The 72,089-nt window shown below is 36.6% G+C and overlaps 1 protein-coding gene and 1 pseudogene across 1 annotated transcript; one reads left to right on the forward strand and one right to left on the reverse strand.

Moving 5' to 3' along the window:
* Positions 1-11,392: 11,392 nt before the first annotated feature.
* On the forward strand, positions 11,393-58,638 carry LOC149533948 (golgin family A protein). Its single transcript, XM_089805004.1, has 3 exons — positions 11,393-11,877; positions 11,964-12,022; positions 58,135-58,638. The coding sequence occupies exons 1-3, from the start codon at positions 11,685-11,687 to the stop codon at positions 58,300-58,302; spliced, it is 420 nt and encodes a 139-aa protein (XP_089661130.1). The 5' UTR covers positions 11,393-11,684; the 3' UTR covers positions 58,303-58,638.
* On the reverse strand, positions 40,585-40,981 carry LOC149533949 (CBS domain-containing protein CBSX3, mitochondrial pseudogene; annotated as a pseudogene).
* Positions 58,639-72,089: the final 13,451 nt, after the last annotated feature.

The raw sequence follows: 72,089 nt of genomic DNA on the forward strand, positions 1-72,089 counted from the left end.
CAAATTTTAATCTAAGCAAAGGAAGAGATTCAAGTTGTATGACTAGCCTTGAAACCATAGAGTTTTGGGGGTTAGTGGAGAGTTTTGTCTCAGACTTCGACAATCTCTTAAAGTGGCATTTTTTTCCCAAATTGGAAACAATATCAATAATAGGGCTATCTTGTCTAATAGAGCTTAAAGTGTTTCAAGTAAAAACTTATGAAGTGTTGAAGTCCTTGCCAAGCCTTGCACAACAAAGCCGTTTGGAGTAATTTGTAGTTGTTGGTTGCGATAAGTTGTAGAGTGTAGCAGGTTTTGAAGAGAGAGAAAGACAAGCATTGAAAAATCTGGTAATTGAAGTCCCTGAGAATGGATTCAAGGTAATACACAAATAATTGGTTTTGAGAGGAAAGAAAGTTTTTTTTTTTTTTTTTAAATTTTAAATTTATTATTTCATGTTTTATTTTGACACATTAAATGTTTCATTTGCTGCCATTAGAGAAAAACCATCTTAGTAGGGAAGCCAACCAATGAAGCATTGTCTAGATTGGATGTAAATTTATTTTATGAGGTGACTGGTATCGAAACATTAAAAATATTCTTTTTGGGGATGAATATAAATTAACAAATATATCATTAAAGGAGGAGAGGAGAGAAAGGAGAGGAGGAGGAGAAGAAGATAGACAAAGACGAAGAAGAGAAATAAGAAGATAAAGGAGGAGGAAGAGGAGGAGGAAGAAGAAGAAGAGGAAGATGAATATGAAGAGAAGGAGGAGGAGGAGGAGGAATAGGAAGAAGAAGAAGAAGAAGTATGTGGAAGGGAGGAGTATGAAGAGGAGGAGGAGGAGAAGTAGGAAGAAAAAGAAGATGTATGTGGAAGGGAGGAAGAATAAGGGGAAGAGGAAGACGACGAGTAGGAGGATGATGGTGAGGAGGAGATGGAGAAGACACATGAATTATTTGATATAATGTTACAACACACATGCCATCTCATGGAATATGATGATTGAACAATATGCATTAAACACATTTGTAGATAAGACTTTAGAAACTTTCAACCTAATGCAATTGGCACCGATAAGGCATAATGGGCGAGTGAGAATAAAAAAGACTAGGATGTATGAGAAGCTATGTGATGAATATACAAATTGTCACATTTTTATAGTTCCATACATTGCATTTTCATGGTCTCTTGAATATCACATTGGAAAATATAATTTATTAAGGGATATTAAAAGATATGAATAAAGATGATTAATTTTCTTACGGGAACTACTACAAGTCACCACCAAATATTAAATATCACATTTTAACCTTTGTGTAAAAGACAATCTAATAAGATATATTAAAAAATATGAATAAAGATTTTCTGCAGGTCACAACCAAAAAGAATTTTGCATGTCTTGGCAAGTGATCCCATAAAAAATTAGGAATTCATAATTGAAGCAAATCATGAATATTTTATGTAGGAATTCACATGATTGATAATATGATTAACAAGTGCCATGAAATGGCCTAGTACTTGCCTCTTACTTAAATTTAATTATATTTTTATAACAAGTTTTAAATATATTAATTTTATTTGTTATAATATTTACAATAATTTAAATAACTAAGTTTTAATTTGTTATATAATAATATTTTATAATTAAAAAAATAAAAAATAAATTTATTTCAATAAGTTAATTCTAATGATAATTATTTAAATAAATATTAATTGTAATGATGATGTTGTAGTATATGATTTCATTATATATATTTAATAATGGAAATTAGCACTATGCATAAATGTCACTCAAAATTTGGAGGGACATAATGCAGAATTTGTGAATATAGCCAATCAATAACTCTCAATTAATTTCATTAAAATTAATTGATTTTGATTGGTAGATACTAGAAATTTTAATCAACAATAGTACTATGCCTACAACAAGTACCTAAAAAGAATGTTTGGTAAATATTTTCATGAAAGAATTCAAATGACTAATAAAAAGATTAAAGAGAGTTTTTCTAGTTTATAGCTATGCTACTATTGCAAGAATGGTTTGACTTGACAATCTGCTTGACCCTTGGACCTTTGGGGCGATCACAATTATAATTAGTCGACAAGCTTTCCTTCTGGAGTTGCCTCCAGCTAAAAATTGACTCACGCCATCAAACCTTCCTTGGAAATTATTTTTAGTCGTTCGTAACTGAACTGTGTAGGTTTATGCCAACAACCATTTTATCTTCTTTGAAATGTCTCATAAGCACCATTTTTCAGTCTTCCTCTTAGGGAAAGAAAATAGCAAGCTCCAAATGGAAGGGGTATTGTGTAGAAAGCAAAATGATGTCCCCATTGTAAGACATGTGGAAGTTAATCTTGCCCCGACAGTGATGTGAATAGAATGGTGGATTGATAAATTCATTAAAATATAATCTTGAAACATAGATTGACACAATCTGGGAGACTCGACATCATATATCCCTCTAGTACACTCACAGAAGAAATTTCTTAGTTCATTCACCAAAAGCAGAGGTCGAATTGTAGAATTTGTTCTTCTTCCAACTATAAAATTCTGTCAGGCACAAGGCAGGGTGTGACATGGACAGAGGCAGTTTATTTTGTATTCTTTCAGTCAAATTTGGTCATGACCAAAGGTAATTCTGCAACCAAGAATGCAGTTCTCATTGCAGTCATAGATGATTTTTATGATGTGGGGGGCTCCATTGAAGAACATGAATGCTTTCTTGAAGCTTTGAAGAGGTAATTTTGGCATGAGCAACTAAAATTATGTTGAAATGGATGGCCATCATAAAAATATCAATAATGTTCCATTTGAAGATAATCTCCATTGCAAATCTCACTAGACCTAGTTAAAACTCTTGTCTTATATATATCTTGCAATTCAAAATGTGCATATTTACAAGAGAGTCATGTTTTAGTTGTTTCTAATGTTCTGCAGGTGGGATCTAGCAAAGGATAAATAACCTTTCAGATAATGTGAAAATTATGTTCTCTGCACTATATAACACTATTAATGATATTGCCCAGAATGCCTGTGTTTTTCAAGGTTGAGATGTCAGCACACATTTAAAGGAAATTGTGTGGATCTTTTCTTGAATGTAAATTTTAGTACAGTATATATTTCTATTTTACTGTCAAAAAAGTTTCTCCAAAAAAGATTAGAAACAACATTAGTGATTAGAGTAATTCATGACAATTGTCTTTGTCCCATTTTAAGTGGTACAAGCTAGTGATGCCAATGATGAAAGAGGTTGAGTGGGCCAAAACTAGATATATACCATCTATGTAGGATTACTTGGAAAATGGGAAAACATCAATTGCTTTGGAACTGATTGTTCTCATAGCACTCTATTTTGTAGCACTTGAACTTTTAGAGCAAGCCATCTGCCACCATGAGTATACCAGTCTTATGGAACTTTTCAATATCTGTGGGTGCCTTTTAAATGACATTCAGAGCTACAAGGTACTATATACTTACCAATATAAGTTCATTCTTAGAAGTAATTAAGTAAGTTTTATCCTCATATAATGTTGAGGAGAGGAACTAAATTCTTCATATGCTTTGCAGAGGGAGGCCAAGGAAGGAAAGCTGAACTATGTGACATTGTTCATGAAAGAATACCCAGTGACAATTGCTGAGAATACTACTAAGAGGATTAGAAAAATCATAAATCAAAGCACACATAAACTTCTAAGAAACCTGTTGCAACCTAGTGTTCTCCCTCGTGAATGCAAGAAGTTGTATTGGAATATGGTTAGAATTCTCCAACTATTCTACCTCAAGACTGATGGATTCACATCTCCCACTGAAATGCTTGAATGTATCAATATGGTTATTTTTTATCCAATATTGTAAATTTCAAACAAGAGTTTTGAGATAATGTTACCTGGTTGTATTACAAAAGGAATTGGTCCTAAATAGCTTTAGGAACTATCCATGGTATGATCTTGGCCCCCATGTTCTATTGTTCATCATCTCGTTGCCCCTTTGGTTGCCATTAAAATATTTGTTACTTAATTTTAGCACCAATTCAAATCTTGTACCTTATGCAAGCAGGGTCTTAGATCCCTACAATTTTAGCTTGTATTTTATCTTTGGACAAAAATACTGTGGTAGATTGTTATTTGAATTTCCAAAAATCTACACCCTATTCTGCATCTCTTCAATTAGAGAATTTTTAGATTTTCAATCTATGGTCTCACATGACCTCTATTTCCTTGTATTTTATCTATGGACAAAGGTACTCCTTTATATTGTTTTTTGATTTGCCAAGAAACTAAACCCTATTATGCTTGATTGATAATAGTGATGATGAGTGAGAATGAATGGAACACTTAACACTCATTGGATCTAGGCAATGTTCATAGAGGTGAAGCACTGAGACTTCTCGAAAGGTTGCCCATCTTAGCACTACTCCAACTCAAGAACACTTAACTACAAAGTTTTTTTCATGGATAAATTCATTCTTCTTGCAACCTTCACAAAGTATTGTGCTAAATGAACTATTCATTAGAAAGCCCCTTAAGTTCATCAATTGATAAGTAGGAGATATTTTCCATGAGTCAAATTGTCATACATTACATACGATATTTCCATAATCTCCTCCTTGAAATTTTCTATTGTCTACATGAATCACTTCTACAATTTAATAGTCATATAATGTCAATTTTATAAGATCTACGTCTTTAAGTAAATGTGGTTGCAAATTATAAAGAACTTCAAAATTTCAATACCCTTTTTGCATTTTTGCATTTTTCCATTGATTTCAATGGAATGTGGAGATTCTCCTAAAATTACTCATTTACACAAGTTTACAAAATGTAGCAATAACATGAATAGTAATAGTTTGGAACTTTAAGAAATTTATGGCCTTTCATGCTTATCATATTTGAGAGATCTTTTTTAATATTCATTGGTATGATCCACTTCAAATACATCTCTTGTAAGGCATTTAATAAAATGGTTCCTCTCACTAGAATTTATTAATGTTCAATTTTATTTTACATTAGCATAGAATCTAGCACGGTCATGTCCTCCACAACCAACATCTCATGAAACAATATTTAGTTTGAGAGCACTTGTCAAAGACAATATGTATCATATTTATTCCTAAAAAGAGACAAACGTTGTAGGAAATATTGTAGCTATTGGCATAGAAGAAGAAGAAGATTGGAAAAAGGTATTGGAGGTGACAGATGATATAGGAACCTAACATAGAAATAGATATTCTTGGATTGTCGATTGAGGAGCATGTATTTGATCTTTCTCGTCTTCAAACATTGCACAATTTTATTTTATAAAAATTAATTCTTTTTATTTTACAAGGACAAATACCATTTTTTCTTGACTTTACAAAGGCTTGAAAAATTACTATATGCTTCCATGCAATTTTGATTAATATCATAACATCTACTTCAATAGGGATGCATTTTTTCAACAAATTAAAGCATCTATGTAATCTTGGATAGATTGAACAAGTCTCCCCATTAAACCATGGGAGCAAGAGATTTTTTGTTGTTTTGTACACTAAAATTCCCACTATAGTAAGTGCATTTTTAACCATGACATCAATTTCATTAACAAGGACTTAAGTTGGTAGCTCTGCTATTGGGGGGAAAAACTGAAAAAGTGTAAAAGATTCATATCTTCCTATATATAATTTGCAAATTTTTTTAGAGACCACTTTTAAACAAAATTGCCTTCTAATTAATTTTTTTAGCCCTCTATCAAAGAATCAACATGTTCTACTATATTTGAATTGCAAAAAAACATGATTTATATACAAGCAAATTGACCATACATACAATCCTCAATATTTTCATTAGAGATGTAAAAAAGTACAAGGATGTAGGTGCACTTTCAATACACCATTTTAAAAACTTTTAAAGTTGCCTCCCATAAGGAATTTCCCAAAAATTGCTCCTAGTATGCTTAACAAAGTTTCTATGAAGGATTGAATTATTTATGGGTCCAAATATACAAATGTGGAAGCAAATAGAAGTCAAAGTTCATTTTTCCACCATGGAGAAGCACTTTTTGAATTTTCTGCAACGGAGTAGTCAACTTGGGATTTTCCACCAAAGGAAAAATGAAGTGTAGTGGAAAACTCATTTTCCACTGCGACTTTCGCAGTCATTTTCTAATTTTTCGCAATGGAGTAGTCAACTTGGGACTTTCCACCAAAGGAAAAATGAAGTGTAGTGGAAAATTCATTTTCCATTGCGACTTTCGCAGTCATTTTCTAATTTTTCGCAATAGAGTAGTCAACTTGGGATTTTCCACCAAAGGAAAAAATGTGTAATGGAAAACTCATTTTCTACTTTGCCTTTCGTAGTCATTTTCTAATTTTCCATTGGAGAAGCAAATATTTCATTTTCTAGCAAAAGGAAAATTGCATAGCAGAAAATTCATTTTTCGCTATGACTTTCGTAGGCAAAGTCCAATTTTCCACATGAAGAGAGAAAAGGCAAATCTCAATCCACAATGAAGGTATATGGGGTCTAGCATCAAGATCACTCTAGAAAAATAATTTGTGAATCAATCTACATCAAAATTGTGCCCACTACATGGAATGGAAAATTCATTTTTCACTATGCCTTTCACAGTCAAAGTTCAATTTTCCACAAAAGGGAGAAGACCAAAATTAGATTTCCACTATAACCATTCCAAAGAATTTCTCTCAAATTTCAGCAGAAAATTAACATTGTAAGCATGCAAGATAACATTTTTGCAGATTGAAGACATGGATTATAGAGCATTGAAAGAAGAATGGCTAGAAACTTTATTTTATTAATTCTGAATTTGTAGCAGTCATATAGAGTAGAATTTAGAAGTTTATATCTTTTGACTCATTGATTATTTTTTCGATCGCTCCAATCAGGATGAGGATAACTAAGTTTGGAAGAACATATCTAGAAATAAGCTCGATCCAACGGTGGAATAAAAAGATATGCCCCACGAAAAATGACTCATTTTTACCTGGCAGTCGTATTTATTTTGCTGTCTGCTCAACAAAGGAAAGATTTTGATATTGATTTAACATATTTAAATGTCAATTGTTAAAATATAATTTAAATATGTTAATATCTATCATTATTAACTTAAAAAGTTAATAAGCATATCAATTTTCAAAATGAAAGGATGAGAAGTCAAAGAGACAAGAACTGAAAAGTCATCGAAGGAAACCAAACGGTTGCTGGAGAATGTATTTATTGTAAAACCTTTTCATTTGCAGGGGTTCTTCTTTTTCTGCATACAGTCAAAGAGCTAGAGTAGAGGAGGGGGCATGTTAGTTTATTTCATCGCATAAAGGGGTTATTATTCTGATTTCTGTAATAGATTTGACAAGAAACTGTGAGAAAATAAATTTGAGTATTGTATTTGTGTGTTCAAAATAGAGAAAAGTTTCATTCTGAATCAGAGTGTTTAATTGTTACTTTTCTGATTATATTCAATCAGAGTGTTGGTATATTCAATCTTGGACACTATCTTGCATTTTGTGTCAAATATCGAATGTGATGTGGATCATAGTGTTTGCATGCATTCCTATGATTGAAATTGGAATATTTAACTTGCACTCAATTTTTCATTTTGCATTGCATCTGCATTAACAAATTCTTCATATTGCATTACCAATACTGAGGAGTCATAAGATTTTGAATTCTTGGGATTGGCTAGGTTTAGGATCTCAAATCTGCCTAAGCTAGTCTTGCCTAGGATTAGCTTGGTTCTCCTCTTCCATTCTCGGTTAAGAATGCATCTTGTTAGTTTAGGAATAAAACAAATTCATTGCATATCATTCCATAAGGGAGTTGTACCTTTCAATTCATAGGAAATCTATCAACCCCATGATAGATTATCCAACTGTTGGCATCTAATTGTTCTTTCAGATTTGGGAATTTTGGGAGTTTATTCAAAAGAACAATCTGTTTACCAACAAAGGATAGACATCAAAAATGATCCAAGAATACTAGAAAAAATATCAAATAGATTCTCATCAATGAGATGAGCTTCATATGTTCAAAAATTATATTAAAAATCAATACTATATTATGTGAAGCAATACCCCAATGATTAACTTTTACGCATTTATCTAATGATATAAAACAATTAGATTCACACTTTTTTCCTATAGAATGTTTGAGTTTCAAATTAATCATGATAGCTTTGAGTTTCATTAAACATTTGATTTTTTAGGTTATGGCTAATCCTCGACAACCTATACAAATAATAGATCTTTCAAGTAGTGCATTAGAGATCAATGCTCCCCTACCATCTACTAGATGAAACATGTCTATCAATTGTAATATATTTCATGAAACAAAAATATAAAATATTACAAACTGCATTTCTCTTAATTGTACTCAACATGTAATATTTCTACTAAGATTCAATTGTGTAGTATTTTCAGTCATGTTTTATAAGTATTGACTTACAAAACTCATCTCTCATGATAATGAATGAGAATGAAAGGAATACTCAACACTCATAGTATTTAGGTGATGGTCACAAAGGTGAAGCATTGAGACTTCCACAAGGTTACCCATTTTAGTACTACTCCATCTTGAGCACGCTTAACTACATAGTTTTCTCCATTGTTAAACCCACTCGTCTTACAACCACGTTTGCAAAACCTTCACCAATTGTTGTTCCTTTTCTTTCTATTGATATTGTAAAATGAAAAAGAATCCATTGAACATTTTTAGAAAGAAAAAAGAAGCTAACCTGCAATTAATCTCACACAAAGCCTAGGTATGTGAAGTTAGATTTAAGTAGCACAATTTGAATTATTTTCTCCCGTTATTTAATGAAACCTTTTTTTTTTGGCTTATCAATTGTAGCATTTACTCTTCTACAAGTTCACACTTGTTGATAAGAAAGAAGAAACAAAAAAAAATTATACTTACAAATATGACATTTTAAAAATATTTTTATATTTTTCCATGCATCTCAATGCTAAAATTTCTACCTAAAAAATATACAATATGACACTATTGTAACTTTAGTTCATTCAAAATAAGTTCTACTATGTGCAAGACTTCCTTATGCAATGCTACATATTTGTGAACTATCGCTTTCATACCTTTTTTTTAATTACATCTAAATCTTCATTTATACTTTCACATCTAAAATCTGTCGGCGTATCCCTTGCACCTCTTTCTAGTTTATTAGTTCCTGGCCATGGGCAGGAATACTTATGCATTCATGTCAATGCTAATATGACATTAACATTGACCAATCAAATCAAAGAGTTTAAAAGATTATATGAAACTTCAACTGTTTATATCTTTTTCTAATTTTTTATTATTTTATAAATCACATTTTTTATTCATTCTATTGATTCATACTATTTTTGGTGGGGGAGAAAATTATTATTTTTCAACAAAAATACAAATATTTTCTAACAACTTCATCATGCATTAACAAATGCATCAATTACAACTTTATCTTTTCCACATTTGTGACAAGTTGATAAGATTTTTTTTTTCCAATCATATTATCTTCCACCTCACACAACATGTCTAATCAATATTAATTATCACAATCTATTTTTCTTACCAGGTTCAAATATAGAGTTGAATATTTTTTATTTTAAATATATTTTTTATTAGTTTTATATTGATGTTTATTTTTGACTATTTGATATGACTCATATATCTTTGTCTTTTTAATATAATTTCAATATGTTATATCTTTGTATTCAAATTTCTAATTTGTTTAAAATTTTATTTTTTTAATAAAAGTAGTTAAATTATTACTATTATTTTATTTTTATAAAAAATAATTAAACAATATTATTTTTTAATTATATTTTATAATAGTGTTTGTAATATGTATAATTGTTAAGTGTTACAATTTATAAATTATATCATTTATTATTATTAATATTTTTTATTTAAACAATTTATCATTTAGTTTAAATATATTTAAAACTTAAATATATATTTTAATAATTAATAATTAATAATTATAATTTATATCAAAAAAATATACTAAAGAAAATAACCACAAAAAAGAAATAATTCAATTTTAAAAGATATACAAATTATTATTAAGTTTTTATAAACTATGTATTAAAATTAAATAGTTATATTTTATTTCTTATTTATCACATCATATTTATTCATCAACATCAAATTTATACGTATTACATTTATTTATTATTTACAAATGTACATATTAAATTATATATATTATTTCATAATTAAAAATTAATTAATTTTATGAAAAATTTGGAAATACAAAACATTAAACAGTAAACCTTCTCTAATTGTGTAAAATTAAACAATTAGTTTTATTTATAAAATATTTTTATATTTCAATACATTTCATTTTTTCTTATAAAAATGTGAGTTTTAATATAAAAATTAAATTCTTAGTTTCATTAATTAAAATATAATATATTTTAATTTTTTATTATAACCATGATTTTATTTTGAATATTTGTTTTCTTAAGAAAAATAATTATATTTAATTCTCTCTCACACACACACAAAACTTATGTTGGTATCACTCCATCTTACTATTTTATCTCTCTTCCTTTTCCTTCTCTATATTATCTATCATTTTTTCCTTTGCATGTATGTTTATGTTGTTATTGTTCTATACTATTATTTATCTCTATTTATATCTCTATCCTAGTTTTTGTCTAGTTTTAATGATTAAAAATAGTGTGAGTTCCATTTAATAATCAATATGAGAATAATACATAGTTGGGGGAGTTTTTCCAACTACTTATGGTTCTTTAGTAGCATGCGTGGTATGCTTAAACATATAATGTAATACTCCAAATGCTTCATCACTTCTTCAAGTTCTATAATTCAAATATTGGTATGGATATCTTTCCTCATTGTACATATTTTAAGTTGGTTATATGTATTGATCGTAGTATGATATTAAGTACTTAGTGCCATATTGGGGACTTTGGCCTCTTATTTTTGGGCTTCAATGCCCAAAGATATAATAATATAACACAACTTAAAAACAAAATATGAGCCATCTTATCAAATCACAATTGCATTTTTAAGACGAAAATTTAACAACAAAATATAAGCCATTATGTCAGATCACAAGTGTATTTCTAAGCAAAAATTAATGCATTCACAATGTTAATTTATAACTATTTAACCTTATTCTCACTCATCTACACCTCTACAACCTTATGTAGTTAGGCCCCGTTTGGTTGCTCGAAGATGAGGGCCAAAATCGGGTTATCAAGGTTAAAACCAGGTTTTGCAGAAACACATGGGCGTTTGGTTGGTTAAAATTATAACCTGGTTTTCAATTTCATCTTCCAATAAAAAGGTGGAATTCGAAATTAAAATCAGATTTTAAATTTTATAACAGTTTTTAAAATAATATTATGGAGTCCATGGTATATTCATTTCCCGTGTCAACCAAACAGAGCATTGTCTTTCCAAACCACAAAATTAGATTTTCGAAAACCTGATTATAATATACCCTGGTTATGCGACAAATTCTTCTTCCCGAACCAAACGGGGCCTTAGGCAAGCATTGCGGCTCTTGTTATAACACGAATTCGATTCCATTTGACCAAAAGTTCATTAATGTCACGTAAGCGGACGTGAAAAGCTCCTCTGAGTCGGTCGCCCTCTTGCAAAGGGAAAAAACACTCTTCCGATTTATACAGAAGAATTGATGGAGAAAATTTAGGAGGGAAGAGAAGAGCAGGAAACAATGGAGACCGCAGGCACTCGAATGGGAAGCAGATCATCAACACGGTACGGACCCGCCTCTGTTTTCAGCGGTCCTGTGCGCAAGTGGAAGAAGCGTTGGATTCCTTATCCCTCCTCCTCCTCCACCGCCACGTCCACCTCCTCCACGGCACCCACTTCCAAGCTTTGCCTCTACAAATGGACTTCTGTCAATGGTATGGCATCACTTGTTATTTTCTCTCCTACTCGATATATTCATTCATTTTCTCATTTAAATTGATTGCGCTACATTATTTTGAAGGTGGGGCGAAGGACGACACAGCTGAGGACCCTCCTCCTCGCAAGCTTCGCTATATTCCGGTACATGTTCTCATCTACATTCTATTTTAAAAGCTATATTGGTTTTGATTTTGGGGTAAAAGATTACTTCGGTCTTTATTTTGGGAGAAATTTTTACATTGGAGTTAATTTAGAGAAAGGTCGAAGGTTGATGAAACCAAAGGGGGCTTCATCTGAAATGGAATATGTGCTCTCAGAGATCTCTTGGTTGAATGGGCAGTGGTTGGGATGGGAGAAATTTCCATTGATTGCCGAATTTTCATTTAATTCTCTTTCTACCACATGGTTTTGCTCAAGTAAGTATATACTTCCTTTCTTCAGTTTCGTTTTGAAAATTAAATTAACTGGACCTCGGGAGGGTGGGGTTTGCAACTCTATTGCAAGGTGCCCACCAGTGAGATAAACTTTCACTGTTTCAGGTCCAGGGAAACTTAAATCATAACGAGACATAAATTTCGGGTACTTTCGACCCTCACCGCAGACTTCAACAGGCAAATTTCTCTGCAGTGCTTTCCGGACTTACATATCTCATTATACGCATTGATCAGAATTTCAGATCCAAACCTTATCAGCTTAAAATGAAAGAATTCCATGCTCACAGCTTAACATCTTTTTCCCACAAGTAACTACGCTAGTTTGCCTAAGTTTGTCAATGGATTTATGAAGCCCTATCATTAAGTTCACTTTTAGAAATGGAAATGCTTTAGAAACCAATCAGGTAATGGTCTACGGAGATATACTATTGTAACATATCCAGGTGATTCAATGAAAATTTTGAGAGATGAAGTTGTTGATCAATACTAAATATACTATGTTCACCTATAATGCTGCAGGAGCAGCTACAGGTGCTGGGCACAGAATAATGTTTATGTATTGTTTTTGGGGGTATTTTAATGTTCTGTTATTAAATTTTAGGGCATATTTTAATATTTTGTTATCACTTTAGTAAAAGATTAAATAAAACCTTTACGGGTCTGGTGGTTGGCAAAAATAGTTTTTAACTGTTTACTTTTGTTTATATATTCTCTCCAAAACCTCTAGGAGAGTATGATTTTTTTTTTTCTTTTTTGGTGGGAAGAAGACCGAGGAGAGAAGTTGAATGATATTGTTCATGTTTTGTGGAATGATATAAGAAATAAAAAAACACCTGCAATTGTTATTATTATTATTATTATTTGTTTAATCTCTGTCCATGGAGTCCCAATGTTTTAAATTTTATATTTCCATTCCGTGGATTATATTGATTTAGAGCACTTCTTTGTGTGTAACGAGATCTTTGCAGCCAGGGCATGGGTTGTTGAACTGCTGCCTGGAAAATATTTTGAGACATCATGTCTCTTGCTTGTGTAATTTTCATGTGAACAGACCAGCACATGTTGAAGAACGGGTAGGAAGAATGTACCATACTTTGCTTCTGGTTGAGCGCAGGAATTGGCCGCAAATAGAGGTGGCACACGTGTGGTGAAAGGGCAGCATCTTTATGTGCTTGCCGTAAATGAATGGATGCAATCTGTAAGGTGCTGTTTGTGTTTGATGTTTCTGTCATTCATCTCATGACATTGTTGTAGTTTTCTCCAATTTCTTCTTTCCATCTCATAGTGAAGTTATTACAGACTTTATTCTAGTTACTCCTCATCATACTGGTATAAGAGCGAGATAAGGTCTTGCTGGGAAGTGTATGTCTGCAGAAGAATCACAGGTTGAAGCTGAGGCTCACACCATGCCTCCGAAAAGTGTGACTCCAGATGCCATCAAAAAGATGGAGGAACTTCTAGAAGAGAAGTTGAAGGAGTTCAAGAAGGGGTCTAGTGACAAGGATAAGGAGAATGAGATGGAAGAAGGCGCTAGTGGAGATGAAGAAGGAGAAAAGCACCAGGATCCACCAACAGAATTGCCTGCAGATGAAAAGGCACTGGTTGATGCTTTAAAGTCAATAAGAGGAGATATTACTGACAAGCTACCTACATATGGAGGCAGTCTCGACAATGAGGAAGTAATTGAATGGATTGAAGCAATCACCAATCACTTTGAGTTGAATGAAGTTCCAAAGAATGATAGGGTGAGGATTGCAAAAGGAAAATTGAGAGGATCTGCTCTCTTGTGGTGGAATTATATTCAAGGAGAAAGGATACAAAATAATACAAGTCTGATTTCTTCATGGGAAGTGATGAGGGCAAAAATCAAGGCACAATTTCTGCTTGCAGATCACGAGGTGCAGTTGTTCAAGAACCTACAAAGCTTGAAGCAACGAGAAATGGATGTGAATGCCTATACGGAGGAGTTTCGTAGGCTAACTCTCAAGGCAAAGAAACAAGAGGAGGAACTAGAAAGAGTGGCCAGGTATTTAAATGGCCTGAGAATGAACATACAGGAGGAGATCAACCTCTTGGCTCTAGATACATTGGGGAAGTGTTTTCAACTTGTTCTTAAAGTTAAAGAGAAGCTGAAGAGGAAGGGTGATCAGTGTTAGGATTAAACCTCAGATAGAAATAACAGTGACATGCAAATATAAACCATATCAGAAAATAATAGATCACACAGAAAAGAACACAAGACACCAAGATTTAATGTGGTTCACTTAAACCCTGGGCTACGTCCAGCAAATAGCAAGTACCATATTTTTACGATCCAGTGATTACAACCTGATTACAATCCGTAATCTCTTACAACTCAATACTACTGCAAGAACTAATTTTCGCATCACCTTATGAAACAATCCCCAACCCTAAGCCCTTTTATACAAGTATTAAACCACTTTAGGGTTATAATTAATAATTACATGTCAGCTCAAAATCCTGATAAAATAGGGCCCAACAAATTTCTGAAGTATGTACGGTACTTCTCTGATCAGTCACCACAAACTAACAATCAGCAACAAGGAGGGAGAAGTGGAAGGAATGACCGAGGTAGGGGAAACTTCAACAATAGAGGACAAGGCCAGAGGTCCCAAGGTGAGTCTAACCCCAAGGAGCAAGCAGGTGACTCAAGTAGTAGAGGAGGCTATGGTGGAAGGGGATCTAATGGAGGAAGGTCTGGTGGATCAGGCAGAGGATACAGGTTCTTCCGAATGAAGTGCTACAATTGTGGTCAGATGAGGCACTCAAAATATAAGTGTCCACAAAGGGCGTCTACTTCTCAAAATGGTGAAAGGAGGGTCACTTATGTGCAGGAAGATAATGTGAGTATGAACTCACCAGAAGTTCAATTGATGACAGAGGCTCAGGGAGAAAGTCTCATGTTAAGGAGGACACTTCTTAAGGAACCGGTGAAAGAAGATATCACTCAAAGGATGGCTCTTTTTGAGTTCAATGCAAGGTGAAAGGCAAGTTGTGCAAGGTGATAATTGATTCGGGTTCCACGGAAAATATCATCTCACTTGAGGCTGTAAACAAATTGAAGTTGGAGAGACTTCCACATTCTTGTCCATACAAGGTCAGTTGGTTGAACAAAGGGTAACAGGAAGTTGTGAATGAGCAAGCTTGGGTAGAGTTCAGTATAGGGGGATATAAGGATAAAATATTGTGTGATATCTTGCCCATGGATGCTAGCCACCTCTTGTTGGGAAGGTCTTGGCAATTCGATAGGAAGGCATGCCATGATGGTGAGAAGAATTCTTATAGCTTCCAAAAGGATGGAATAACATACAAATTGAATTCTGAAGGAGAAGAGAAAGGGGTTGGTCAAGTTGGACCATGTGTGTTGATGGTGGGTGAGAAAGAGTTCATTAATACTCTTGAAGAAGAAGATGGAATAGGCTTTGCATTGTTGCTGAAGCCTAAGGAAGATAGGAAGAAGGAACGTAGAACAACATGCCCGAAAGAAGTTGACGAGTTGTTGAACCAGTACAAAGACATCATTGCTGAGGTAATGCCTGAGTCTCTGCCACAGATAAGAGACATAAGTCACTAGAATTATTTTATTCCAAGAGTAGTGCTACCCAACAAGGCAGCGTATAAGATGACACCATAGCAGAATGAAGGGATTGCTAGGCAAATACAAGAGTTGCTTGACAAGGGGTTGGTAAGGAAAAGTCTTAGCCCATGTGTCGTACCCTCGGTTCTTGCTCCAAAGAAGGATGGTAAGTGGCGGTTGTGTACTGATTCTAGGGCCATTAATAGGATAACTATAAGATATAGATTTCCTAATCCTAGAATAGAAGATTTGTTGGATTGTTTGGGGGGAGCTTCATATTTTTCTAAAATAGATCTCAAAAGCGTATATCATTAAATAAGGATACGAGAGGGGGATGAACGAAAGACGACCTTTAAAACTAATGAAGAATTGTATGAATGGTTGGTTACGCCATTTGGTTTATCTAATGTTCCTAGTACATTTATGCGACTAATGAATGAAGTTTTACATGACTTCATTGGAAAGTTTGTTGTTGTCTACCTTGATGACATTTTGGTGTATAGCAGGAATAAGGAAGAGCATTTGCAGCATTTGAAGATGGTTTTGCAAAGGCTACAGTAACAAAAGTTGAAGATAAATTTTGAGAAGTGTGACTTTTTGAAACAAGAGTTGGTGTATCTTGGATTTGTGATATCCAAGGTACATTTGAAAATGGATCCATCTAAGGTGGAGGCCATCATTAATTGGCCAACACCAAGGGCTGTTGGAGAGGTTCGAAGTTTCCATGGCTTGGCCACATTCTATAGGAAGTTCATCAGGAACTTTAGCAACATTTGTGCACCGATTTTAGACACCATCAAAGGAGGAGGTAAAACGAAGTTTGAATGGAATAGTGCAGCAAATAAGAGTTTTGAGGAACTCAAGCAAAAGGTAGCCAAGTATCCTATTCTTGTTTTACCGGAGTTTAATAAAGTTTTTACAATAGAATGTGATGCTAGTGGCTTTGCAATAGGGCTTTGCAATAGGGGCTGTTCTTAGTCAAGAAGGCAAACCCGTTGCATTTTTTAGCGAGAAGCTAAATGAAGCAAAGAAGAAATATTCTTCTTATGATCTAGAATTGTATGCCATGGTCCAAGCAAAATGGAGGCACTATTTTTTGCCTAGGGAGTTTATTGTGTATACTGACAACCATGCTCTTAGTTTCTTGAATGGACAAGAAAACCTCAACGATAGGCACATGAAATGGGTTGAGAGTTTGTAGGCTTATACCTTCACAATCAAGCATAAGAAGGGACAAGCCAATAAGGTGGTTGATGCACTTAGGAGAGTGCTAACAGTGCAAGAAGTACAACTCCAAAGCATGGGTGTAGATGCATCGAAGGGAATGTATGTGGAAGATGGAGATTTCAGCGAAGCATATGAGGTTTGCACTAAGTTGGAAGATAGTTGTAATGTCCCTTTTTTAGCATTCATAGCATGATGTTGTCGTTAGCCTATGTCCCCATAGTCCCGTAGGCTAACCAGGACATTAAAGGGACTTAGAGGCCATTTGGCCTAGATAGTTTCAGTTGCAGGTCTTTCTGAGGGGTTTTGAGGCAACTTTGGGTATACTTACTATTTATAGTAAGTCATCTTGGACATGGTCGGACATCTAGTGGCAGCGGTATGTTGATGGTAATTGTTTAAAATCGACAAGAAGACTTGTTTATCATTGATAAGATTTGTTATGCATTAATAAAGCTATTTTATAAAGTTAAACTTAAATATTTAACTTTATTAATGCATAGACTATAGTTTGTGGGAAATATTTAAATTAAAAGAGTCCCCTTTATTTTATAACACATTGGAGACATAAGTTACATAAAGGGAGTTATGTTTTATCTCACATTGAGAAAACGAAGGACTGAGCTCTTGTGAGAACACTATAAAAGAAATAGAAGAGCTTCTTTTTAGTATGCTTGGATGAAGATTAATGTTATGTTGCTGGATATTTGTTTATCGGGCTTGGAGGACGGAATCCCTCTTTGCTAGCATTCTCTTTGCTGTTGAAAGACACAGTTAGGAGGATTAACAGTGTTTCCAAACATACTGGGTTTCATATAGTGTTTTGCTACAGTACGGATGAATAGTGTTTTGCTACAGTGCGGATGAATAGTGAATTTGCTATAGTGCATGAACAGTATTTGCAACAAGTTTATTGTTTATTCTTGCTGATTTGAGGGTTTGGAAGGCTGCCAATTACATTTGCAAAAATACTATAGCAACTAATTCCAGGTTTCTTCTGTCAAATTTTAATACTTTTGTATTGTAGTTGTTGAATACGAGACTGATATTTGTTGCAGCATGTTAAACAATTGTATGAGCACATTTACATGGCAAAAATCAATATTTAATTAGCAAATAAGAAGTTTCAGATTTTCCTATATATTGTAGTATGTGTGCCAAGTGTTTGACAAAAATGCTATGTCGAGTTATTAAGAAAATTAATTGATATCATAAAGTAGCTTGCAAGTTTCTTTATTTGGGAAAAATAGGGGAGGATATTACAGTGGTATCAGAGCTATAAGTCTTGCCATCTTGTGGGGGTCTTATAGGGAATTTGGAACAGCCGGATAGAGGGGAAAGTGTTTGACGAAATGTCAAAACACTAAAATCAGAGCATTTATGTTTGAGCATTCGACAGGGGCCTTATAATTTCCACAGTACCAGAGCAAGACAAAATAGGATTTCAAACTTGTAGAGCGAACAGTCTAGTTCATCCGTGCAAGTGGACATTGAATCCAATCATACAGACACAGAGGAGGTATTCTTTGATCAAGACAGCAATATGGGTGATCGAGATGACAGGAATACAGGATTAGGTAGAGGCGGGAATGTCGGTCCAGATCAGGGAGAGGAAAGATTTTTACAGTTATTAGACACCTTGGCACAGGGACAGTGATTAGTAGAGCAGAGAGCACAGGAACAGAGTCAGAGATTGGAGCTTATGATGCAGATGATGGCTCGTCAAATGGGGTTGAATGCTAATGTGGGTGGAGGAAATAATCAAAATGGTAATAATCAGGATGGGACACATAATGGAGGCGAACAAGTTGGGAACAATTTCGGTCATGCACCCCAGCAAACTAGGACAGTGAGTTCGAGGCCCATGATTCCCACATTTCCTCCTAGAGCTCCAGAGCAGCTCGTACCAGAGTCCCAAATCACTGATATACAGGACCAGTTGAGGAGAGATTGGGAAGCTGGAGGTCCAATTGTTACTGCTGCAATTACCTTTAGGGAGTATATGGATGTGCGGATGAAACATATGCCATGTGGACATGACAGGAACCAGAGCTATGAGCTACGAAAGAAAGTAGGGAAACTTCAGTTACCATATTATGATGGCTCGGGAAGTCTCCAGCAAGAGCTTGGGTTCAAAAGCTTGACACATACTTTCAATTGAACCCTATGCCTGAGGAAGAAGCTATTAAGTATGCAGCAATTCATCTGGATGGGTTAGCACACGAGTGGTGGCATCATGGTATGGTCATTATGGGACATGCACACATATGTGGAGTTTACGGAGAGACTGATTGAACGATTTGATAGGAAGGATCCAGAACTACATTTCAAGGAGTTAGCTCAGCTTAAACAGTGGGGATCATTGGAAACATACATTTTAGAGTTTCAAAAACTTGCAGTGTTAGTAACAGATGTATCTGAACGGAGGATACTGGTTCTATTTATGGATGGGTTAGCTGATCTGTTGAGAGGGTGGATTAAAGCTCTCAACCCTCCCACTTTGCAGGAAGCCATTAAGAAAGCTCGTGACATGGATTCCTCTTCAGCTTCTAAAAATAAATTCTAGGCAAAGAGTTTCCCTTGGAGGAAAGATAAGGACAGTAAACCTTTTCATAGAGAGGCTCAGCCACCTAAGGAGGAAAGTAAGAGGTTGGACAATGAGACACATAATGATCTCAGGAAGAAGAAGCTTTGTTTTCATTGCAGGGAGCCTTGGGATTTGTCACATAAGTGTCCATTGAAAGCAAACGCTAAGCAGATAGAGTACTTTTCAGCCGAAGAGTCAGTGGAGGGAGATTCAGAGCAGTCATCAAAATCAGATGGAGATGATAATTCTTCACATGAGGAAGCACGCAATGATAGCACAATAGCTCAGTTGTCTAGTATACAGGAAGCCGTCACTTTTAGAGTTAGGGGTACTTTGGATGGACAAAGATTTGTGGCACTCATTGATACAGGGGCAACACATAACTTCATTGATGAGAAGTTTGTGTCACGCAGAGAGCTACATACAAAGGAGCATAGGGGATTTAAGGTGATGGTTGCCAATGGCTTCAAAATCGACTGTACCAAGAAAATTACCAACTTGCAGCTTCGTTTGGGAGATTATGACATGGTGGGAGATTTCTTTGTGGTCAACATTGGTGATCAGGGTATGGTGCTTGGGATGAATTGGATGAAGTCTCTGGAAGAGTTTACATTTAACCTCCAGAAAATGGAAATGAGGTTTGAGGCAAATGGTAAGAAGATAGTGCTCAGAGGTTTGTCAGATGGGAGACTTCGAGTGGTGTCACTCAAGCGGATGCAGAGTTTCTTCAGACACGACTAGGTGCAGTGGACAACAGAGTTCAGAGTAATGCCTGAGGTGACAGAGCAGCATAAACAGGAGTATCCACCTGATGTACAGAAAATAATAACCAAACACACTAAGGTGTTTGGTGAGATACCTCCAGGGAGACCCCCGGATAGGGGAATCGAGCATGTTATTGAGTTAGAGGAAGGGGCTAAGCCAATTATCATCACACCTTACCGCCATCCAAAGAGATATAAGGATGAAATAGAAAAGGCAATTAAGGAGTTGATTGACATGGGGCACATACGGCCAAGCAAGAGTCCTTTCGCTTCTTCAGTAGTATTGGTGAAGAAGAAGGATGGTACAATGAGGATGTGCATTGATTATAGGGAGCTAAACAAGAAGACAATCAAGAACCGATACCCTATTCCGCGCATTGATGAGCTTATTGATGAATTGCACGGTGCCTGCTACTTCTCTAAGATTGATTTGAGATCCGGCTACCACTAGATACGGGTTAGAGAGGTGGATGTGGAGAAGACAACTTTTAGATGCCACTACGAACATTTTGAGTTCTTAGTCATGCCCTTTGGGTTGACTAATGCCCCCGCCACTTTCCAGTCCTGTATGAATAGAGTGTTCAGAGATTAGTTGAGGAAGTTTGTGTTGATTTTTTTTGATGATATACTGATATACAACCGTACTTGGGAGGAACATTCGAAGCATATTGATGCAGTGCTCAACATTCTAGAGAGGGAGTCATTATATGCCAAGATGAGTAAATGCGAGTTTGGGATGACAGAGTTGCTCTATCTAGGGCATATTATTAGTGCAGGAAGTGTTCGGGTTGACCCAAACAAGATCAGGGCCATTCTGGATTGGCCACCGCCGAGGAACACTTCACAACTCAAGGGATTTCTTGGGCTTTGCGGGTTCTACCGCAGATTTGTGAAGGGATTTTCACAGATAGCAACACCACTTACAGATTTGACACGGAGAGACAGTTTCAAGTGGTCAGAGAGGGCTCAGGATTGTTTTGACAAGTTCAAGGAGCTGATGAGTACATGTCCTGTTTTAGCCATTCTAGATTTCACCAGGCCTTTTGAGCTACAGTATGATGCCTCGGGAGAGGGCGCAGGAGCTGTCCTCATGTAGGACAAACATCCCATCGCATATGAGAGCAGGAAATTACGAGGTGTTGAGAGAACTTACAACATCTATGACAAAGAAATGCTAGCAATCATGCACGCGCTAGCTAAGTTCAGGCAATACTTAGCAGGGAGCCGATTCATAGTAAAAACAGATCATAACAGCTTGAAACATTTTCTTGGACAGAAGGATCTTAATGACAGGCAACAGAAATGGGTGAGTAAGTTACAGGCCTATGACTTTGACATAGTCTATGTCAAAGGGAAGAAAAATATTGTCGCAGATGCTTTATCCAGAAGGCCTCATTTGCTTGCTGTTGGGATAGTCATGGATGATTGGAGAGAGTTGATCTTGGTAGAGTATGCCAAGGATAGTTGGGCATCTAGTGTTATTGAAGGAGCTATTCAGGATAGTCGATACACTATTGTAAATGATTTGATCATTTACAAGGGAAGGATTTATTTGGTACCTGGGTCTGCCATGAAGCAAAAGATCTTGAGAGCATTTCATGATTCACCATTAGTAGGACATCCAGGATTTTTTAAGACATCGGCAGGTGAGAGAGCGCTTCACTTGGAAGGGACTTAAATTAGAAGTGCTACAGTTCGTTAGGGAGTGCCCAGTATGTCAGCAGAACAAACGGGAACATTCCTTTCCAGGCGGTTTACTATAGCCCCTACCTATACCAGAGAAGAAGTGGGATAGCATTTCCATGGATTTCATCACAGGGCTTCCAAAGGCATAGGGTCGGGATTGTATTTTTGTTGAGGTAGACAGATTGACGAAATTTGCACATTTCTTTGCGATTTCTTCCACATATTCAGCAGTACAGACAGCAGAGCTATTCTTTCGAGAGGTATTTAGATTACATGGGATGCCACGGAGCATAGTCAGCGATAGGGATAGTAGGTTTATGAGCTACTTTTGGCAGGAGTTGTTCAGGTTGTGTGGAACAGAGCTAATTCCGAGTACCAGTTACCAACCCCAAACTGATGGGCAGACAGAGATAGTGAGTGGCTACATCTAGGGGAGTACTGCTATAATACCTCTTTCCATATGTCTATTCAAATGTCCCCTTTCATGGCACTGTACGGGTATGATGCTCTTAATTTTCTGGATTTGTTATTTGGGGACAGTAGGGTGCCTAAGGCCAAGGATATTTTGCAGGAGTGTCAGGACATTATGCGATCTTTGAAGGAAAATTTGCAAAAGGCACAAAATCAGCAGAAGCAATATGCTGATCAGCACAGGGTTGAGAGGTCTTTTGAGGTAGGAGATATGGTGTACCTCATGTTACAGCCATATAGACAGTCCTCTCTCAAGAAGAGTGGAGCAGAGAAATTGAAACCACGCTACTATGGACCATTCAAAGTAATCAGGAGAGTGGGCGAAGTAGTTTATGAGTTGGAGTTGCCTGCAGGCAGTAAAGTGCATAATGTATTCCATGTGTCATGCCTTAAGAAGGCATTGGGCCACAATGTGGTGCCTTTAGTAGTATTGCCACCTCTTGATGATGAAGGAAAGCTTATCTTGGTTCTCGAGGCTATACTTGACTCCAGGGAGAGGGTGCTTCGCAGGCGGATCATCAACGAGTACTTGGTCAAGTGGAGGAATCTACCAGTGGAGAATGCTACTTGGGAAAATGAGTAGATATTACAACATCCAGAGTTGAAATTGCTTGAGGACAAGCAATTTTGGGAAGGGCGGATTGTAATGTCCCTTTTTTAGCATTCATAGCATGATGTTGTCGTTAGCCTATTTCCCCACAATCCCATAGGCTAACCAGGACATTAAAGGGACTTAGAGGCCATTTGGCCTAGATAGTTTCAGTTGCAGGTCTTTCTGAGGGGTTTTGAGGCAACTTTGGGCATACTTACTATTTATGGTAAGTCATCTTGGACATGGTCGGACATCTAGTGGCAGCGGTATGTCGATGGTAATTGTTTAAAATCGACAAGAAGACTTGTTTATCATTGATAAAATTTGTTATGCATTAATAAAGCTATTTTATAAGTTAAATTTAAATAGTTAACTTTATTAATGCATAGACTATAGTTTGTGGGAAATATTTAAATTAAAAGAGTCCCCTTTAATTTATAACACATTGGAGACATAAGTTACATAAAGGGAGTTATGTTTTATTTCACATTGAGAAAACGAAGGAGTGAGCTCTTGTGAGAACACTATAAAAGAAATGGAAGAGCTTCTTTTTAGTATGCTTGGATGAAGATTAATGTTATGTTGCTGGATATTTGTTTATCGGGCTTGGAAGACGGAATCCCTCTTTGCTAGCATTCTCTTCACTGTTGAAAGACACAGTTAGGAGAATTAATGGTGTTTCCAAACGTACTGGGTTTCATATAGCGTTTTGCTACAGTACGGATGAATAGTGTTTTGCTACAGTGCGGATGAATAGTGAATTTGCTACAATGCATGAACAGTATTTGCAACAAGTTTATTGTTTATTCTTGCTGATTTGAGGGTTTGGAAGGCTGCCAACTACATCTGCAAAAATACTACAGCAACTAATTCCAGGTTTCTTCTGTCAAATTTTAATACTTTTGCATTTTAGTTGTTGAATACGAGACTGATATTTGTTGCAGCATGTTAAACAATTGTATGAGCACATTTACATGGCAAAAATCAATATTTAATTAGCAAATAAGAAGTTTCAGATTTTCTTATATATTGTAGTATGTGTGCCAAGTGTTTGACAAAAATGCTATGTTGAGTTATTAAGAAAATTAATTGATATCATAAAGTAGCTTGCAAGTTTCTTTATTTGGTAAAAATAAGGGAGGATATTACAATAGTTTTCATTCTGTTTTTTCTGAATTCATTGTGCAAGATGGGCTGCTGTTTAAGGGCAACCAACAATGTATTCCCAAATGTTCAATGCGAGACAATGTCACTAAAGAGAAACATTGTGGAGGTCTCAATGGTCATTTTGGACTCAACAAGACTTTGGAACTGGTACAAAGATTTTATTATTGGCCGATGATGCAAATAGACATCAAGAAGCTTGTGGAAGGTTGTCTTGTATGCCAAAGGGCAAAGGGAGTGTCAACAAACGCTGGACTTTATCAGCCTTTAGCCATGCCGAACAGACCTTGGGAGTGTTTGAGTATGGATTTGGTGATGGGATTACCAAGGACAAAGACAGGTTATGACAGCATATTTGTGGTTGTTGATAGATTCAGTAAAATGGCTCACTTTATTCCATGTAAAACCACTAATGATACTAGTTATATTGTAGGATTGTTCTTTAAAGAAATAGTTTGTATTCATGGTTTGCCATTAAGCATTGTATCTGACAGGGACAACAAGTTTGTGGGTCACTTTTGGAGGACCCTATAGAAGAAGTTGGGCACGAATTTGTCTTTTAGTTCAGCCTATCATCCTCAAATGGATGGACAAACTGAGGTGGTTAATAGATCCTTGGGAAACCTTTTGAGATGTTTGACACAGTGGAGGTAGTTGGGATGCCATCATACCTCAGGCAGAGTTTGCATATAATGACTCGGTGAATCATAGCACGGGCATGAGTCGTTTTGAAATTGTGTATGGGAGACATCCAAGGGGAGTTTTTGAACTCAGGAACGTGGACGGTTTGGAGAAAAGGAGTGGACATGTAGAAGAGTTTGCTCAGGCAATGGTGGAAGTGCATGAGCATGTGAGGAAAACTTTGCAACAAAATAGCCTAAAGGTGAAGGCTAAGGCAAACTTGAAGAGAAGTAATGTGCAGTTCCAAGTTGGGAATTTGGTTATGGTACACTTGAACAAAGATCGGTTACCTCGGGGCAACCATACAAAGTTGATGATGAAGATTGGACCGTGTGAAATTCTAGAAAATTATGGAGAAAATGCTTACAAAGTGGCATTGCCTCCAGATGTAGCTATATCACCTATCTTTAATGTCTCAAATCTCACATTGTATAAAGGGTCTAATGATGATATTAGTACCGCTGAACCTACACATGAATCAAATGACTGGATTCGAGAATTGCCTTCTAAAGAGAAGCCACAAATGGAACGCATCATCGACAGTAGAGAGGCCATGAGGACAAGACACAAAGTGCACATAAAGCACTTGGTCAAGTGGAAGGGCCTCCTAGATTCTGAAGCCACTTGGTTACCGGAAACAAAAATTTTGAGGCAAAGTGGGGATCTACAACAGTTGGTCTCCAAGAGGACTTGAGACAAAATTTACCCCCAAGAGTATGCTACAGGAGTGGCTACAGGTGCTGGGCATAGGAATAATGTTTACATATTGTTTTTGGGGGGTATTTTAATGTTATTATTAAATTTTAGGGCATATTTTAATGTTTTGTTATCACTTTAGTAAAGGATTAAATAAAACCTTTATGGGTCTGGTGGTTGCCACAAATAGTTTTTAACTGTTTACCTTTGTTTATATATTCTCTCCAAAACCTCTAGGAGAGTATGATTTTTTTTTCTTTTCTAGTGGGAAGAAGACCGAGGAGAGAAGTTGAATGATATTGTTCATTTTTTGTGGAATGAAATAAGAAATAAAAAAACACTGGTTTTCCTGCAATTGTTATTATTATTTATTTTTGTTTAATCTCTGACCGTGGAGTCCCAATGTTGGATTATATTGATTTAGAGCACTTCTTTGTGTGTAACGAGATCTTTGTAGCCAAGGCATGGGTTGTTGAAATGCCGCCTGAAAAATATTTTGAGACATCATGTCTCCTGCTTGTGTAATCTTCATGTGAACAGATCAGCACATGTTGAAGAACGGGTAGGAAGAATGTACCATACTCTGCTTCTGGTCGAGCGCAGGAATTGGTCGCAAATAGAGGTGGCACATGTGGTGAAAGGGCAACATCTTTATGTGCTTGCCGTAAATGGATGGATGCAAATTGTAAGGTGCTGTTCGTGTTTGAAGTTTTTGTTATTCATCTCATGACATTGCTGTAGTTTTCTCTAGTATATTCTTCTATCCATCTCATGTTACACTTTCTTCTAGTTACTCATCATATAACAATCGTAAAATTTTATTAGCAGGCTAGCATGTTGTATACATGGAATTTCTTGCCCCATTTTATTTTTTCAGAATATTTCATCCAGAATCATTTGTATCAAATTGTGGGAACAATCAGTAGACCAAACATGATATATCCCTAATTAGTTTTGTGGGTGTGGCAAATATTCCACTCTCCTCTTATAGTGTCTACTCAAATTCTCCAGTCAAATAATTAGCTGAATATCTGCTTTCTAGTTTCCATAATACAGAGGTTTTGTTGGATCGTTGGCACATGAAAAATAGGATAGGTTGTATTTCCTATGGATTGCCAACCTTATTCCTAGCTAGATTGGACACCCTTTTTATACTTGATGAAGGAACGCTCTACTTGGCAACTCCTTTGGGCTTGTTTACAGCTGATCTGAGATAATCGAAATATTGCTCTTTAGTGTTGTTTTTTTAATTTTCCGTGTTGATAACCAATTTTAGATATCTTCAAAAGGGGCCCATTTGGTGTTAAGTCACCCTCTGTATTGTTTGCTGAATGATCTCACAGTCCTTGTAAAGATCGTTGCTGTTATGTACCACGACCCTTGCCTTTGTTGAGATCTATATGGCAGATTAATTCTTCTGTGCATTGTCAAGCCAATGCATAATTCCTCACTTCTCCATCACCCTTTATTTCTGTTTGCACCATGACTCGTGATTGGCAATGTTTGGCAACTTAAGTAGATCTTTTATATTTGCACGGTAACCACCTACTTGTTCTGTAGAAAGTTATGCTTGTGGGTAATTTGAAGGATTTGAGCAATACAAATCCACAAAGCCCAAAGAATACATGCATGTAAAAACCTGTCAGAGAGAAAAAAAAAGATAAGAAGAGGCAAGGGTTTACTCTGAAAATATGCAAATTGTATTATCAGAAATGAAAAAGATAAGAGATAATTACAAAAGATCAATCCTTATAGAAGGAGATTGAAACCCGAAAAAGGTTAACAAGTAAAAGCCATTTAATAATTACTAATTAATTATAAAATGTGAATGCATCAATGCATAAAGTGAAATCTTAAGAAGGGATAAAAGGTAATTTAATAAATGAAATGAAATTAACTTATTTCTCTAACACCTCCCCTTAAGATGAGCAACAAAGCATCTACAAACAATACAAGTAAGCTACAATGTTGAAAGCAAATTTGGGTTCCGGCAACAAGGCCTGATGAGGTACCCAATCACAATCAAATTTCTATGAAACAAAGAAACGGAGAAAACCTAGTGGGAAAAACCCTACTCCAAAAAGAGATAGAAAAAGATGCACAAATGAAACATCTTAAGAGAATCTCGCAAGACCATAAGTACAATGAAAGCCCCCATGATAGAAGCTCGAGACTCCATAGCTCGCCTAGAATGGTAGAACTCCTGTGTCGATGAACATACCAATGTGGCACCAATCTGAAGGAAACAAAGGCAGTGGACAAGGATGAAAAAATCATGTATGTAAGGTGCAATTGGAAGTCCTAGCTGATGCTTAAAGGAGAAGGCATGAGAATCCTCAAATGGAATCTCCAATGGAGGTGAGATAACAGGTGTATTGAATCTGTCCTCTGAGAGGAGATGTGTGTCCTCAACAACTGTAGAACTGTAGTAGGTGGCTCGATGACTGGAGCTGCAATAGTAGGCAATGCTAAAGAGTAATCTTGTGCAAAAGATGGAATCTAAACAGGAGGTGGAGGTGTAGAAGTCACAATACTGGTCTCAGGAACAACACATAAGTTCAAGTGACCTGACTTCACCTCACTAGACTCTTGTGAAAAAAGAGAGTAAGTCTCCGATAATGGAGATGGTGGACCAAAATGTGAGAAGGAATATAAGTAGGAAGCATGATCAACAGTCCCTGAAGCAATAATATTGCTCGTCTCACTTTCTTTGATGTGCACTGAATCTTGTGCAAATTCAACTGCCTTCCCTATCCAACTGTGGGTAATCTAATAAATAGAGAGAAGGTTAGAGGACAAAGATGGAACACAAAGTACATCATGAAATGTACCATTATCAATGTCAATAAAACCTTTCCCATATACAGTCATAATAGTGTTGTTCCCCATCAAAATGTGTGGAGTAGGAGAAGCCTCAAAAGAAGAGAACAAATCTTGAGAAGATTCCATATGGTGTGAAGCACCTGAATCTAGTAACCATCTAGAAGAATGAGGAATAGTAGTTGCACGTAGTGGATGACCCTTTCCTATATCTTTACCATTTGATTGAAATGATGATGATGAAAAAGATTTGTGAGAAGTAGAAGGAATATCAATGTTGCTTTTCTGAAGGAGAGCTATCAAATCTGAAACCTGTTTGGCATAGCCATCTAACTTCTTCTCATAGCAGTGTGACTCATCATGATTAGGCTTATTACAATAAGTACACTTCGGTCTTTCTGGCTTTGGTGTACCCACCTTAGGAGGAGGTGGCCCTGATGAACTGTGAGTGCTAGAATCAATCTGAGACTTTGTAGAATGAGATTTCTGTGTCTTCTCCTTCATCCCTGAAGATGGCTGAGCTATCAATGCATAAGTCTGTAAGCTTGTGAGAGAATCCAATTGAAAGGGCTTAGCTTGCTCTTGAGTCAAACGATCACAAAAAACCTCAAAGGATGGTATGGTAAATCTATTACCATCTTTGGTGGAATAGAAGGTAGAAGCAAAAATTTGAAAGCTTCCATGAAGCTTAGAAAGAATAAGATAAATGCACTCACTATCAGTCTTGGTCTTCCCACAACCCTGCAATAAAGATCTTTGTTGATTGAACTTCATCAAGAAGTCCTCAATGAAAGGAAAAGAATCCGATACAAGAGAGGTAAGTTCTGCCTCAATTTGAAGTGCCTTGAACTCATTCACTGTACTAAACAAGCCTTCAAGCTTGGTCCATATAGTTAGAGAGGTATTGCACCCATCAAGATAGGAAATTATAGACTGTTGGATACCTATAAAGCAATCAATCCCATTGCCTCATCTATCTTGTTCCTGTGCTGCATGACCTCAAAAGGCCTATGTAAAACTAGCTGCATTGCATCTGAACAAGACCACGACCCTTTTGACCAAAGAAGCCGTTTCATCAAGGTCTTCCATGTGTGATAGTTATGAGGGGTCAGAAGTTCTAGACAAGAAGAGGTCTCGGCCATTGTTTTAGAAGGTGTTGGATTGTTTTTGAAAAAAGTTCTGGTTTACTGATGTAACAGAAACAATAATACAAAACACCCCCCACAATACAAAATATCGAATCCCAGTTGCTAGAAGAAATGCGTAAATGAGAGGAGCAAAATAGCTTCAGATACGAATCACAAATATGTGGTACAAAATATTGGTGAAATGATAGAGAATCTGGAAAGTGCTTGAGAAGAGCTTTCTGATGCTTTTTTGGGATCGAAAAATGGAGCTATAACAAAGAAGTTACACCCCTTAGAAGATAGAAGTCATTAACGGACTACAAGCGCAAAAACAAGTACCAAACTGGAAAAAAATCCAAAAAATACTTGATCTATCGTCTTCGAGTTTGAACCAACTTTTCGACGCTTCTTTCGGATTGAAAAAAGACCCTTGTATGCTCAAGATATTGTGAACCGTATGAGCAATAAAAAAATTATTAAACAAAAAATTAAAAAAAAATATCACAACCACCGCTGGTGGTGTGGTGTTGTCCTGGTGGTGGAGCCACCATGCGAGTGGCGGCTGGGAGATGCGGCGGTGGCGATTGGGAGGTGCGGCGGCAGCGGTTGGGAGGTGTAGCGGCAGCGGGTGCGGCATCAGTGATGGCGGTTTAGAGAGGATTAGTGGCGACGACCTGAAAAATGGAGTAGCAATTGGAAAGCGTCGCCTGATCAGAAAGTGGCGGCGGGGCCGGGAAAGCCTCTGCGGCACCAGAAAATCACTGTGTGGGCCGTTTTTTATTATTATTATAAAAAAATCGTCTTGATATGCGTGCAAGAGGTCGTACGACCCAAGTAGGCAATTTTTTTTTGCCTCCTAGCTCAACGTTGTCAAAAATCGACAAACTTTATATGAAAATGGGGGTTTTGACGCCTTCTGAATCCAACAGTGAGGTCTGTTTGGCCTCAAAGTGCTCAAAAAATCAGAGATTCCCTCGTTTTCACAAAAAAGCTCGAAAAATACCAAATATGTTCTGTTAAACCCTTGTTCTTCTTTTTCTCCAAATACTGAACAAGCTACAGTAGATCTGGCTTTGATACCATGAAGGATTTGAGCAATACAAATCCACAAAGCGCGAAGAATACCTGCATTCAAAAACTTGTCATAGAGAAGAAAAAGACAAGAAGAGGCAAGGGTTTGCTCTGAAAATATGCAAATTGTATTCGCTAAAATGAAAAGGATAAGAGATAATTACAAAAGATCAATCCTTATAGAAGGAGATTGAAACCCAAAAAAGGGTAACCTAAAAGGTAAAAGCCATTTAATAATTACTAATTAATTATTAAATGTGAATGCATAAGTGCATAAAGTGAAATCTTAATAAGGGGGAAAAGGTAATTTAATAAATTAAATTAAATTAACCTTTTTCTCTAACATAATCAACTCTTAGTTTTTTTCTCATTGGTCATAACCCACAAGAGTGTATGCTGTCAATCTACGTGGCATTTGATTGGAGACATTTTGTTCCTATTTGCATGTGGCATGGTAGTGAGTTGCTTGAAAATTGTGTTGGTGCTAGGTTGGCATTGCATGGTTGGTTGAGATAATGTGTGATACGCTTGCAGAGAGATGTTTGTTATGTGTTGGATAGACATGGCCTTTTTGGTTAAGTACGAGCAAAAGCTTGTTTGCATGCAATTTTCTTAGGCCTTTGTTTGTGTTCGGCTTCATCTTTCAAGTAGTGAAAGATGACGAGGTTGAATATATTCTTCTAAGGTGCATTTGGGAGTACTTGACAACTTTTTATCGATAGGAGAAAACTACATGGGTGCCCATGTGGGCTCACCTCATAAAGGACTATTTGTGTGCTCACCTCATAAAGGACTATTTTAAGCATGTTAGGGGGCCAACAATTTGAGTATGGTGGGCTTGATGTGTGCATTTGCTGAGTCTCAAATAGAGGCAACATGGTGGCCCCTATTTGATTGGGGTTGATTTCCCATTGTGTGTAGTCAAGGTAGGGGTTTGTTTTCAATTGCATGTATTCCATAGCTTTGGCTTTAATGAGTAGTTGGGATCATTATGCGATGCCCAGCCCAAATGTAACTTAAGTAGATCTTTTATATTTGCACGGTAACTACCTACTTGTTTTGTAGAAAGTTATGGTTGTGGGTAATCAACTCCTAGTTTTCTTCTCATTGGTCATAGCCCACAAGAGTGCATGCTGTTAATCTACGTGGCATTTTGTTCCTATTTGCATATGGCGTGGTAGTGGGTTGCATGAAAATTGTGTTGGTGCTAGGTTGGCATTGCATGGTTGGTTGAGATAACGTGTGATGTGCTTGCAAAGAGAAGTTTGTTATGTATTGGATAGACATGGCCTTTTTGGTTAAATACAAGCAAAGCTTGTTTGCATGCAATTTTCTTAGGCCTTTGTTTGTGTTTGGCTTCATCTTTCAAGTAGTGAAAGATGACGAGGTGTAGTATTTTCTTCTAAGGTACATTTGGGAGTACTTGACAACTTTTTATTGGTAGGAGAAAACTACATGGTTGCCAATGTGGGCTCACCGTGTAAAGGACTATTTTAAGCATGTTAGGGGGCCAACAATTTGAGTTTGGTGGCCTTGGTGTGTGCATTTGCTTAGTTTCAAATAGAGGCAACATGGTGGCCCTTATTTGATTGGGGCTGATTTCCCATTGTGTGTAGTCAAGGTAGCATTTAGTCCATAGCTTTGGCTTTAATGAGTAGTTGGGATCATTATGTGATGTCCTAACCCAAATGTTGTGGTGTGGATTTCCACTAGTTCTTTACACAAGGTTGGGACCCACCCTGAGTGGGCAACTCCACTCCTAATGCTGGTGGGTACCACTCACTATCAATTTAGGCTTTTGGCACAGTGGTTACCTTGCTTATATTAGAGCTAAGGCCTTAGGGTTGGGTCATGCAAAGTGTGGTGGGTTATGACATCTTGACCGAAATGGTACTACAATGCGGATTCCCATTGGGCGTGTACTCAAGGTTAGTACCCACCCACAATTGGACAACCACTTGTCTACTAGGGGGCTATCCTCTGCTAAGATGAAAACCTCACTCTTGAGAATGGTGAGCGCCACTCACTATTAGTTTGAGCTTTTGGGATAGTGGTTTCTACGCTTGGTAGTCAAGATCTCAAGGTAGAGCCTTGAGGAGTGTGTTGGGCTGTGATGTCCCAACCTAAATGTTGTGATGGTGCTAATTCTTGCTAATCGTGTCCCTAGGACTGGGATCTACCCATGATCAAGCAACCAATTGTCTTTGAGGGGGTTGGCCTCTTTTGACACTCTGGAGGGATCAAATCCCATTCTTAACGTTGATGAGGCCACTCATAATCAATCTGGGCTTTTGGCACAATGGTTGCCTTGCTTAGTATCAGAGTCAAGGTCTCAGGGTTGAGCCTTGTGGAGCTTGGTAGGTGGTGGTGTCCTAGCCTAAATGTTGCAGGGGTGCATATTTCCACTAGGTGTGTACCTAGGGTTGATACCCATCCACAATTATGCAGCCATGTGTCCACAAGGGGGTTGGCCTCTATTGACACTTTAGTGGGACGAAAATCTCACTCTTAATGCTAGTGGCACTACTCTCTAATCAATTTGGTCCACCAGCGTAGTGGTTTCCCTATTTGGTATTAGAGCTAAGGTCTCAGGGTTAGGCCTTGTAAAGCATGGTGGGATGTGATGTCTAAGCAATATTGTGGTGGTGCGAATTCCCATTAGGTGTGTACCAAGGATTGAGACCCACCTAGAATTGAGCAACCATATGTCTATAAGGTAGCTGGCCTCTGTTGGCACTTTGGTGGGACAAAAACACTACTATTAACATTGGTTGGTGCCACTCACTATCAATCTGGGCTTTTGGCATAGTGGTTCCTTGGTATCAAAATTGAGGTCTCAAGCTTGAGCCTTGTGGAGCATGGTGGTCTTTGATATCCCAACCTAAATGTTGTTGTGGTGCGAAGTCTTGCTAGGCGTGTACCCAGGGTTATTAGAATAGTCTAATGTTTCTTAATGGCCATCCTAGTTAGTGTTTAGTTCATTAGGTAGTTTCTATTTTTTGTCTTTAGTGCACAAATTTTTCTTTTAGAAACATTGTTTTTATTAATCTATATATGGAGCTTGCATCTCCTCTGTTTAATACAACTACAACAACATCAATTTACCATAAAATGGTATCAGGGTGGGTTGATGAGATTTCATAAAATTTGGGAAATTTTTAAAGAAAAGTTCGAGCCTCTTTTGATCTGAAATCTTTTCCAGAATTTTGTTTATCATTTTTTGAAATAAAATTGCTAGAGGTATTTTATGAAAATTTTGTGGTTCATCTTCGAAGATTTTTGCTGAAAATCATGAGCTTGGTTGAAGGTTTTAATTGTGTGATTTCTTGATTTAGGCAAAAGTCTTTGATTTTTGAAGGTTGCATGTATTTGCATGTGAGTTGCATGTCCTTGCATGCACATTTTGTTACTTGCATGTTTGCATGTGCTGTTTTACCATGCAAAGTCTCGTATTTTACCACCTGGAGGTTTTTCTGATGGGTTTCATAATTTTTTCCCCATAAATTGTTTTTGATGAGTTTTCAAAAAAATTTTCCCTCAAAAAATTTATGTTGGGTTTTTATAAATTTTTCCCTTAAAAATTATTTGATAGGTTTTCATAATTTTTTCTCTCTAAAAAGTTATCTGGTGGTTTTATAATTTTTTCCTTAAAAAATATTTGTTGGGCTTTATCAATTTCCTTAAACACAAAGTTTTGTATTGTATCATCTGTGTCTTGGATTCTGTTTGGTTTTGATTGTTTTTCACCTCAAAAATCATGTTGGGTTTTGATCAAAATTTTCACTTACAAAAATTGTGGTGAGTTTTTGTTGATTTTTTTCCTAAAAAAATGTAGCTTTTTGCAGTTTGTTTTACAACATCATGCTCATTTGCAAAGTTTGGACGGTTCATCAATTTTTCATCAAAATTGTGCTAGCTGTTCACAATGTTTGTCTCAGTCTCCAGGGAAGAGCAACTTTGTTATCCAAGATTAGGTTGGATGTTTTGTGATGATTTTTGGTCATATGTGTTGTTGATTTTGGGAGGGTTAGTAGTGCACTCATCTTAGTGGAAGAGTTAGTCAAGCTCGTCTCTTTTTGTCGAGCATTCTGAAGAAGGGGGCACCCTTCTTTGTTTTTTTTTGGATAGATTTTGGCTTCTTGCTAATTTACATTTTGCAGATCCATGAAGGGTCTCAGCTACAGCAAAATGTTTTGAAGAATTTGTGACTAAAAGACAGCAATTAGACAATAACCATTAAGGGAGGGTATTAGAATATTCTAATGTTTTTTTAATGGCCATCTTAGTCTTTAGTTTATTTAGTAGTTTCTATTTTCGTTTTTAGCTCACTATTGTTTCTTTTAGGAGCGTAGTCTTTGTAAATCTATATAAGGAACTTTCATCTCCTTTGTTTAATACAACTACAACAATATCAATTTACCATAACAAGGGTTGAAACCCACCCATGATCGAGTAGCCACGTGTCCATTAGGGGGATAGTCTTTGCCAACACTTTGGCAGGACAAAATTCCCACTCATAGTGTTGGTGGGTGCCTCTTACTATAGGTACATGAATTTGGTGCAGTGGTTGTGTTAGCCAGTTTTACCCTCCCACCAAAATTTTGAATTTTGCCTGTAGCATGACCAACTGTCATATTTTCAAATATTCAAATGATCAAATGTTATAAGGGACATATAAACCTTGGGTTACATTTTATATCCTAAGTCTTCAAGTTGTTTTATGTCATAAACACCTTGGCAGGCCCTCATCTTCATAGCCATCTGATGTAAAGAGATCAATGAACGTCGCTCTGTCGCTATGGAAAGTTGCACGACAGGTTTTCATAGCGACATAACAACATTATGACACGTGTCCAGGTGGGGCCTCTTGTTTTGAGTCATGCACAGTAGTCAGTGAAACATTGGGAACTGCAAATTGAAGATGGATCTACGACTCGTTTTTTCGCTATGAAAAGTTGCAAGATCTTTAGTCATAGCGACATAACGACAGTGTGACATGCGTCCCAGTGGACCACTTCCTTTTGTGGCTTGTAAGGATGTTAGAGGAGATGACAAGTGTTCCTGTTTAATTGGTCATTTTGCAACTGAACCAAGTTCTTGAAATATTCACCAACACCGTCGATTAGATTTGAGATCAATGGACATCATTATGTCGCTAATGGAAACTGCACGAAGAATACTCAGCGACATAACGATAGCATACCACGTGTCCTAGGTGGGCCTTTCTTCTTTGTGGCTGGTGGAGTTGTTAGATGAGGTAATAGTTGTCAAAATTTTATTCATTACCTATTGAGGTGGGCCAGTTTCTTGACGTACCCTTGTCCATCGTTGATTTGGAGATGATCAACGATTGTCATTTTGTCACTATGAAAAGTTGCTAGATCTTTAGTCATAGCGACATAACGATAATTTGACATGTGGAGGTGGTGGGACCAGCCCATGAAGGGAGTTGTCGAAGGTTTATGCCATAAACGAAGCTGCAGTTGTTAGGTTCCTATTCGCTGCAGATATAACACATAGAGAAAGGGTTTAATCATGGCCGTTCGATCTTCCAAGATCAACGATTGTCGCTTTGTCGCTATCGAAAGTTGCATGATGAATATTTATAGTGACATAACGACAAGTTGACATGTGTCCTAGCGGGCTCGGGTGGCAAAGTCGTGAATGATTAGATAGTCAACAGGTCAACATAAAGTTAGAAAGCCAGACAGGGTGGCAGATTATTCAAATAGCATTGGGCCACGTGGTAGATTAGAGTCAAATCTAGTTGACTTGCTGATTTATTTGATTTGGCGTGTCAAGAATGAAGCAAGTAGCTCTTTTAATGGCGAATCAATCTTTTGATCACCTACAACCACCTTTTTGCGTTCTCCATGCATGGTAAATGTACAGGACATTCCCCTCGTTGCCTGGCTATCCATCCACCCAGTCAGAATGATAATGGTCGCCGTTTCTCTCTTCTCATGGCTATTTTTTGGTGAATGATATGGTTTTCCTGCATCTGGATGTGAACCAAGATCAAATCTTCTTCAGATTTGTAATTGTTCTTAGCAACCTTAAATGCAGTTGTTGTGCTTTGCCTTAGGGTCGAAACTATCTGAGTTATGCTTGAGTTATAAAAACAAATTTTGTAACCCTTCTTAGAGTCAGCCTTTTTCTGATTCATTAGTATTGCATTTTATGCTTTGCTATTGTAATTTTCCTTTTGTGTATGCATGAATGTATTCTTTGTCTTACCTCATTCTCCCATTAATATAAGTGCAGAACTTCCTTGCCTTTGTTGATGTTTTGTCTTCTATCCTTCAATTTGCATAACAGTATCGATTTTGCCTCAGATGTTATAGTGTGAAGTTCTTTCCTTGTAGCATTTCATTTGGTTTCTGATCTATTTGTGGCAGTTGGATTGAAGCAAATGGTGAATTAGTGTATCTTGGGAATATGTTGATGAATAGTGCATTGTTACACAGAAATAAGGTTGAACAAACTATTTTGGTGTATCACCCTTTGTAGATTAGATTAGGTAGTTTGCTTTCATGCATTCCTTCTCCCTTTTCCTCTCAAAGAGTAATTAGGTGCACCTTGATAGTAAGGAAGCCGACTTTCTCAGGAGACTCAATTTCACAGTTCAAGTCCCACAACTTGGAGATTGTTTCCATGTTTCACAAGGTTGCTTTTAGGTAAAAACTTTAGGCAAGTGTGCAAGCTTTTGTGACAACAAGTTGCTTTGCTTGGTTTAAAGCTATGTGTCCTACTAGCCAGAGGGGCATTTTTTAGAATTTCAAAATGTTGTCATTTTCAAAAGAAAGATTACAATATCATATGCATGTTTGTTAGAATGTCTAATAGGCACAAGGGTTTATAAAGACATAGATTCTACGTATGATGAATTAGAGAATTGTCAAAATCAAGCTAGTATGGAGTATTGTCTTAAAGACAAGCTGAATGGAGAAATTGAAATGATAAGTTGGAGCTAGACGGAACACTCTTGAAAGAAGAAAACTCACAAGTTATGATTGAAGAAAGGATAGAAAAGAGAGTAATCACTTGCTTGTGACTTGCAACCTACAAATAACCACGAGGATGGAAAAAAGAGTTTCCATGTAGGAGTCCCAAAGAAGATGAAACCATGTTCACAAGTGCACTTCTGCCTTGAGTTGCCGATTCAGGTTCGGGGATGGATTCGGGTTCGTGGGCTCAGACAATTTTATTTTCCCATTTGGGTTTGTGGGTGGGTTCATGAGTGTGTGTGTGTGTGCGTGTATACAAAAAAAAAAGAGAAACACGCATGATTGTAAAACTAACTTACAAATTCATTTCATGGTATGAATATATGTTAATTGATCATTGATCAATGCGAAATCTCATAGATAAACATTAAATACTCACTCATTAATCTATGTCCATGATTGTAAAGAAAATCGTACATCGAGTTACTAAATTGCAAAATGAAATTTCAAAACATAGACTTGTTCATAAAATTGACAGCTAATAAAGTTTGAAACATTTAATAGTTTATCAATGATCATAGACTCATAGTATCAAAGATGCAAATGTCCTTCAAGGGACAAATGGGTCATCAAAAAATGAGGGATCAATGGCTTCATCCCCAACTGCAACTATATCTAGATCCTCATCATTGGAACCCAAACTAGTTCCACTAGCCCCAGATGCTATCACATCCTCCTCTTCGTCCTTCACAACATCTAGCTAGGCAATTCTAGCTAGATCCTGGATGGTCATATCCAAGTCAACAGACTCGGGTAATACATCCCACAACTACTCTGGCCCCTTCTTATATTTTGGATCCTTGCGTGACTGGAGGCGCCAGTTGTTGTGAATAAATACCAAGTCCTCTGCTTTTTGGAACCCAACCAATTATGCTTCATTGAGTGGATAAAGGAGTATTGAGTCCAATAACGCTCAGCCGTAGAAGACTTCACAACCTAGAGAGACAACCAACAAAATTTTAAAAAATTAGAAATTGTAAATTATATTACCATAGAAATTCAAGAGTCCTAATTCTACAAGCTAAGTGGCCATAAAAGAGGGAAAAATAAATTAAATACATACTTGTGACAAGATTTTAATGGCAAGAGGTTGGAGGTACATGTAATCTTGCCCATGTAGTACCACCATCTAATGGCATCTAGTCTACTTTGGTCATTGATTGCATCAAGGTCTGCATTTTTTCCCAAGACAAACTCCTCAAACCCTCTCCTAACATTCGATGCCACCTTAGGATAACTAAAGATCTTGCTGAATGTCCTATACCCACTAGCTGTTAAGTTTTAGCTCCAGAAATCAATGGAGAGAAACAACAATGAGGAGTAAAAACTGAACCAATAAACACTAGAATTATCCTGGGAAAACCCTTCGAGAATGGAGGGAAAAACCCAACCACACAACACAAATATATCTTTGTTGATAATGAAATGTTCAAGTGTACAATATCCTTTGCTTGATGCAAATATTATAATATATAACAATAGGAGAGACTCTTTACATTATAATCGAAGGTCTCTTGAGATTCCCATAACTCCTATAATTAATTATAACTCTTCGGATATTCATGCCTCAATGCATGTGAAACACATGTCAATTACATTTAATAGTACAAATTAAACTTAAGTGACCTTTTAAGCTAAAGATGACAATAACAGTAAAAACATCCAGAATTCGAGAGATAAAGAGCTCTATTGCAGCTACAAACTTTAACACTCCCTCTTAGCGAGAGAGAGATCTTTATCTAAACAGTCATACAAAACTGCAACCAAAAAATGTCAATGATAAATTCTGATCATACGTATTCAAAACATAGTTCACAGAGTTACTCAACATGAAAACTTGTAACAATGAGTTATATTCATGGAATCACTCAACATGAAAACCTATAACAATTACTTATATTTATGGAATCACTCAACATGAAGAGATTTGTAAGACTCACAGCTAAGCCTTTAATCACGAACTCTCTCAACGTGGACTATCATGGAATCTCTCAACATGACATCTAACTCCCATCACAGAATCTCTCAACATGATGACATCATGGACTCTCCCAACATGATGTTCACTATCGCATAGCGAAAGAGTTATCATAGCTGATTCTTACAATCTTATTATTTATTTCACATGAACAGAAATAGACATAACAAAACAAGACTTAGTTCCATTTAAGTCAAATTTACAAATACCATAAGCATTACAAGCATATATGACAATGAAGGGAATTCCATAAGCATTCCCTCTTAATTATGAAGCCTTCATCTGAAGCTAAAATCTCTCTCTAAAGCTCAACATCTCCCTCTGGAGCTATAATTCTTATCTTGTTGCATCCTACAATTAAGAGAGATAAATCTAAAAATAACCCATTATATATAAAAATGCATATATTAGTTCATAGTCTATGAAAACTTATCTTTTGATTCCATATGATTCCTTGCTGACATGAGTGGTTTCTGTCAAATTTGGCATAGACATTCACCTTTCATAGGATAATAAGAATCTGCCAAATTGACATCGTAAATGAAAATCAGATTCCTATGTTGCTCAAACTCCATTGGTTAAAATAATTCTGGACCTTTTGCTAAATAGAAAGAAAATAATGATAATCTGCTCCATCTACATCTCATGTAAAAAACAAAAGAAGTCCAAATGAGAGGTCAAGAACATCATAATGATCATAGAAAAGGATGGCAAGTATCTCTTGTGAGAAACTTCTTCCACAATCCCATATATCACCAACCCTTCTACGAGCACCACTGCTCATGACCAAGACGCCATCCTTTTCAACCTCCGTCTGTAATAATTCCTGCAAGTGGCTTCTCTGCGCCAGGTTTTACCACCAGCAGTGCTCCAACATGGCATCATAAACTGTATCATCAGAACCGCACCACAACCAAGAGCCATCTGCACTTTTGCCTTTTGCTTTCAAAATATCTGCGATAGTAGCACTTTCAAAACCATGTTCTTCCAAGTTAGGAGAGGCAGACTCATGACGAACTATGATATTAGATCTCATAGATGGTTCAACAACACGAAGACGATGTAGAATGACATTTCTCAAAGTACTTCCATGGATCTGAACAGCTTGAACAACACCTTGCATTTTCAATTAAAATGAAGAAGTGGACAGATTAAATGATCCGTGGAAGCAGAGATTTGTTGTGAATCTCAGGGCAAACAAAGCATAAACCATTTCTCGGTTACCAAAAAATTCTAAGAGATAAATGACCCACGAAGATGGTGGAACCAGGACAGAAACATCTTTTCGATGGCTTTGCCAAGACATAACATTTATGATCACAATCTGCATGATCACCAAAAAAAATAAAAAAAATTGAAGCTCCACAGAAAAATCTCCTCCAATGAAATGTATACCAAAAATAGGTATGCTGATAGGAACATTTCTTTATCGATGAATAAGGAACATAAATGCTATGTCGTTACACAAGATATCAACGAACACATGAACATTGTGAAGACATTAAAAAAAATTAAAAGCAAATGCGGGTGTACATATATCCGCACAACATATGGAGTCTCAAAACCAACAAAAAGATAGAGCCAACATGTCAAAGTCAAATAAAATGATGGAAGCACGATCATAAACAGAGGAGACATTAGTTACGAACAATATCCAAATTGCCTTTCTCAAAGACAACGAAAACACACTTGTTGAAAGTTGCACGATACAGGAATAATATTAATCCCGTGAATTGATATAACCTTGCTTCTTCCTTTGATAATAAAATGATACTCCTTTGTTGCTCATCTTTTCTGATCCACACCCCGACTCCTGCTCCTCCATTTACTTACAGAGATGATGTCGATCAAAACTGACAGTACAAGCCACAATATCTATCGATGGTAATAAGCATTGTTACAAGAAATAAATTTAAACAATAGGTAGATTTTAAATTATATGAATTGACTAAAATGGAGTAACAAAAAAGAATTTGAATGAAATGGAAAAGAAGAAATAATGATATCTTCTAACCTCTTAAGGTCAACAGGCATATAACTCTTTGATAGACAATAGTTGCACATATAATGAAACTGAAAGGATAAAATTAGAAAGTGCTTAAGGAAAATAATAATAGAACAAATTATAAAAATAAAGATGCAGAGATGCCCCAAAAATACATATTATCACATGCATAATAAATATTAAACCTTCGACCATCTAATCACTCAAACGAGATAAGATTAAACTAGGACATCACTCCACAAGATTACAGGAAGGATGCACTAACAAGATGTAAACTTCATCACGAGTTTGTTGATGCTTACTAAACAAGACATGCAGTTTGCTTGATCTTGTTATAAATAAGTGTCGCAGATTTTTGGAAGAAAACTAGGAATAATCAATGATAACAAATAGATGCCAAAACAAACATCATTTGACAGATAAATTATGTCGCAAAAGCAGGCAAAAGAACTCAACATTTCTTCTTATTGCTGATATCAACTAGGCTTTGATACCATGTTCAGTTTTAGCCCATAAATCAATGGAGAGAAACAACAATGAGGAGTAAAAACTGAACCAATAAACACCAGAATTATCCTGGGAAAACCCTTTGAGAATGAAGTGAAAAACCTAACCACACAACACAAATATATCTTTATTGATAATGAAATGTTCAAGTGTACAATATCCTTTGCTTGATGCAAATATATAACAATAGGAGAGACTCTTCAAATTATAACCGAAGGTTTCTTGAGATTCCCATAACTTCTATAATTAATTATAACTCTTTGGATATTTATGCTCCAATGCATGTGAATGACACATGTCAATTACATTTAATATTACAAATTAAACTTAAGTGACCTTTTCAGCTGAAGATGACAATAATGGTAAAAACGTCCAGATTTCGAGAGATAAAGATCTCTACCGCAGCTACAAACTTTAACACTAGCAACCTCAAGATCTCTGTATGGTGCCACTCTACCAAGACTAGAAAGTATCTCACCGCTATAATACTTGGGAGAAAGTGTATATGCCAGGAGGTGTAAAGGTGTAGTCATCTTGTTCCAGTAATGTAGAACAAGTTTCTCTACCTTTTTGTACAAGGTTTCCTCAAGATCTTGCTCTCTCCTCTAAATGACCTGGGATGTTAAATGATGTTCATGTAAGTTATCTTGGTGTAGTGTTAATTTAAATTAAAAAACAAAATCTCTCAATAAACAAGGATAAAGTATTATATAAAAATTTAAACTTAGCGTTTTCACTCTCTCTAGAATGGAGTCCATGGCATCATATATGTTCCCCAAACAAGGCTCATCAGTGTCAGTAAATCGAATCATAGACATGTTGGACTTGGTGAATTCTAATACATAGTCCACCCTACCGCAAAAATTATCACTCAAGATCATATCCTTTACATTTTTAGCCTTTATATCGAATTGATTCCATTCACCCCATCGGTTGTTAGTAACCATTTGGGACAATGCATCTTTCACCCTCAGAAGTTGTCCAAGGACGATTGTATGTGAAGCAAACCTTGTTTCAACAACCTATTACTATGTTAATTTAAATTGTAAGTTAATAACACATTTCAAATATGTAAACAACACAAAAAAGCATTTTATTTAACTGTGTAAAGTATGACACAAAATGATAAATGAAACTAAACAGTTTAAAATTTACCTTCAATAATTTCAAACGGGAGAAAGTTCTGAAAATTGCTTGTGACATATGGTGGTTTGTTACAAACATTTGGATCTCCTCACCCTCATCCACTTTTTTCACCCATTCAATTTGGGTGCCAATTGCTTTCATCACCAAGTTCAAGGAGTGGATTGTGCATGGTTTCCAAATGATATGATCATATGGTGCTTCTACCAAAGCACTTGTAGCCCTACAAACATTAGCATTGTACGTTATTACTTGGACAACATTGTCAACTTCCATAGACTCTATGGATTCAATGAGGAACTGGACAATAAAATTTGCATCGTTTACCTGCTCTTTACAATTAACCGCCTTTAAAACATTGCCCCCTTGGGGGAGATAACAATCACATTTAGTAATGGACGTTATTTGCAATCTTTCCATCCATCAAAGACAATACTTAGCCTTGTTTGGATCCAAGAATCTCTTATTGGTTTGAAGAGGGTTTCTACATTCTTTCTCTCACTATGCAATATGGTGGTTCTCAACTTTTCATATTCAAGGACTCAGTGACCATGAGGTGTTTCATTTATTGCTTCCTTCCAACATCTCTCTCCAATAAGTTGATCTCACTAGATTGAATGGAACACCATTTGTAAAGAGGCAACACCGAATCTTTATGTCAGCAATTTCTCTCAATTCATTTTGAAATGCCCTATCTAATGGTCCTCTATTGTGGAATGGGGGTGTTTTTATTTCTTCTTGCTCCGTAGAAGGGGTAGGTAGTAAGGGATGTTGTCTAGTGGCTGTTTGAGAGGGTGGTGTTGGTGGTTTGTGCCTTGTTCTTTCTTTTGTCCCCTTTGACACTACCTATCAGCCTCTTGTTGTTCTTTTAACATGCCTTCTATTTGAGAAGCCGACAACTCTTTCTTACCTCCATCTGGAGGCCCCTCGCACATGCTAATCCCTTGACCCGCAGGGCCTATGAAATGATGTTTAACTCGGTAATATGAGCTTCTATATTTGGTTTGGCAAAAATTGCATTTCCATATATACTCTCCACCTCCAACATATTGTTCAATTCTTGTAGCATATTTCCATGAAGGAGAAGTTTTATTAATTTTAAATATTTGGGATCCCTCCCCACCCACTGAACTCTGACTACTCATTCTTGCCATCTGTAACAATTTTTTTTTTTCAAAACTTATACAAAATATTGATAAATTTTGGAATAAAAAAAAAACTAAAAACAACTATCAAAGAAACAAAGGGAAGGATCAAATGCATACTTGGAACACTCAACATTGATTATTGGAAGGATTTAAGACTCCACAAACAATCTCTACAACCTTCTCTTCAAACTTGCAAAACGGGCACACCAAAATGAGAGATCAAAATGAGAAAGCAAATGAGAGATTAGATGAATGAAAATTTTCTTATTAGGCTTCTTTTAGGGTTGCAAAATAAATAAATAAAGAAACTCATTGTTTAAGTGTTTTTATTGTCACTTTTTTGGCCCCACAATTGCAGATCCACACGGATCCTCCTGGGGCTTGTGCGGACCCATAGTCCCCAACAAGGACCCTGCTTGGACCCGCACTTGATCTGGCTCGAGTCCGGACCTAGATGAATCTGAATGCGGACTTGATTTCTAGGGTCCAAACCGAGCTTCCCAACTTCTATCACATTAGACGAGATGCATGTTGTGCTCTTGAGTTTTCATGATGATCACGAAGTTGAAGAATATGAAATCATTAATCAGCCACTTGGAGATTTGGAGGAGAATATCTATTTTTTGGTACAGTCTTCACATAAAGCTTTGGCTTGCAGCGGTCGGGTTGGTGCAATCACTTTCGGGTCAGGTAATAATGAAGGACATTAGGAGTATATAGGTCCCAGCTACATGCAAGGTATGCCAGCTGATAGCAAGTTTGATTTCCCTTGTTCGGTCCATCTGATTACATTGGAATAACACATGTTAAGCTCATATGAGGCACATTGTTTTAGAGAGCTGGTTGTAGAGATGAAGAGACTGCCTAACAAGAAGATCCTACAATTTGTTAATGTTTGGTTTGTCATTGATACTTTACCATGTTGTATTGGAGGAAAATAAATAAATGGAGATCATGTGACTTTCAGTTGTGTACACCTCCTAGACTAGCACTTATGAAGCAACTACCTTAGAAGAAGATGCAATTAAGGACAAATAAGACAATTTGAATAGGCATGCACATGATTCCGATTTTCTGAGCTTGACCAGCAGTCTTTTGTCAGCACATGAGCCTTGGATTCAGGACACTCATCAGTGGAAATTGATAAATACGAGGTAATAGTTGATAATTCAAAGTGCTCACTGTCTGACTTTGTAGCAGCAGTTGAAGAAAGGCATGATGAATGGACTGATTTCTTGAGTTGGAACAGCAGTCCCTCACCTATGCACTATCATATGTCGGCAGCCCTAACATATGAAGACATCCATAATGCAGATTTGATTATGACACCTCCTTTTGGGTATGCAGCTGTTGTAGTGTTAGGAGTTTTATGTAATCAGTAACATAGATGCGCTACTGGTGGTTGGTCATCCTACTTGGCTGGTTATAGCATCTTCAAAATCATCATGGCTTACAACCGCTGGTTGGTTGTGTTGGAGTGTGGGGGGTCATAATTACATCGTTCAGAATTGGCATGGGATGGATTCTAAATCATTATATGATCTAGGAGACATCATTGGCATCATCTTAGGCCTGATTTTCAGTTGGTATGATGCTGGTCTAGTTTATAACAGCAATGTTATAGATTGGTTGGTTTGCTTTTCTATGCACTTATGAAGAGTATTTGTCCTGTTTTGGCTTTACCAGATTTTTCTGAACGTTTTGTTTTCGAATGTGATGCATCCGTTATTGGTATTGAGGCTATTTTGGTGGAAGAGAAGCATCCCATTGCTTATGAAAGTTGTAAATTGAATGAAGTTGAAAGAATGTTCTCTACATATGATAATAAGGAGATGTTGGCAATCATGCATGCAGTTGAGAATTTTGTCAGTATCTTATGGACATCAAATTTACTGTGAGGACTGATAAATAATAGCCTTAAATATTTCATGGAGTAGAAAGATTTGTGTTTAGGGGGTAAAGTGGAGAGCTTTATACACTAAAGCATTCAAAAGTATGTGTGTAGGGAAAGGGAGGATCTCCAACTACGATTCCTCTTTGATTCCAAATTAGATTAGCAAGACTCAAAAGGAAGGGATGTCAATACTGAATTTGAATTGTGAAAAAGAATGCAATATAAGGAAATACACTTTTTAGCTCATGTGTGATAACGTGTATGCAAAATTGAACTAGTTGATTAAATGATGTAAATTTAGATGTCAAGTGTATACAATCAATCCAATTAAGATACAAAATTATGCTAATATTTTGAATTGAAATGAAAGATAGAAGACTCACCTTGTATTATATAGAGGAAGTTGCGTTTGAGCTCTGAAAAGTATGGATCCGGACATGCAACTAGAAATTTGACTGTAGTTCCATGAACAAAATGAAAAACCCATAAATTGATTTTCCGGTCTAGGAGCAAGGAACAGGTCGACTTGATGGTAATTATTCTGGAACAATCCTCGCGATGTCATTGTGTTCCTAGGATACTGTAACAAGGTCAACCCAGAGTTGTTGGAAAGCTTTCAGGGAGTTATTTCCAGATCTGCAGTTACAATTTCACTATCCTGCTCTTGCACACAGAAAACAAAGGTTTTTGTTGTTGGGTGGATGAGGGTTTGCCTTGGTCAAGCCCTAGATTGAGGAATCAACCTTGAATTGAAATATAGTTGACAAGGGAAATGCTAATATGTAGTAGGACTGAATAATATCAAACGAGAGATACAATTTTCTTTGAAGATGCAATTGAATTTGATATGTGATCAAGTATGTAGATGTAATAGCCTTGACTCAAAGAAACCAAAAGGAATTTAAAGAAGCCAAAACCTCATGAATAGGAATGTATGTGACATGCCATGGATGTATGATAGAAGAACATAAATGGATTGGGATGTTAAATTTCCTCTTTTGAAGCCAAACTCCACTACCAACTTGAAGGAAGAAGCTTGGTGCAAAGAGGAAATGCTTCCTTGAACACCTTGGATGCTTGATCATAAGAGGGTGGATGATCACTTGATTGCTTGTGAAAGTGTTGTATGAAAATGAAGATTCCAAGCCTCCTTTTATACTAGTTTTCAAGTGGGAAAACAATACAGGCCGATTGGGAAAAGTGAAATTAATATTTGAAACCCCGAGGCATTTCAGGCCCTATGCCTCACAATCACCAAGAAAGAGGTCGATCCGTTCTAGAGGAAGGAAAGAGGAGGGGCCTCTAGAAGTCTTAGAGGAAGTGGAAATGGAATTGTGAAATTCAGAGCCTATCAGAAGGTATGACCAAAAAGGTGGCAATGCAACACTTAAAGAGGACCATATTGGAAGGTGATAGATGATATAGAAGTGTGAGATGGAAAAAGAGAGATTGAAACCACACTGAGGGCTAAAATGTCTCAAAATGAAGTTCGTCCATTTTAAGACGGTACAATTTGAATGAAAGACAACAACATTTGGTAAGTTACAAGGGTGTGATTTTGACATTGAATTTGTCAAAGGAAAAAATAATGTGGTTCCTGATGCATTGTCTAGAAATCCTACATTTTGCTCACTTTCAGAAATTTCAGCCTCTTGGAAGGTTCACATACATTGTTTGCAAACTTTGCATGCACATCTGAGTTGTCGAGTACTCACTATTTTTTTGCTGTGCGAGTTTTCACAGTTTTAACTTTCACAATAGTGATATGTTTAAAGAGCTGAATGATATCATCTATTACAAGGTTGGAATCTATTCGGTGCCCAAAAGTAAGTTTAAACAAAATATTCTTACTGCTATTCACAATAATCAGCTTGCTGGTCATACTGGTTATCTGAAAACATACATGTACATTTGTGAAAGGTTTTCATGGAAGGATATGAAGGATGATGTTCTTAAACATGTAAGGGAATGTTTAGAATGCCAAAGAAACAAGGTGAAAGCTTCTTTTCCAACAGACCTGCTACAACCACTTCCTAGTCTCATTAAAAAAGGGGAACAAATATGGATGAATTTTATTACGGGGCTGTCTAAGATGTAGGGTAAGGACTGTATTTTTGTTGTGGTGGACACACTAAATATTCTTTTTTTATATCTATGCCTTCCAAATTTAAAACACCACAAGTTGCTAGTCTGTTTTTGGAGCAAATTTTCAGACTTCATGGAGTGCCAAAGAGGATTGTAAGTGATAGGGACTGCATACTCATCACCATTTTTTGGCAAGAATTGATGAAGTTAAATAGAACAGAAAATGATCATAGAGCTAGTTATTATCCTCAAACGGGTGGTCAAATTGTAAGTGTAAACTAGTGGCTTGAAGGTCATTTAGGGAACTGCATTTTGGGACAGCAAAAAGCATGGGTAAAATGGTTACATTTGGCAGAATTGTGTTATAACACTACATATCATGAGCACTGACATGGCTTCTTGTAGAGCTTTGTATGGCTACAAGGCTTCTACATTTTTAGATTTGCTTTTTTTTAATTATAGAGCTCCAAAAGCTCTTGAGAGGGCTAAATAAAATCAAGACATCCTCAAAGCACTCGTGGAGAATATTTAAACTGGACAGGAACAACAGAAAAAATATCCTGATTGCCATTGAGTTGAGAGGTCTTTTGAGGTGAGAGACTTGGTAGTTTAGTGTCTTCAAACTTATAGACAATCTTACTTGAAGGTAAGTGGCGAGGAAAAGCTTAAACCCAAACTTTGTGTGCCTTTCAAGGTGACTAAAAGAATTGGAGAAGGAGCATATGAGCTGGAGCTGTCATCTGCAAGCACGATTCATAATGTATTTCATGTGTCATGTCTGAAAAAGGCACTTGGACAACATGTGACACCTTCAATGGAATTGCCTCCAATGGATAAAGAGTGGAAATTGATACTTATTTCAGAAACAATTTTGCAAGTAAGGGAGAAAAGGTTTAGGAATAAGGTAATTTCTGAATATCTCATCAACTGGAAAAAACTTGCCTTTGAAGGATGCAATGCGGGAAAGAGAGGAGATTCTTAAGCATCCTAGTCTTCAAATGCTTGAGGTCAATCCGTATCTCGGTGTGGAGGATTATAAAGTTGTCAACTCAAATCAAGACGGGTAGCAGCACATTGGCTGTCCTTTCCTTGGATTACCCAAGAGAAAGAGAACTTACAACATCATTGGGTAAATATTGGAGTCCTTAGCTTGTTCTCAATTCTAATCTTAAGTTGTGTGGACGTTTATTTATGCAAACTTCAGTGAAGTTATTTTAAGTTATGGGCATGTCTTTTTAGGCAACTAAAGTGACTTTAAGATGAACTTAAATTATCTCCCTTTCTTGTACTTAAGTCTTTAAATGATTTTCAAGAGAATGCGACAAAAATGAAAAGGAGGCATGGATTTTTAAGGATCATATTTGTTTGTTTTTAGGGTTTCAATATGGAGCGTTGGATTAAGAGTTGGAAAATCAAGAGCCGAGACTAATTTATCTCTTTGGGAGCTATTATATAATTCTGTACAGCCTTTTTAGAGCTTGATATGTGATGAAGATTTTGTCCATTGGTGCTATAACTTAGCTCGAGGATCAAACCAATGTTCCATTGGGTTTGGGGACGTTTCCCTTGCGAGGATGGGGGTACACGTTTTGGGGATAGGGGTACTTGGGGTGTAAGTTTGTGAATGTCAGGGAGACAACATGGGAGTGATGTTGACATAATACACACACACACACACACACACACATACACACACACACACACACACACACACATGCATACTATTATGAAATGAAAAAAAATAAAATTTAAGATGTATCTATATTTGATATTTTTAATTTTGACATTTGTCATTTGAATACTACCACTAGACTCTAGTTATTATGTTATACATCTTTACCTTTTTTAAACTAATTTTTCAACGAGATCTTAAATTTTTTTTTTTTCATTTCATAATAGTGTTGATCACGATCCATTGTTGATCAAAATTACAATCAACTACTCAAGTTATCAAGATTCAACAATGTTCAAACTTAAAAAATAAAATTGTAAATAGTAAATAGTACTACTAGAAGTATAAACTCTAGAAGTGATTGCAAATAAGACTAAATGTCTCATTTATAATTTTATAAGCTTTATGCAAGGTAGGGCTGCACTTTAGTTTTTAGTTTATTTTAAAAATGTGTTTGTGTGAGTTTCTTTCCATGAAGAGGGATGATTGAGAGTCTCTAAGATGTCCAAGCACCCTCAACGATGCTTCTCTTGAAAGAAATGTCTCTTCTTGTGTGGGAGTCTGTAGAACAACTGGGAAATGTGGCCGAGGTGGAGATGCATTGGAGAACCAATTTGGAGGCGTCCCTTGCCCTCGAGATTTCCCTTATCCCAAAAAGATAAAATCCCATGTTTTCTGGGGGGGGGGGAGGGGGGATGGATCTTAGTGGAACACTAATTAAAGTCTAGAGTCTCTGTGATTTTGGTCGAACATGTAGGCTCTTGCTAGTAAGAAGAGTGTTTTGGTGTGAGAACTTTGATTTGTAAAACCCTAGCACATTGTTTTATCTAGGCTGCATGGTTTGGAGACCAAATTAAGGACAATATCAATGTTGGAGACTCAAATATGGCAACATTCATTGTTTCAAATCTTTCATATGTAAGTTTTGTGTGGACAACTATTGAAGATCGTGTGTTTTAAATTTAATATTGATCAGTTGGGAGCACCACACCACTTTTGAAGGAACAACTAGGGTTAGAATATATTCTGACCCAAATCTAGACTATTTTGGTATGATTTGCACATTTATTTGATGGATATGCCTAAATTTTAGTTTTGGAAATTTATAGGCAATCATAAGGGCATAAATTGTCATTTTTTTGAGTATAATAATAGCAATAATCAAAATTTTCTATCTTTCAGTTTTAATTTTATAAGTTGAAGTTTGATAAAATTTTTTGGGTTGGATTGAAAGTATTATAATGCGATTAAATTTCCAGATTTATGCCCTAGTTGTAAAAGTTTTTGCCATCAAATTTGTGCCCTTGTTTGTAGAAATTATTGTCTTGTTTTTACTATCCTATTTGGGGATATTATAGTGGTGTCAAAGCTGAGGTCTTGAGGCCAAGCCTTCCACACACTAATAGGGCTTAAACCTAAGACCTCCGCTTTGATATCAAGGCAACCGCTACGCCAAAAGCCCAGACTAATGGTGAATGGTGTCCATCAATGCTAAGATTGGTTTCTTCATCACACCAAAGTGGCAACATCGGCCAACCCCCTCATGGACGTGTGTGTGCCCAATCAAGGGTGAGTTCTAACACTAGGTACATGCCCATGAGAATCTACATCACCATTTCATTTAGTTGGGACATCACAACTTGCCATGCTCCATAGGGCTCAACCTCACAACCTCAACTCAAATATCAAGTAAGGCAGCTATGTCAAAAGCTCAAACAAATAGTTCGTGGCAGCCACCAACGTTAAGAGTAGGGTTTTCATCCCACCAAAGTACCAAAGTGCCAACGGAGGCCAACCCCTTGTGGACACATGGTTGCTTGATCGTGGGTGGGTCCCAACTTTGGGTACACACCTAGCAAAAATTTGCACCATTGAGCATTTAGGTCGGGACATCATAGAAGGAAGGCAAGCATTATGCTAAAAGCTTGAATTGATAGTGAGTGGCCAATGTTAAGAGGGGTTTTCATCTCACTAGAGTGCTAGCAAGGTCCAACTTCCTCCTAGATATGACTCCCCATTTTGGGGTGGGTCCCAACCCTGTGTACACACCCAATGAGAATTCACACTACCACAACATTTAGGATGGGACATCAAACCCCTCTATGCTCCTTAAGGCTCGACCTTGAGACCTTGGACTTTGATACCGAGCAAGGAAACCACTTCGCCAAAAGCTGAGACTGATAGTGAGTGGTACCAGCTAGCACTAACAGTGGGTTCTAGCCCTAGGTACTTGCCCAATGGAAATCCTCACCACTATAGCATTTTGGTTAGGACATCATAGTCCACTACACTCCATAAGGCTCAACCTTGAAACTTCGACTTTGATACTGAGGGACACAACTACTGCACCAAAAGTCCGAATTGATAGTGATTGGCTCCCACCATCGTTGAGAGTGGGGTTTTCGTCCCACTAGGGTGCTTGTCGAGGACATGTGATTGCTCAATTGTGGGTGGGTTCTAGCCCTGATTACACGTCCAACATGAATCCACACCACCACAACATTTAGTCTGGGACATCATAACCCACCATGCTCCAAAGGGCTTGACCTTGAGACTTTAGCTTTGATACCAAGCATCACAACCACTTTGCTACAAGCCTAGACTATTGGTGAGTGGCTCTCACAACATTAAGGGTGGCTTTTTTGTCCCTTTAGAGTGTTAATAAATGTCAATCCCTTGAGGACGCGTGTTTGCTCAATCATGGGTGGGTCCCAACCTTGCGTACATGTAACAACCATTAAACTTACAACAAAAGCAATGACTAGTTTTAAGGCTTTACCAAAGATTTGAAAACTAAATAAAATAGGGAAGGAACAATAATAACGTGCTGAATATTTTTTTGAACAATAAAAATAAATCATTATTGCAACATTTCTTAAGATAACTGTAAGTAAATTCTACTCTATATTTACATTTCTTTTACATCATAGTCAAAGTATAGAGAATGGAAAGATTCTTACTTTACATCTAGTAATTCTCTGTCATTGGAGCATCTTTAATCTCTTAATGGGGAATAAGTTTTAGGGAGGGTTGGCGCATGACAAAGGTTCTTTGGGACTTCACATCTGATCTATTCATCAATGTAGGGTTCAAGAAATAAGGCAATTTCAATAATATAATGATAGGGCTTGATTATCTATGTAACATCGAGGATATCATCGGGGCATTTATCCACCTAACCATGGATTCTAACTCGGTCCTACCTTGCTCACTTCCTATTGAAGTGGTCTAGCCTTCTGCAAGAGAATGGTATATGGTTGTGCCAAGTCATGAGGAATTGGTGTATGACCCTACATCCTTGGTTACACCCTATAGCTATTGCTAACTTGGTATACCTCCTAACTAAGTTTGTATCCGAGAGCTTAAGAACTGACAAGCTTTACCGTCTGGTTAGTGCACCTTGGCCAAGGATTCACTCCAAATGATTTAGATGTGGTCAGTTCTCACCCTATCTAGCTTGCACCCATAGAGACACATTAGGGAGTTAAGAAACTCGTTGAGTATGAGGTCATAACATCTCTTTCTATTAGGATATTAGATAGTTCCTATTTACTCACTTCCATCTTTTTGTAATGGTCACTCTTTTTTGTAATGTTTCCATAAACTCCTCTTGTTCGTTATGGAAACTTTTGCTTTCTTCAGAATGTTTCTATTTCTCTCTCATTGTTCTTTATAGAAACATTCTTGTGTATACTTGTATATATAGATTATTTATGATCTCTGTTTAATAACACATTCTTTATTTTACCATAATATGGTATTAGAGCAAATTCCTGGCTTCTATGAAATTTTTAATTTCCTTTTGAAATATTTGCCAGAGTGTGTTCAAACTTTGCATCTTTTTTCCCTCCAAACCCGACTAGGCATTTGACGTCTGTTTTGAAATTTTCTTTGTGCATAGATTAAAATCTGCCTTTTTTTTTCAAATCCACCCTCTATTCCTTAATTTTGCAAATTTTTCAAGTTTTTTAATCCAACTAAGGTTTATTTGAAAACCCTCGATCCCCATGTTGGCTTAACAATTATTTTGCATATACCTGGTGAGTTTTTGCAAATCTCAACTGGGTTAGTCTCACTTTTTTTTGGGTGCATAGTTTTTGGTGCCTCAATTTTCGAGCCAATGGAATCAAAATCTAACAATAGATCCTATCTCGCTTTTTTGTGCTCGCTTTTGGGTGCCTCTTCAAATTTTCTGGGTCTTCTATCAATCTGCCTTGAAGTTTGTGCCATCTCAGTTTTTCACGCCTTTTCATTGAAAAATGTGCAATGGCATCTCTCACCAATCTTATGCTGGAAGGCAGTCAATGATTCAATGGAAAGAACTACAACACTTGGAAGCAGAAAATGGTGACAATCTCAGTCATCTGCTCAGTCTCAAAATTGCTCCAAGAAGAAGCAAATATGGTGCAACTATTGCCACAAATTTGGTCATGTGATCCAAGAATGCAGGACTCACATTGCTTTTGACCAGCGGAAGTAGGGAGGGTCTCAGCCACATGCCAACATTGTAGAACATGCATCTTTGATCAATTCGAGGCTGCCTTTTATGCTTTTGGAGGATGCGCAATTTTTTGCTTTTTGAAGATAGATTGACCATTAAGGGAGGGTATTATGATATTTTAGATAATTTCTATTTACTCTCTTTCGTCTTTTTCTAATGGTCACTCTTTTTGTGATGTTTCCATGAACTCTTTCTGTTTGTTATGGAAACTTTCTCTCTTTGTTCGTTATAGATACATACTTGTGTATACTTGTATATATAGATCATTTATGATCTCTGATTAATAACACATGGTACTATTAAAAGCAACTTCAGAAACAAAGCTAAATGTCTATGTTCATATGCAAAATAAGTATGTTGAAAACATACAGAAAAAGTATTATGGGAAAATAACGAATGTGTTATTAATCAGAGATCATAAATGATCTATATATACAAGTATACACAAGAATGTATCTATAACGAACAAAGAGACAGAAAGTTTCACCATTCAGTGCGAACCAAGTACTCTATTAGATCCTCATCTGATCCTAAGAAGTAAACATGCTAGAGCAGTTTGCTCTTGTTATGCAGGGCCTTGCTGAAAGGCTCATGGACAAGTTTTATTCTTCATTAAGTGAGCCCTCACAACTATGTTGAGAACTTTTCACATAATAAGAAAATTACCATTCACTATGTTCTCTTACATCATCTCTCCATAAGACTAGCTATACCAGTTATTTTTCAGATATGATAGTTTAAGAATATCAGTTATAGCCCATAGGCAGTTTGAATAGCAAGATAAAAACTAAGTTCCATTCTCTTTCACAGTTATTTGTTACTGTATTACTAGAGTTACCCTTAAACTCCTTACTGCTATTTCCCTTGAATTCTGGTTTGTTGGGCTTGAAGTTGTTAAAACTCTTTATATGCGGCCTATGTTTGAACTATCGGCATTCCAAGTAGTCTTCCTATCATTATCTTGGATAGGATCATCCCTTTTGATTTTGTGCTCTTGTTGGATGGCTCTTTCGAGAGCTTTCTCCATGGTTTGTGGAGCGAGGACATCCACAGCTCCCCCGATCCTATTGTTTAAGCCCATGATGAAGTTTCTAACTTTCAGGTTTCTGTTCTCTTGATAGGGGGGACGTACTTTAGATAACGGGTGAACTTCTCCCAGTACTTGTGCACTATCAAATCCCTTTGCTTGAGATTCTGCAAGTATAACAGTTTTTGATCGTAGAAAGTTTGGGGCAGCCATCGGTTTTCGAAAATGGAGACGAAGCTGTCCTAAGTGATTTCAGTAGTCTTAATGTTGAACTCTATTTTGGTGTTTCCCCACCAAGTGACCGTTTCTCCTAAGAGATGGTAAATTCCACATACTGCTTTGGATGTCTTAGGAAAACTTCTGATTTCAAAATATTGTTCCATATCCGTTAACCTTGCCTCAGCATCTTCACCAGACTCAAAGCCTGAGAGCCTAGGGGGTTTGATCTTCTTAATATCGGCAGATAGGTCACTGACTATCCCCTGTTTCTTTTGTTTTTCAGATGGGGTTAATGAAGCTTGATTTTCTTTTTCACTGTGGCCAAAGTTCTTGGGTTCAGTTTTAGGAGGAAGCGAGGAGTGAGTCTCCTCTTGGCCTCGCCCAATCTGGGCTTCCATTTCGTTCATTCTTTTTTCCATATTTTCTAATTTTGTTTGCGTCTCTTGCAAAACCTGAATCAATAGATCCGAGGATTCTGAGCGTTGGCCCCGCCGGTCACCTCATTCTCTATAGTGTTTCTGTTGCTGGCCATGGTTTAAGTTTGAGTTTTCTGAAATAGACAATTGTTTCCTAATCAATATCATGCTCACATTTTTTTTCAAAACAAAAAGCATCTGATTGCTTAGAGAGATTTAGTATAACAAAAGAAAAGAATTTGCCAATTTTTCATTTTTATTGTTTTAGAATAATGTTGCTTGTTGCAACTACAACTACATTATTTACAAAATTTCCTCTTCTGAGGACACAACGAAAAAGAATATCTTAACATAAATTGGCCACCCTATTCCTGGGTAAATTGTCCATTTTCATCACTGGGCTTATCTTGCCCTTTACGTGGTTTATGATAGATCATAAGAGGATTGGTTTGCCTGGCATTCCATGCCTCAGTAAGTTTGTTTCTCATTATTGCCTTCCTGGTAGGAGTCCACCTGACCCTCCCTTTCGTGATTCACCTCCATGCTTGAGCTAAGGTTTCATTATCCTTGGGTGTGGAGTAGGAGTAATCATGTTTCAACATGTTCTTAATTAGGTAGAAGATATGGGGTGCTGGGGTTTCTTGTGTGGAGTCATTTGGGTGTACATCCTGCTTAACATACATTCTTCCTTTGCACCTATGTAGGCCATTTGGTCAACCTGAACCCATCGTACGTATGGTCCTAAGGGTTTACTTGAAGAGCTCCTCTCTCTTGATTACAATACTTATCATTCTGTGAGCATTGAAGGCCTTGCTGCCTGAAGTTTGTTTGAATGGTTGCTATTGTGGAAATATGTCTTCTACAACTTAGTGTATCTAACATATAGTTCCCTTTACCTCTTATTTAGTGGGCTATGTCTACAGTTCAAGTTATGCATGGTGTTTTTCTTCTCTTGCAAAATACACTCCTGCTTTGGATTGTATGTACTACAACCCTATTGGCTGCTACAGGTTTCTGTCAGAGAATGGTAGGCATCGCCTGCCTTAGTGTTTAGAAAAGGTCCAGCATTGTCTGTTGTGTGTCAGTTATAATTTGATGTGATTAGAATTGTTGCTGAAGTTGTTCTGATGTGATTAGAAATGCTTTGTATCATTGGCAAATAACAGAATCTACTTCCTAATAATTGGAAATCAAATTTCAATTTAGCTTTATATGATCTTTAACTAAACTCTGATCCTTAAATCTTTTCACATGCACTGGGAAAGTGTTACAGACCTGCAAAATAATAGTTATGCAGGTGTTTGTGATTGGAGAGCCAAAAAAAAGAGGCTGTGAAATTTGAGATGATCCAGAATGCTGAAGTAGCAATCCCAACTGGGGACTCCAACAAAGACAACACTGGTAGGGTAGATACTGTGGAACATGTGACTGTTGAGCAGCAACAATGGTGGACCTATAGACTTAACGAGATTTGATTAGAATGTCATGGTTATTGCAGTTTAATTTCAGCTGATTATAGCCTTTAACGCCCTTCATTTTATTTGTTCCCAACAGAATTGCCATCTCTTACACATTACGTTTTTTGTGTATTTACATATTGTAGTCAACTCCATTATGAGTAATTGAAATGTTTAAATTTTCCATTTAGCTTATGTGATCTTTATCTAAAATGTGGTTTTTATATGTATTTTGGAAGTGTTGGAACAATTGTGACCTGTAACATAATAGCTATGCAGGCATCTGTGATTGAAGAGCAAAAGAAAGAGGCTGTGAATGCTGAAGAGGAGACAGAGACCGCTGAAGTTGCAGTGCCAACTGAGGACTCAAACAAAGGTGACATTGAAATGGCAGAAGCTGTGGAACCTGTGACTGTTGATGCTGAAGAAACAAAGTTGGACTCGTAGACTAGTGAGATTTAATTTGAATCTTGCAGTCTTGCTTTGTCTAATTAGATGCCTTCTATGCCCTTGTAATTCATTTGTTCCCAACAGAGTTGCTTATCTCTTGCTCATTAAGTTTTCAGAGCAGCCCTATAGTTTTTTCAATTTGTTCTCAATTTATGTGATGTAGAAATGCTCATATGCAAATATCCTGATCATGGACAACTTGCAATTTGGGTTTTGATCTGTGATCGCCAAATTGAGGCCAGCCCAATGGTGAATTTGCATTTAATTTGTGCATTATGACACCAGTTCGCAACAATGATTTTAATTGATACGTGTCTGCATAATATTTCCTCATCAGGATCCACGTGTTTTCATTTTGTGGTGACGATTTCTCATATTTGAAGATATAGAAAGTTGCATGATATGTGGCTGGTATTAAACTATTGATTTGTTACAAATTTTAATTCAACCTTGGCAAGAGACACATGTACACACATGCATCCATACAAGCGCACACAAAAACACACAGTACATTCACAAATATGCATAAAATCACGCGTATGCAGTCATACAAGTATGTTCATACATACAAGCTCTCTCTCTCTCTCTCTCTCACACACACACACACACACACACACACACACACACACACACACACGTGCGCACACACACACAGAGGTATCCACTCGTACACATGCACAAGTATATTCACACACGAGAGAGAACATGCATCCACAAGTGCATGACACTCCTGCCCATTTGCTTGCCCATTTTCTTGTGTGCATGCATTATGCATATCTTGCATTGATTTGTGATTGATATTGTGGATCCCATTGATGTGAGTTTTATGCCAATACATGTGGAATCAAATACCTAGTATTCTGAGATGAAATACAAAATCTCAACCTCTCTTGAATAAAGATGCTCATATGCCAAACAATGTATATTGATTGTGTAATCAAATGAGTCAACTGCGAGGTTCTTTCTTATTGTGGACACTTAGTTATAATGATGTAATATGCTAATTATCACAAAGAGACTTACCATGTTCATTCAATGGATATCAAATATTTCAACATCTTCCAACCAAACGAATTGCAAAGGATAAAGGGTTGAGAAAGCTATTTTATTCCTAGCATGCAATAGACGATGAATGCCCAACTTAAATAAACTTAGTCTAGCCACATCAACCAAGCTAGCGCAATCTCCCAAGGTAGATGCAAGATGTTCAATCAACTACCATTCTGTTAACACCATCAAATGATGCAAGTCAACACCAAAAGCAATAGTTGAAGTAATGTTCATAATATGCCATTCAACCACGCAAGTCAAACTTACAATCAACAAGCAGCTAGTGTTTTTGTCAAAGCAAGTTTACCAAAGATGCATCCAAAATATCTTCCATTCAACTAAACACCACTTCTATCTAACATGAAATAAAATCCTATTCTAAGTGAGAGTGTGTACAAACCATACTATATTCTAAAAGCAAGACAACCTAATCCACCATGAAGAACAATGAATTAGAAATTACTTTGAAAGCATTATGACCATAATCTCTCCAAGTCTCACCCTTACCTATCTAATTTTCTCTAATGAGTTACAAATGAGAAGGCCTTGACCTTATTATAGTTCCTAGTACAATGGGTGACCATGATTGATTTGAAATTAAGGGCTAAGATTATGTTACCAAAGTTCTTATCTACTTAAAATCTACAAACATTTAATGTTGGGCCAATAATGATTTTATAGAAAATACAACATTTAAGTTACTTTAATGTATGCTATAAGTTATATTTTATATAAATATTGTCAAGATGTTGGAGAGGTTTCAAGTTCATAAGAGTTATAATGAAGATTTTAAATTTTGGTAGAATCTAAAACAAATTGACATCCAAATTTTAAGCATCAAAAGCCTTCTATTAGTATTCTTTTTTAGGTTAAAAGTCCATCTATTCTCACTTTGCACCTTTCACTCTATCCTTTTATGGTTTTGTTTATTCATTTGATCACAAATCTATTTTTAATTCCACATCCTTGACTAGCCTTGACCAATGCTTACTCATATCCAGGATTGTTTTGACTCCTTAGCACACCAAAGTTGCTCAAGCTCAAATTTTAGATATGGAGACTTGAAAATTGCTACTCAACTAAGACTAATGGGAACAACTTATCCTATTGCCAAAGGAAAAGAGGAGGCACCCATTTGCAAGAGGCAATGGTGCATCTAGCACCCACCCAAAGAAATGAACATTTCAAGGACATAACTTGTTTAGAAACTCAATCTTTAATCAATTCCCTTTTACCTATCAAACTATGAAATGCACTAAAGATGGAAGAAAGCACAAATTGAGTTAAGAGTCTTCATCCTTGATTACTCACACAGGTGCAAGTGTATTCGTTTTCCACCTGAGCATTGAACATTCTTATGGTGTATTATACTAGTTAGGCATCCATAGCCTTGATGGGGTTGATGTGATTTCACCATGAATATTGCTTAGAGAATATTTGCACACCCAAAGCCAAACGCCTTTTAACTTTTTATTTTTCTCCATTTTCTCATTGTTTAAATATCCAGGTTTGAGAGTTGAATACCCATTGCCCAAACCAACTCACTTCCCTATTATGTATTTTCTTTCTTTTGACACTAATTTTTCCTCTACATATTTCAGTTTGCCCCATGAGCAGTGAAGCTTAAAGAGGGTTTGGAGAAACCATAGTGGCATTGAAGCAAATGTAAGATCTTTTCACTAGTTCCAATGTCTCAAAGATTCCAATGATTTAGAGCAATTGTGAGTAGAATGCGATAATGCAAAGACTCAACTATTCCAAACACAACGTATGGCTTTGTTCCAAATTTAGGACAAATACATTTTGCATAATGAGGTTAGTAAGAACGATCTCCAATTCATGAGAACCTCACGTAGAGATATTCAAGAAATAAACCGAACAAATCCATGGGGAGAGCACCAAAGTGTTAATGTTTTAGTAGGTGTGTGAGAATTAATTCATATGTAAATTGATCAACATCAACTTTCTTAGAGTATTTTTGCAATGGTGCACTGTGATTATCACTCTTATTTCTCTGTTATTTATTTCATCAAGAGTTGTTGCCTTTGTCTAAACAAAGATGCTTTCATGTCTGTAACTGCCCAACCAGAGACATCATGTGGCTTCCTTATCATGGTTGAATTGTTCTTTTGTTATAAACACTAGTAAATTTGTACCTATTTTTCGACGAGGATTGGTCGATATTTTGACAGACAATGGTCGAAAACTTGTGTTGCTATAATTTCGTCAAAATTTTGACAAAATCTAAGCTTGTTTATATATCGACGAACAACCCCATCGAAAATGATCCCAATCTCTCAAAACTTCGAAACTTAGACAATTAGGAGGTTGGTGTTAGACCATTACTAGTAAAAGTCGAAACTTTGACGATTAGGAGGTTGGTATCAACGAGCTTGCCATGCCATCAACAACAAGCCTCGTCAAAACATCAACGAAACGTTGTCAGAGTCCTATGAGATTCCAATGACATTGCCATGTCATCGATGACAATAATCGTCGATAGATCGACTAATGGTCGTCTAAACTTTGATGACAAACCTAGTCTTTTAAAATAATTTTGTCCCCTAAGAATCCTATTTGTTTGGTGTTTAAGGAGTTTCCTAAGACCTATTCTTTGGTCTTACTAGGGTATTCCACTTTACCCTACTCAGAGATCACTCCTAGGATCCCCTTTCTCCTTACAGAACTCACCATCAACTTCAAACGCTCAACTATGTTCCTCAATCCAACTATGCTCTCATGGGCTCAACTTAGCGATTATGCTCCCAAATTGATCTTGGGACTAGGAATAAGTGTCCTAGCTATCCCTTGTTTAGTTTCAATCCATTTTGATCCACTTGGATGGATTCTTCTTTGGATTTTCCATCGAGTTCTTACTTTTCAAGTTTTAGGCCTTGTAGCCCTTTTATCCCAATTAGGCCTCCTAAAATCAGTGTTCTTGGAATAACTCTCAACTTCTCCAAACAAACCCCCAACTTGTTTAGGGATTCTTTCTAAGGACTTCTAGGCTTCAAGATTTCCTAGGTTTTAGATCTCTAAGGTGTACGCACATAGGTTTGTCACCAAACCCCTATCTTATTGGGTTTTTTAGGGCATGTGAACCAGTTTGGGTTCTTGGCTTCCATTAGGTGCTCTATTCAACTTCACCACTCCTCTCCTTGCAGTCACTTATCAAGGACACATGCCCTTACTCCAACCATTGACTGGCACAAACCAATCAATCTTGCAAGCTTTCTTGCTACTATTCTATGCAAACTCCTAGCCATAATGCCTTCGCACTTGCCTAGGGCCTAATGGAAAAAATAGCTCCCCTACAAACAAGAACCTCAAAACACATATTTACACTATTTATAGTGTCCCTTACTTGATTCCAAGTGGTTATTGAATTTCAAGCATGAGAATTCAAGTAGGGCTTATATTTACATAATTGGCACTGTTTAGGACAACAAACTTGAGGAAATTAAAGATTTTGCAAAATGACAAAGAACAATTCAAACTCTTTAAATTAACTCCACAAAACTTGACTACATAACAAGAATCAACACCTCAATGCCTCACATTAATCCATTCAATCCATTCAGAGTCTGGATGAGGGTAAAAGTCTCTCTATCATACAAAATTCAACATCTTTCCCAATGCAAACCGTACAATATGACAACTAACTCCCAGATTAGGGTTTGTCTCAACCCCTTGGTTCAGACCCTAAGGTCGGGGTTAAGACTCCTTTAGAGCTATTTCCTAGATTTTAGGAAATGTTGACATAACAACTTTGCAAAGTTGTCATGAGCAACTTTACATCATTTTGCAATTTTACATTTCTACTATCCTCTCATGCACAATTCAACCTAAATCACATCACATGGTCATAAAAACACTTAAAAACATCAAATATATAATTGCCACTCCATTTTGGAGACTTGGTCAACCTTTGACCCATGTTGACTTTTCTAGGACTCAGCATTAGACTTACTAAAAATAAACCACAAGCATGACTCTAAGAACACCTATTTACAAACACATATCACACCTCACTTAGGACCTTATCAACAGTCATTATGACCTTGGCTGTTGGCAAGAACACCCTACAAGCCAAAATGAACTAGAATCTAAACAAGACCCTAGGGTGCTCTTGCACCACATTGGTAAGGGTAGATGATGTGAGAAGTTGTATCTTACAAATAGTTGATAACTTATCCTTATTTAAACACTGTGTGTAATGCCCACTTATAACCAACCAATATTTGCTTGGAGGGGTGCGTATCCTTGCAAGATAATGGATGGGATCAAACTCTTTTAAGGGGGGGATCAACCATATATGTTTATATTGCAATATTATCCTTTACAGATTGTTACAAGTAGATTAGCCTTAATAACATTCTATCCAATTGGAATAAGAAGGAGAAGATCATTGATTAATGTCCTTCATTCAAAACCAAACATGTAACAAAACAACATTATGCAGGAATCTTAAAAAGACATTGTCATTGATACTCTCCTTCTAGATTCAAACCATAAATAGATTTAGTCCTTACTTGGAATTACCCTCAAATGAAGGAGATATGCTTTCTTTGCCCTACAACCTCAATTTTTGACGCAGGTAGAGGATGAATAACTAGGGCCAAAGGCTCACCCAGCTATCCAAAACACTTTGCAAGAGTTAACACAACATAAGCAAACACAAGGAACATCAACCAAAGGAGGAAAAAGAGTGAAATACTTTTATTGAGTCATCAAAATATCTTCATACATGTCTAGCTGTAAGGCCTTCTGGGTTAGGGCTAATTACAAATACATTCACATTCAAAGATCCAACTGCAATTCACACTTTCAGTTCTGCTCTGCAATCTTCTTCTCCGAAAAACTTACCTAACTCTAAGCCTAAACACTCTATATATACTTGCCAAAACGGCTTACAGAACATTACAAAAGAGGAAGCCTGACCCAACAATGGTCTAGACACATCCCAAGAAAAGATCTTAACATAAATATCGCGATCAAAATAAATCCTGCAAGTCGGCTCACAGAAATCACGTCCAAATGCTGACACATGACATACACTGGATAACTTGGCACATACTGGAAAATTGGCACTCAACATCAATTGGAAACTGGTAACTCGACATCAATTAGAAACTAGCAACTTAGCATCAACTAGATACTGGCAACTCGGCATCAATTAGAAACTGGCAATTTGGCATCAACTGGAAACTGGCAACTCGGCATCAACTGGAAACTGGCAACTCGGCATCAACTAGAAACTGGGAATTCGGCATCAACTAGAAAACTGACACTCGGCATCAACTGGAAATTGGCAACTTGGCATCAACTGGAAACTGGAACTCGGCAGCGACTGACAGAATGAACAAAAGTGCAGGATTACAAGGAAACCCAGGATGCTCCTGCATCAAACAACTAGGGTTGGAGAAACAATTCTCCTAAATCATGCAAGTGTCACAACCTGAGCTGAATCCAACTTAGATTGAGAAATCCATGTGGCATCTTCAATTTGTCTATTCTTCCACTTCACCAAATATTCATAGTAGTCTTTTCCTCTTGTACTTTTACCAACTCTCTAATCAAATATCTGTTCAACCTCTTCAATTTTCTTCTTAGGATAATCATCAGGTACAACAATTTCATCATCTGACTCATGATACTTATACAGATCAGCAACATTGAATATAGAAGATATATCCACATCATCAGGTAACTCAATTTCATAAGCATTTCCACTGTCAAACTTCTTCAAGATCTTACAAGGTCCAAACCTCTTCATCTTCATCTTACTGTATGTTCCAATAGGAAATCTTCCTTTTAAATCTTCCTTTCTTTAAATGAACCATCACCTAATCACCAATTTCAAAATCATGGTGTCTTCTAGACTGATCAACATTCTCCTTATACTTCTAATTACTTTGTTCCAACTTCAACTTCACTTATGCAAAGATTTCGTAAAATTAACAAATTCTTCTCCTACAACGCTTCTCTTTTCTTCACCAGCAACATCTCTCAAATCTGATATACCTCTAGGATGCATTCTAGTGACAATCTCAAAAGGTGTCTTCCTTGTACTCCTTTTTACAGAATTATTATATGCAAATTCAGTTTGTGCCAATACCATCTCCCAATTACTTGGCTTATTCCCAACTAAACATCTTAGCAAATTGCCCAAGCTTGTATTCACAACCTCTGTCTGTCAATCTGTTTGTGGATAGAATGTAGAATTAAACTTCAATTCAATGCCCATCTTCTGCCACAAAGTCTTCCAAAAATATCCAACAAACTTATTGTCTCTGTTAGAAATAATACTTCTGGGTAATCCATGCAATCTCACAATCTATTTAAAAAAAAGTTCAGCAACATGCTCAGCATCTGATGTCTTCTTACATGGTATGAAATGAGCCATCTTAGAAAATCTGTCCACTACAACAAATATGGAATCATACCCTTTCACTGTCTTAGGCAATCCAAGAACAAAATCCATACTGATGTCAGTCCAAGGTTTCTCAAGAACAGTAATAGGTGTATACAAACCAGTATTTTGACTTACTCGTTTTGCAACTTGACAAACTCCACAACTCTTTACAAATTTCTGAACATCCTTATACATTTGTGGCCAATAATACTTCTCTTTCAACAAACTCAATGTCTTATCAATTCCAAATAATACTTCTCTTTCAGCAAACTCAATGTCTTATCAATTCCAAAATGTCCAGCTAATCCACCACTATGCTTTTCATTAATCAGATTCAACCTCATAGAACTTCTAGGAATACACAACTGAATACCTTTGAACAACATACATTCTTGAATGAAATACTCATCATACTTACTTATGTGATTTGTCAAATTTGGTGCTCTGCACTCTCTCCACGCCTCAAAAAAATAAGGATCAGCATCATACAACTCTTTCATTTCATCAAAACCAAGAATTTCAACCTTCAATTCAATCAACAAAGAACGTCTTCTACTCAATGCATCAACAACTCTGTTAGCAACTCCACTCTTATGCTTAACAACAAATGTGAAACTTTGCAAGTACTCAACCCACTTCATATGTTTCTGATTCAATTTATGTTGACTTCCCAAGTATTGTAAAGCTTTATGATCAATATACAACGCAAAATCCTTAGGAATCAAATAATGCCTCCACTTCTTCAATGCTTGAACAATAGCATAAAAGTCTTGATCATACACAAAATATTTCCTTTTAGCATCATTCAACTTTTCACTAAAGAAAGCAACAGGTATACCTTCTTGACTTAATACAGCACTTATTGCATTACCACTTGCATCACATTCAACTTGAAATACTTTGTTAAAATCAGGTAAAGCTAATAAAGGTAATTCAACAATCTTTTGTTTCAAAGTCTCAAAACTCTTATCAGCACCATGTGTCCACTTGAATTCCTTTTTATCTCCCCTCATTGTCTCAGTCATAGCATTACAAACAACACTGAAATTCTTTATAAACTTTCTGTAAAAACTAGCCAAACCATGAAATGATCTTACCTCACCCACATTCTCAGGTGTAGGCCATTCCAAAATTGCTTTAACCTTCTTAGGATCCATCTTCAAACCATCAACTAAAATCACAAATCCTAAATACACAATTTCCTCTTGCATGAAAGATCACTTTTTTCAGATTAATCAACAACTTTTCCACTTTCAACCTCTGCAATACTTAACTAATATGCTCAAGATGTTCTTCCTTAGTCTTACTGAATATCGGAATATCATCCAAATAAACAATCACAGACTTACCCAAAAATATTTTTAGAACTTCATTCATCAACCTCATGAAAGTACTAGGTGCATTAGCCAAACCAAAAGGCATAACCAACCATTCATACAAATCGTCCTTGGTCTTGAAAGCAGTCTTCCATTCATCACCTTCTCTAATTCTGATTTGATGATAGCCACTCTTCAAATCAATCTTGGTAAAATACTTTGCTCCACTCAAACAATCCATTATGTTATCCATCCTCGGCTTAGGAAACTTATATTTCACTGTTATCTTGTTAATGGCTCTGGAATCAGTACACATTCTCCATTCTCCATTCTTTTTAGTGCTAATACAGTAGGTACAACACATGAACTCAAGCTTTCTCTAATCAAACTTTTCTGTAACAACTCATGCTCTTGTCTGTTAAGTTGTTCATTCTCTGTAGGTGTCAATCTATATGGTGCTTTGTTTGGCAAACTAGCTCCAAGAATCAGATCCATACAATGACTTATACTTCTTACTGGAGGTAAACCATTAGGAATATCATCAGCAATAATGTCTTTATACTCATTCAACAATTCTATAATTTCTACTGGTACTCGGCTATCACTATCTGTTATCACTCGATCATTACTAGCTTTTTCTACTCGATCATTACTACCAATACTTAGTCCTCTAGGAACTATGGCAAAACAAACTTGATTCTTTTTCATTTCCTTTTCAAATTGTTTCCCATTAACCATGCAAATTTTTACAATAGTACAATTAACCTCATCTGAACTTTCAATTAAAGGTAGCAATATTTGTTTCTTCCCATTTACCCAAAGAGTATATTGATTCAATCTTCCATCATGTGCAACATATCTATCATATTTCCAAGGTCTACCCAACAAAATATGACAACAATCCATGGGCATAATATCACACAAAACTTCATCAAAGTAATGTCCAATTTTGAACTTCACAAGGCATTGCTCACTTACCAATATCTTATGCTCATCTTTGATCCATGAAACATGATAAGGTTTGGAATGTTTCAGCCTCTGCAACTGTAACTTGATAACCAACTCTTTTGATGTCAGATTTGTAGAACTTCCACTGTCAATGATCACTTTGCAGTGTTTTTCAGCCATCTTACATCTTGTCTTGAAAATACTTCTCCTTAAAATAGGTTCCTCATCACTTCCCTTATTACATAAGGCTCTTCTCACCATTAGATTTTCTCCAGCCTTAGGTCCACTTGGTGAACCCTCATTATCTCCTTGAATCATAGAATTTCTATTACCTTGCCCACTTTCAGAGGATCTACATTCAAAAGATCTATGTCCCTCTTTACCACAACTAAAACAATTACCATGAAATCCACCTCTAGAATAAGAATTACCTCTTCCTCGGTAAGAATTAGTACCTCCTCGATAAGAATTACTACTTTTCCATTTGGTCTTGCCTTTGTCATCATTCTTCCATTCAGATTTGCCTTTATCCTACATAAAATTGTCAAAGCTACCACCTTCACCATATGATCTACCTCTGCCTCTCTGGAATCTACCACCTCTACCTCTTTGTCTTTGTTTATGCTTCTTTGTCAAGATCTCCTCAACTTTCAAGGCATATTGATATGCTTCTTCTACACTTTCCAACTTCACAAAACTTATTTCATCTTGTGTTCCAGATCTCAATCCATTAATGTACCTTGCAATTTTCTCAACATCATCATCCACATGTCTAGATCTGATTTCCAATCTATAGAATTCTTCGATATATTCTTTCACAATCATGTCCTTTTGTTTCAAATTTTGCATCTTTCTCAACAACCTAACTTGGTAATCAGCAGGAAGGAATTTGTTCTTTACCTTGTTCACCATCTTTGGCCAGGTTCTGATCTTCTCCTTTCCTCTCCTTTGTCTATTAGTTTGCAAGTGCTTTCACCATAGTGATGCATGACCTTTTAGCCTAGTGACTGCAATCTTCACCTTTCTGTTATCAAGAGTGTTTTCATACTCAAAGAACTTCTCCATACCAGAGATCCAATCCAACACAACATTGGTATCCAATTTTCCATCATAAGGGACAACTTCTACAGTAGGCTTTGAATTTTCCCTAGACAACACTCGCAACAATCTTTCCTCATCTTGATCTTCTTCAGGTTTTGGATTATGGTTTGGTGCTATTGCTTCATCATCACTCACATCTTCAAGATGTGCTCCTCTCCTCTGGGATGTCTCCACAACATCTAATCTAGTTGCAATTTGTCTTAACTAATCCAATATAACATTATCAACATCATTTCCTTTACCAAGAACCATCTTTGCAAATCAGGTTCCTGCAAGATCGTAACCCTTTGCAAGTTATAGGTCAAATTTGCGGATCTGCAACCCTACAACCAAATCCAAATCAAGGTTCTACACGATCCAATCTCCACAAGGACGAACCTTAAGCTCTGATACCAACTGACGCAGGCAAAGGATGAATAACTAGGGCCAAAGGCTCACCCAACTATCCAAACCACCCTGCAAGAGTTAACACAACGGAAGCAAACACAAGGAACAACAACGAAAGGAGGAAAAAGAGTGAAATGCTTTTATTGATTCATCAAAATATCTTCATACATGCCCAGCTATAAGGCCTTTTGGGTTACGACCAATTACAAATACATTCACATTCAAAGATCCAACTGCAAATTCGCACTTTCAGTTCTGCTCTACAATCTTCTTCTCCAAAAAACTTACCTAACTCTAAGCCTAAACACTCTATATATACTTCTCAAAACGGCTTATAGAACATTTTGGAACATTACAAAAGAGGAAGGCCAACCCAACAACGGTCTGGACACATCCCAAAAAAAGATCTTAACATAAATATCGTGATCGAAATAAATCCCACAAGTCGGCTCGCAGAAATCATGTCCAAATGTTGACACATGACATACACTGGATAACTCGGCACATACTGGAAAACTGGCACTCGGCATCAACTGGAAACTAGCACTCGGCATCAACTGGAAACTAGTAACTCGACATCAACTAGAAACTGGCAACTCGGCATCAACTGGAAACTGACAACTCGACATCAACTAGAAACTAGCAACTTGGCATCAACTAGAAAACTAGCACTCGACATCAACTGGAAACTAGCAACTGGCAACTTGGCATCAACTAGAAAACTGGCACTTGGCATCAACTGGAAACTGACAACTCGACAACAACTGGTAGAATGAACAAAAGTGCAGAATTACAAGGAAACCCAGGATGCTCCTGCATCAAATTCTCATTCAATTTTGCTACTCGATACCCTACAACCAAATACAACGAGATCATGATCAATTAGCGTTACAAAAGATGTTGAAAAGTTTCATCAAGATATGGTCCAGTTTTGTTGCATTGTTGAGTGTGCTATATGTATATTAGGATCTATAGTGTTATAACAACTTTAAGAAGACTAAGATCAACATGTTACCAATATGGTTGCAATTAGCAGAGATCAATTTTAGTGAATGAAGGCATGACACATTTCAACAAAGGAAAAAAAATATTACTTTTAATAACATCAAAATGTAGAATGTAGCAATAGTCAAAATAAGGAACTCAGCGATAGAACTACAATCTAAATAGTCAAAAATCATTGTCTGTAGCCACTTAAGCATCCACATGTCTTTGGTTTCTCTCCCTCCCATCCAAAATAAAATTGAACCACTATGAATTGAAAATGCACATGTAAAAACATTCCATATGCATGGACAATAGGTGGAGTTCAAAAAATGCACCACATTTATATTAATGACTTGTATAAAAAATGTAAACATGTAGCATTTTTCTGCTCCACTTGATGTCGTATGCATATCAATTGAGATTGCATATTGAACTAGGGTCTCTTTCTGCATTGCCTGAAACCAAAAGATTGACATAGTTAACATCTAATACTATCTCCATTAATTTGGTCCATTCAAGCATAATATTTTAATTTTTCTTTGAAACATAAATAGTGAAGGATATCCAACATATTAATTGTCAATTTCTCTTGAATATGTTCACTAACAGGATCAACTCACAGATAGAAAACAAAGTGTCTAATGTAGATGCAATGAAGAGTTTTAAGTGTTGCTTCAATTACTTTAGATACCTATGAAATAGAAATAGACGACAAACAAATTATCAGTATTAATTCCAAGATTCTCAACAAGGTATGTAAAGTCATCATAGATTCTGGTTACATTCAATGTGGAAGATTTAACAATGTATAAAGGGCCCTAAAATTGACTTGAAGAAGAGAGGAATCAATCCTCAACTACTTACCCCTACTGTCCCATGACAATTGCTTTCTTTGTGGGGGAGAATGATGCAGGAGAACCCCAATTTTGGCTTGCAAGTCTCAATTTTGAGGTTTCTCAGTTAAGCATCTCATCATCACCAACCTCAAAATTAAAACAATAGTTATTTAAGAGATGGAAAAATGGCATGTATCTAATCTACAATATGAAAGTGGTTGAGACCAAACATCATTTTATCATGGAATGTTTGACTTATAACAACATCAAAATCTAGTTATGTGGATACTTTGGAGGTAGGCAAATCAAACTACCTATTTGAATAAAATCAATTAGGTATAATTGTAAACCTAATGAACAAAATCCACAATTGGAGAGCAATTTAAATAAGAAGTTGCAACTGATCTAAATGTCTTGATATCTTATCCAAAGGTGTGTACTAGTTTAGAAGTTCCATAAGTTGCTTTAGCCTCATGAACGTTATTAAAATTTTACATTTCATTTCATGTCAAACTTATTATAGAGTAGGCTATTATAAGAGGATACTTCTACTAAAATCATCATCTCATATGGAAAGAAAAAAACCTTGATTAAAATTTGTTCATCGCCTTGGTTGCTTGGTTATTTCTAGGTGGTCAAAGGCGGTCAAAGGTGGTCAAACAACCACAATATGGTCTCAAGCATGAAGAAAGGTGGAGTGAGGTGTAATAAGGTTTGAAATACCATAAGACATGAATTTTTCCT

Source organism: Cupressus sempervirens, chromosome 10 (assembly GCF_028749045.1).
Source record: "Cupressus sempervirens isolate cs-2001-9-10 chromosome 10, ASM2874904v1, whole genome shotgun sequence".
NCBI classification, from domain to species: domain Eukaryota; kingdom Viridiplantae; phylum Streptophyta; class Pinopsida; order Cupressales; family Cupressaceae; genus Cupressus; species Cupressus sempervirens.

Excerpts from the sequence above, each read along its gene's own strand:
- LOC149533948 (XM_089805004.1), top strand. The coding sequence starts at position 11,685 with ATGGAGACCGCAGGCACTCGAATGGGAAGCAGATCATCAACACGGTAC. Across the intron at positions 11,878-11,963 it reads CAAATGGACTTCTGTCAATG|GTGGGGCGAAGGACGACACA; the intron begins GTATGGCATCAC and ends ATTATTTTGAAG. Across the intron at positions 12,023-58,134 it reads GCAAGCTTCGCTATATTCCG|GCATCTGTGATTGAAGAGCA; the intron begins GTACATGTTCTC and ends ATAGCTATGCAG.